Below are 72,089 nucleotides of genomic sequence, written 5' to 3'. Positions count from 1 at the left end.
ACCTTAGGTCAAATAGTCATCATTCGTACAGTGAACTGCAGCTGAGAGGCAGAATGAAGGAACCACCTTATATGAAATGGCAATGATGGTGGAGTAGCATGGGGGTTGGGGCATGGTTGGTCTGGTCTTATAACCATGGATCACCAGATTGGGACAGTTGGGTGGAGGGTGGGTTCTTATTATTAGTTGACTGATTCCAAAGGATGACCACTACAAAAGGTGAACAATTTATCTGTAGCACATTAAGCAAAACAACTCTTAAATGATTCTAAATGGATATGGCTCCATCTCATGACCTTGGAAAAGGACATTCCAGATCCACTACCATCAAAAAAAAAAAAAAAAAAAAAAGCCTGCTGATCTCCAACAAAGCCAAAATGTGTTTTGAGAAATCCTTCCCTTTGCAGATTTCCTCCTACCATGTGCCTTATATCTCAGAGCCACTTCATTACTCAACACGGGCAGACTATCTCCCACGCAATACCCCACATTCCAGACCTGTTCTTTTTCTTCCCTTTCACTCAAGCAAAATCTATCTGTTCTATATTGTAGTCTTTTGCTCCATGATAGCAGCTGGAAAAGTAACCTGTATTAGAGTTTTAATGGTCTAATACTGTTAACCATTCCAAATAAAAGAAATGTTTATTAGAGATAATTTCTTACTTTAGAGGAGTGGTTCTGATGATAGCATGACCTCGGACCAATTTGGGGAAAAAAAAAAAAAAAGATACACTAAGAAAGAAGATCCATCACTGTATGTTTTTTGTTGTTGTTGTTTTTGCGGTACGCGGGCCTCTCACTGTTGTGGCCTCTCCCGTTGCGGAGCACAGGCTCTGGACGCACAGGCTCAGCGGCCATGGCTCCCGGGCCTAGCTGCTCCACAGCATGTGGGATCCTCCTGGACTGGGGCACGAACCCGTATCCCCTGCATCGGCAGGCGGACCCTCAACCACTGCACCACCAGGGAAGCCCACTGTATGTATTATTTACAATGCAACCCATTTCTCCTAAAATCTGGGGCTTGATGTTTCCTTCTGTTTCCATTCCAAACTGGTAATCTTGTTTTCCAGACTTACTTTGTAACTGCTATCTCTGTGTTTTCAGGTTATAGCCATAATGCTGTGTTCTTTGTATAATAAATGACATTATAAACCAGAAGCACTAAATACGAAATCCTAATGAGACTGCATTGGTGCAACATCTACTAATGCCCTAAAGAATGAAAAAATGCAGTTTTTAATGAGCTCTAAGAGAGTTTTCAAGGAAGAGAGTTTTCTAAAATTTTCAGTTCCTGTCCTCTTAAAATGCAAATATACAAATGTCCAGTAAGAACTGTTTTTTTAAAAGGAAACATTGGTGTACACCTGCATTTGAATAAGTATTACCCAACTATTAAAATATTTTCGATTAAAAAAAATAAATATTACCCATACTTTCAGCTCTCTTCATTTAAGGGGCTGCAGATCATCTTAGAAACTGACCTACTTAATCTAAGATTCTTTCTGTAACTATGGTATAGTAACCAGCAAGATGAGATTATAAATTATTCTGTCAGAACTTCCAGCTCACTCTGTCAGCTATAAAACCTATCCCCAGGGCCTCCCTGGTGGCGCAAGTGGTTGAGAGTCCGCCTGCCGATGCAGGGGATACGGGTTCGTGCCCCGGTCTGGGAGGATCCCATATGCCGCGGAGCGGCTGGGCCCGTGAGCCATGGCCGCTGGGCCTGCGCGTCCGGAGCCTGTGCTCCGCAACGGGAGAGGCCACAACAGTGAGAGGCCCGCATACCGCAAAAAAAAAAAAAAAAAAAAAAAAACCTATCCCCAGATCTTAGGCTTTAAATTCTTCTCTCTCACACAAAAAGGCAGTATGTCTTATTGGGACAATGGATTTAGTAACCAGACTTCCTACGTTTAAATCCTTCAGCCATTGTTGGGAGACTTTGGGAAATTTGCTTAAGTTTTCTGTGTCTCAGTTTCCTCACTTGTAAAATGGGGGTAATAATAGTATCTGCACGTATCTTATTGTGAAGATTAAACAAATTAATATTGTGGAGCTCTTAGAAGAGCAACTGTCCATACTAATGGTTAGTTATTATTTCACTAACTTTATAACCTCCATTGATTCTTGGTTATGGCTCTCTCCTTGACCTAGGAGAGGTCTCTCCTTGACCTCCTGTGAGTCCTTTACTGGACTGGGCCAGGCCTGCAGCTTCGCTGTCTGTCCTCGGAGAATCCATCTGAGCAACAATCCTGCTAAATCAGTTTAGTGAAAATCCCCCACCCTCAATATCTTATCACTCTGACCTGCCTTTAGCAAGAATTCTGTCGAGTGTTCTAGCATGAATCCTTCTTACCCCTGATGATTTCTCTTAGTAATTTTCCATCCACTAACCCTTATCCGTCTGCTTGGCTCTAAATCCCCTCTTGTCCTTTTTGGGGTTGCAGTTGGGTCAGATCTCTGTCGGCTACCACAACACCCCACGGAGGTAGTCTCCCTTGAATGAAGTCTGCCTGCCTGACTGTCTCTAACAAGTGTCATGAATAATTTTTTCTTTAACATTGCCTTGTCTTTGTCTTTAACTAATCAATCATCTCTTGATGGTTAGGAGGCAGAGTGGGAGGAGAGGCACATTTTGGAGATGGCTCCATATTTTAATCTTGTTTCTAATAACTTAACCTCATTTATTAATATTTAAGGTGGTGGTGGTGGGATATTTATGCCTTAACTACTTAGGAGATTTGAAAAGGAGAATGTGATTAGAGGCACCAACCTGTGAGTGTTAGGAGAATGGACAGCAGGAGTTACACCCACCATAAAGACTGGTATTATAATAAAAGTACCTTAAATTTTAATAAGGTTGGCATTGCAGTCGCAGTTCATTTGTTGAAATGCATGGATAAGGAACACAATAGCTGAATGTCCTATGCAACACCTGGTTGGAGGTTTGCTGAGGATGACTGCCTCAACAGTAAGACCACCAGTTTTCACTTAGGTAGTTTTTATTCTATTATTGTATAGTGAGCATGGAAAACCTTTTTTTTTATAATAGAAATGGCTTTTAATGACCACACAGTTATGGGAAAGTGCTAAAACACATATCATTCATACAGATACATACATATTTACTGTCCTATTATGTTAGTCCATTCTCCAAAGAATATTTTTTTGGTCAACATTTTTTTTAATTGAAGTATAGTTGATTTACAATGTTGTATTAACTTCTGCTGTACAGCAAAGTGATTCAATTATACATATATACATTATTTTTTTAAATATTCTTTTCCATTATGGTTTATCATAGGATATTGAATATAGACCTCCGTGCTATACAGTACGACCTTGTTGTTCATCCATTCTATATATAAAAGCTTACACCTGCTAACCCCAGCCTCCCTCTCCATCCCTCCCCCAACCCCCTACCCCTTGGCAACCACCAGTCTCTTCTCTATGTCTGTGATTCTGTTCCTGTTTCATAGATAGGTTCATTTGTGCCATATTTTAGATTCCGCATAAAACTGATATCATACAGTATTTGTCTTTCTCTTTCTTAGTTCGCTTAGTATGATAATCTCTAGTGGCATCAGTGTTGCTGCAAATGGCAATATTTCTGTTTTTTTATGGCTTTGTCATATCCCATTATATATATGTACCACATCTTCTTTATCCATTCATCTGTTGATGGACATTTGGGTTGCTTCCATGTCTTAGCTATTGTGACTAGTGCTGCTATGAACTTAGGGGTGTATGTATCTTTTTGAATTATAGTTTTGTCTGGATATATGCCCAGGAGTGGGATTGCTGGATCATATGGTAATTCTATTTTTAGTTTTCTGAGGAAACTCCATACTGTTTTCCACAGTGGCTGCACCAATGTACATTCCCACCAACAGTGTAGGAGGGTTCCCTTTTCTCCACACCCTCTCCAGCATTTGTTATTTGTAGACTTTTTAACTGGCCATTCTGACCAGTGTGAGATGATACCTCATTGTAGTTTTGATTTGCATTTCTCTAGTAATTAGCAATGTTGTGCATATTTTCATGTGCCGTCTGTATTTCTTCCCAAAGAATATCTCTTAAGTGCCAAAAAATATTCACTGAAATTCATATTGAAAAATGAGATTTTTAGGCTTCAGAACAAAAATGGAGGGGATGGGGGCTTCCCTGGTGGCACAGTAGTTGAGAGTCCGCCTGCTGATGCAGGGGACACGGGTTCGTGCCCCGGTCTGGGAAGATCCCACAAGCTGCGGAGCGGCTAGGCCCGTGAGCCATGGCCACTGAGCCTGCGCGTCCGGAGCCTGTGTTCCGCAACGGGAGAGGCCACAGCAGTGAGAGGCCCGCGTACCACAAAAAAAAAAAAAAAAAAAAAAAAATGGAGGGGATGTAAGGTAACGTGCTAAATGTCCTATAGATAGCAGAAAATGTTGGGGTCTTTTAAAATGTGTACAGACCTACATAATGTTACTAATCCTACCCTAGACAATGCATCTAGGAGATTACTCTGTAACCTAAAGAAACACCTATTCAAGGTGGGTTTTGTAGACGAAGAGCCTGAGAAAAGGGTTCTAGTGTGTGTACTAGAGTGTACACTAGTGTGTGTATTATTGAGTGTGTGTATTATTGAGCTAATGTTCTTTAGGAAAAGCTGGAGAAAGGGAAGAAGCAGTATGGGAAAGAGCTGAGCCAGGATATCTTCCTAGGTAGAGTCTGGGAAGGAATACAAAGGAGTGGAAGTTAGTCAGTCCTCAGTTACCCTCGGACAGAGGAGACTCTCAGTAGTCTCCAGTGAAGTGGCTCCACTTAGCCAAGGTCAAGACTCTGGAGAGAGTCATGGGTATGAGCTGTTAGCCAAGGCCCTCGCAGCAGCTGGAGGATGGCTGCCCCAGCCTGTGAAGGGGATCTGGGCTGGGCTACATTGCATACCACACCGCTGTTCATTGTTCAGTGATGATTTTTAACACATGATGGAAGGAACTTCATTTTGTGCATTCTTTGTATCCCTGGTACTTATCAGTGCCTAGCATATGGTAGGCTTTTAATAAGTTGTTTCCTTCATTTAAATTACATTGAGAGCCTCCTATTGAATTTACAAAGCAATTTCTTAAAAGGGTCGTCTAAATTCAGATTTGATTTTGTAGTCTTGTGAAGTAACACTGTGGTGTTTTCCTTCCTGCCCTGTCACCACCCTGGCTACTTACATTTTACAGTCTTCTCTGCATATCAATAGGAGCGGAAGGAAGTGTGGTCTTGTGGTGGGAAGAGTAACTTGAGAACCCGGAGACCTAGCCTCACCTCTTACTGGATACCCAAGAGAAGTCACTGACCCTCTCAAAGCCTCCAGTTTGGGGAAAGGAGACCTTAACATGGTCTGTTTTACTTCCGTTTAGCTACTTGTGTCTGCCTTACTTCTCTCTCTCTCTCTTTTTTTTTTTTTTTTTAATAAATTTATTTATTTTTGGCTGTGTTGGGTCTTCGTTGCTGCACGCTGGCTTTCTCTATTTGCAGCGAGCCGGGGCTACTCATCGTTGCGGTGCGCAGGCTTCTCACTGCGGTGGCTTCTCTCGTCACGGAGCACGGGCTCTAAGTGTGCGGGCTTCAGTAGTTGTGGCTCGCAGGCTCTAGAGCGCAGGCTCAGTAGTTGTGGCACACGGGGTTAGTTGCCCCGCGGCATGTGGGATCTTCCCGGACCAGGGCTTGAACCCATGTCCCCTGAATTGGCAGGAGGATTCTTAACCACTGCGCCACCAGGGAAGTCCCATAGGATACTTTAAAAGCTAGTAAACAGAAAGTTCATAGACCTCTAAGGGTAAATCTTGAGTATTTCAAAAATTTTCCTACATTATTATCTAGTCTGTTCTCAAGGGCTACGTAGAAATCAGATTCTCCTCTCTAGAAACTGACTCTCACAGGAGAAAACTGCACAACCCCCCTCATTATACAGTGGCAGGACCGGATGGAGAACTCTACTACCCCATCTATCATACCATGGTAGGGCCAGATGGTAGATAGGTTTGGGGAAAGGAAAGTTGGTTTCTGCTGGCTAGTCCCTTCTCAAGCATGGGAACCTTATCCATTGAGGGATTTAGTTCCCTTCCATATATCATACCCCTATCCAAACCTTCTCCTTTCTTAGCCTCCAACCTGCCTCAGAGCTTACTGCTCAGGAATGGGTATAGAGATATCTACAAACAAGTTGGGTCGTGACTGCTGAGTGCATGGGTGCTGGGGTAGCAAGAACATTAGAGAGAGGGAATATGTAGAAATTTAGCAGTGCTCATCTTAATTATTTTTCCTCTCATTCCTGGGCACACAGGAACACTTCCCAGCCTCCCTTGAAGTTAATTTGGGGCCATGCTCAGGCTCCAGCCAATGAATTAGAAATGGAAGTGATGTGTGTCATTTCCAGCCTACGGCAGTTGAGAACATATGTGAATTCTCACTCATCCCCTGCTTCAGTGTCACCGGAAGTCTTGTGTTCCAGATAGAGTAGCTGTAAGGTGAAAGCAACCTGGATTCCCAAGTCATCACTTGGAAGGGAGCTGCTGAGCCCCCAGTAGACTCTGCAAGAGTGAGCTGGGTAAGGTTTGAGGGTCTGTTTATTGATGCAACACAGCAGAGCCTCTCCTGACTAATACAGGGAAGGATACAGAAAGAGATGTGATGAGGGGCCCAGAGCCAGCCCTGCTCTCCTCACCACTTCCCAGAGCCTCAAAGAAAGGACCTCTATTCTAGAAAAGGAGGCATTTAAAAATCTTCGGGGAAGGTGGACCTTAATATCTGTATGCTTCTGTATTGTTTTTTACAATGGGAATGTACTTCTCATGTCATTTAAAAAATAAAAAAGAAGAAAAAGACTTTGGGCAACTTTGAGAAGAAGGCTTTCTGATGAGGAATTTGGAAGACCGCCACATTCCTCAAAACTGTTTCTTTCATTTATAGAAAGATTTATTTGGGTTACCAAATGTCCATTTAAAAAATGACTCAGTGAGGCAGCGTAAACAGAGTGAATTCCTGCACTGGTATGATTTCAATCACAAATGCTGGTGGTTACTGCCTGAAGACACAGCCTGGGTCAGCTTCACTTGGCAGGTTGATGGTGTAGAATGCCAACTTGCTCCAGTTGGTCAAGCCTGACTTTTGTCCCCTCACAATGATGAGCAACAATACTCAAAACTCTTTCAGCAAAATGGGATGGTTTATGTTGATGAAGTGTATTTCCTGCAAGTAGCCTGAAATGCTTTGTAGAAGAATATAAAGTAAAATAAGATAGTACTTAATAATTAAGTGCTGCTGACTTGTAAAAAATGCAGGATGACCACTCTTCTGAATAAATCACAAGAAATCAGAGATGCTGGTTTACACACATCCATGAAACATCAGTTCACTGCCCTCTGAGAAAACGAGCTTCTTTATTCCTGCTGTCGGTGGCACCAGGAACTGAATAAGACAATAAAAATCAGCTTCATAACCTTGGTAGCACCATGGGGCTTAGATGCTCCCAGCAAGTCTGCCACATAAATATACCTTCACAGAAACTTCTATTTGTCACCAAATGTTGAAGAGAAAGAGGCCAAGATGAACAAGAAAAACTTGAGCTCTTCTCTCTCCCCACTCCTCTACCTCCCTGCTGCCTACACTTCCCAAAACTATGAAAACCTCTCTCATCAGTCACTGATTCTCCTCAGTGATCAACTGTTCACACATGGGCAAGAACTCAGTGAATTTTCCCTGTAAGCCTTTTATCTCTCATTGTGGAGCCGTGGCTATTTGACCCATTGAAGGGATTTCACACATCAACACTCAGACAGAATGTTTGGGGGATAAAGGGCTTATGCAGTCACATGAGGATTATTAGCAGGTTGGTCTAGAAATGGAAACTGATCAAGATCATTTCATGCCACTGGGGCAAAGTCAAAAAATCACAGCTCTGCCAGTCTCTCCTCTTCCAAAGGCATCCTGCTCTCCTAAATGAAGATCTAGAAGGCCTCCAGAAGGCCTGTCTCTATGAGCTCTCAGTGGTGGCCTGCTTTCTCCCTGCCCTGGACTTGGCCTTGACTTTGCATGGATTCTCTGGAACACCCCTTCTTCTATCTCCGGGCCCCGCCCTGTCTTAGCCTCCTGAGCAGGAGTTCGGGCCCCCCTCTCTACTTCCAAATTTTAACATTTCCCCTTCCTATGCTTTTAAGAATGGAGGTGGATACTTCACTTTTTCTAGGAAACTTGGTTTTGTCTTAATTATAGAAATATATTTTTATCCCACCCCTTTTCTGAAATTTTGCAATGCTCTGATTTAATAAGGAAATGCCCTAGGTTACTTGATATAAGAAAATGGGTTTGTTATTACTTTTTAAAGCCTCATTTTAGCATCCATTCATTATTAGAGGCTCCCAGAATTCCAAAACTCCCCAAGCAAATGCATACACATATCATCACAGTTTTTTTTACATATTGTGAGGACTCTTTCATTAAGCCTGCGTAATTATACTGAAGTTAAATTGGTCTGCAAGAACAGAAACTGTGACTCACTCAGTACTTAAACCCAATTCCAAGTTACTATGATAAAACAAGTATTTGTTTTTGATTCTCCATCTGTTTCTGTGTTACATCTTATTCTCTCCAAAAATAATTGGAACTTTTTAGAAAAGTCTTAAGATTTCCATTGAGGAAAATTGATTCATTGACTATGTTGTAAATATTGAACTAATTGGAGCAACAAATAATGATTCCTTCAAGTTGTCTAAGTTTTATTTTTGGAACTAAAATTTCAAAAATTAGATGAACTAATCGGTGTTTTTTTTAATATAAAATATCTTAATAATAAAATTACCGAATATAAACACCCTGATGGTTTTCCTGTTGCAGCTTTAAGTTGTTATGTTGTTTGAGTAGCTTGAAATCTTTACAAGCCTTGGGCAACATGCCATGTATTGTAGGTTGAATATTGATCTATGTATATACATTTTAAATTTTATTTATTTATTCATTTATTTAATTTTTGGCTGCACTGGGTCTTCGCTGCTGCACGCAGGTTTTCTTTAGTTGTTGAGAGCGGGGGCTACTCTTCGTTTCGGTGCACGGGCTTCTCATTGTGGTGGCTTCTCTTGTTGTGGAGCACAGGCCCTAGGCACGTGGGCTTCAGTAGTTGTGGCATATGGGCTCAGTAGTTGTGGCTCACGGGCTCTAGAGCACAGGCTCAGTAGTTGTGGTGCACGGGCTTAGTTGCTCTGCGGCATGTGGGATCTTCCTGGACCAGGGCTTGAACCCATGTCCCCTGCATTAGCAGGTGGATTCTTAACCACTGCACCACCAGGGAAGCCCCTATGTTTATGTTGATCTATGAACATTTATAACCATTAAAGCAAGAGGCTATATTATTAAAATGTTTAGGGTCGTACAGAATAATATATAGAGTTATGCAAAGACTCTACTTAGCCTACAGTTTCCTTCCCTCCAATATCACACTAATAACCTGGGATGTTAGCTAGGAGGTACAACAGAAGAACTGGGGTTTTATTGTCTCTGTGTTCCTCTCATGTTGTTTGTGAGTGTTGAAGAACCATGAAATGGTCAAAAGGGAGACAGCAGAAGTCAGAAAAAACGTAGAAGTTGCAAGGAATACAGACTGAATAGCCAGTCCCTTAATAAACTGGTATTAATGGTACTTTCAACTATTGATTAAGCAAATAAATGAATGGGGTGAGGGTTTCCAGTTTGCTAGGGCTGTCATACAAAGTCCCACAGACTGGATGGCTTAAACAACAGAAAATTATTTTCTCGCAGTCCTAGAGGCTGGAAGTCCAAGATCAAGTGTTAGCAGCTTTGTTTCTCTTGAGGCCTCTCTCCTTGGCTTGTGGATAGCCTTCTTCTCCCTCTGTCTTCACATCATTTTGCCTCTGTACATGTCCGTGTCCTAATTTCTTCTTAAAAGGACCTAGTCATATTTGATTAGAGCCCACTCCAACAACCTCATTCAAATGTAGTCACCTGTTTAAAGTCACCTATCTTTAAATATAGTCACATTTGAGGTACTGGAAGTTAGGACTTCAACATATAAATTTTAGGGGGTCCTGAAATTCAGCCCATTACAGGGTCCTGACCAAGCCACCTGCTGAAAACCCCCAAAATTCCATTTATAATATGCAAAGCACCTTTTCAAATGCATCAACGAGCTGAGAGGGGAAAAAAAGATATACACAAAGACCAAAACCAAGTTAAAAAGGGAACCTTGGTTCCCATTTTAACTTGGTTTTGGTCTTTGTGTGGCAGTGAAACTGGTTTCACTTTGAGGGTACTTGTCAAAATCCAGTGACCTTAATCACCTTAAGTTTTTTTTGTTTTCATTTTTGTTTTTCTTTAATTTGCAGGGACCAGAGAACAGGAGATGAAACCCAAAACGTACCCAAAGTGAGGAATCTAATTAAAGCTCCCCAAAACCAAAGGGATAAACACTCAGTATAAAGGTAAGCTAGAAATAAGCCTGTCCCCTACTCATGCCACCAAATCATGGGACCGCAAGGAAAACTGTCACTCTTGAACCATGGCATTAGGTAGAGGGAAAAATATTCCTCCTAATCATTCACAGTTACAAACCAGCCTCAAGCAGGTTTGTAGCCTGAATTTATGCTACTTTTGTTGCCCCCAAACCCCTAAAGCTTAGAATTTAATTTAAAGTACTCTTAGGTTGGTCTTGCCCCCAGGTATCTGGCAGAAGTGTTCTGGTTATTGACTGTTGGACAAAAATCCACACTCCCTCCAACTCGGCATCATAAAACTGCAGGAATGTTATTATACTCATGGATTATGTGGGTCAAAAATTTGGAAAGTGCAAAACAGGGACAACTTATCTTTGCTCCAAGGTATCTGGTGGCTATCTGAGAAGACTTGAAGACCGGGAGGTGACTCAGGGGTTGGAAGCTATAATTACCTGTAAGCTAGTTTACCCACATGTCTGGTGTTTGATACAGGCTGTTGTCTAGGACTTCAGCTGAGGCTATTGGTGAGAATACCTACATATGACATTTCTATGTGGCTGCATGGGCTTTCTTACAGCATGGTGGCTGCTTCCAAGCCCAAACTATCTGAAGAGAAGTAGGGTTAAACTGTATTGCCTTTTATCTCCCAGCCTTGAAAGTCACATAGAGTTACGAGCCCTCCCAGATTCAAGGAGCAGGAACAAAGACCCTGCTTCCCCACGGGAGGATTGTCAAAGCCACATTGTAAGAAATGCATGTGGAATGGGGCATATTGTGGTTGCCATGTTTGGAACCTACAATCCACCATCCAGAAGCATAGGCAAATTCTTTCTGGAAGAGCATTTTTTCAACTCAGTTTTCAAAGTTTTTCACCAGATAAAGTTTCAAAGAATAGCAGTACAAGAATCACAAAATACATAAAATTCATAAGAAAGAAGGCATTTTACGCAAGAGCCAGCAAAAATAACCAACAGAAGAACCAGACTCACAAACCTTCAGATATTGGAATTATGAAACACAGAAAATAAAATAACTATGCTTAATATGTCCAAAGGAATAAAGGTTTAAAAATATGAATTGGGAAGAAATGACTCTAAAATTGACCATGCAGATATGAAAAAGAACCAGCAAGAATTTCTAATAATAAAAATATAAGAAATAAAATTTGAAACTCAATTGACAAGCTAAACAGCAGATTAGCCACATTAAAGAAAAAAACTCATGAACTGGACTATAGATCTGAGGAAATTATGTAGATTACAGCACAGAGAGTCAAAGTGACAGCAAATATGAAGTAGAGATTAAACAACATGGAGAGTAGAGGAAAAGGTCTAATACCTACTAGAGTTGAAAAACGAGAAGAGAGAGAGAATGAGGTAGAAGCAATATTTGAAGAGAAAAGATCTGATAATTTTCATGAACCAATGAAAAAGATATCAGCTGACAGTTTTAGAATTATCCATGAATCCCAAGCAGGATATATAAGAGGAAATCCACACCTAGACACATAGTGCAGCAATCCAGAAACAAAGAAAATATTTAAAAGTCTATCCTTCCAAGGAGTAACAATTATGCTGACGTCAGACTTCTCGACAAATATATGAAAGCCCTAAGGCAGTAGATATCTTCAAAGATGTCATCCTAAAATTATATACCTGGAAAAAATATCATTCAATAATGACGATGAAACAAAGACATTTTCAAAAACAAGAAAATGCAGAAAGAGTTTATCACCAATAGATCTCAACAGAGGATGTTCCAAAAGATTGAAAGAAGGAAAGTGATTTGAGATGGAAAGTCTAAGATGCAAGGATGAATGGGGAGCAAAGTAAGTAGGTAAATCTAAATAAATATTGACTATATATTATAAATATATATTTATATCATATATAAATATATTTACATATAAAACAATAGCAATAATATCTTATTGGGTTAAAAATACCCAACAATTGCACATAAATCAAGAAGGAATAATCAAGAGCAAAAGTGTTTCAAAGATCCTCCTCTTATTTAGGAGAAGTTAAAGATACTACATGATAAATTTCTAAAGTAACCACTAAAATAATAGAAATGGAATGAATAAAACAAGAAAAATTACTCAGATAATCAAAAATAGTCACGACAGGAGAAAAAAATATATAACAGGAGACATAAAATAATATCTTAGAACTAAATTACCCTAGTAATCTAACAAATGTAAGTAAATGGGCTTAATGCTCCATTAAAAAAAAAAAACTATCAGACTGGATAACAACAATAAAATCCATCTATGAGCTGTTTACATGTGTGCTGGCTCTTCCCTACTCTTCTCTGCCTGGCTCTGGGCCCAGCTCTAAGCTCTGCATCCCATGAGATCTTTTGCTTTCTAACTTCTGGTTGGGTTTGGCCAATAGCAGATAGGGGCAATAGATCACAAGGCAGGAGGAGAAAATAAGGATATCAGTTCCCCTAGTTTCCCTCCCTGCTAGGCCTGAGTTTTTCAGTGGTTGTGTTATCTCTACTTAAGACCACTGGTCCTGCAGGTGCCCCCCTCCCAGCAACAGTTTACATTGGGTTCCAGTAACACTATTTCCTTTCTTTGACCGTTCAGTGCTAGGGTATACACGCTTTTCCCTGTTTCTAGTACCTGAGTATTTCACCATATTTTATTGGTTCCCTTAATGCTGCCCACACCTTTATAAAGAATTTCTTCATTAAACTCTCTTCAGTTAACATTTTGAGTGCACTGCCTTTTTATTTCCTGCCAGGATCCTGACTCACAACAGGAGACACACCTAAAACATAAGGATACTAAGAGATTGAAAATAAAAGGTTGAAAATGTTATAGCATGCAAATACCAACCCCCCAAAAGCTGATGCCACTACATTAAAATATACTTTAAGATTAAAAAACAATATTAGAGATAAAAGATATATAAGATGAAAAATTCACTTCATCAGTAATACAGCATTATTACTGTAGCCTCAAATTACATGAAGTGAAAAAAACTGAGAGAATTAGATAAATCTTTCAAACTAATAGCGAGTAAAAAAGATAAAAATGATCTAAGGATAAGAGTTTGTTTTCAAGAAGTACACTATACATTTGAATGGCTTTATGACAGGCTGTTTATATTTCCAATTTTATGTTTTCTTAGAGTAATATAACCCTTAGTTTGCATTTACCTGAGAAGAAATTGGTTGGCAGCAGAGAAAGACAAGTACAAATGTAGAAGGTGGCCAGAGGAGGCCAGTTATGGTTTAAAAACTAATCTTTCTTGCAATGAATATGACTAAGCGTTAATATCATTAATAAATATACTGACCTAAGAAAAATACTAAAATTCTAAAATGGACATGAAAATGATAATTTATGAAAGAGAAGCTAAAAATGACTAAATAAACACATGGAAAAATGTTCAACTTCACTAGCAAAGAAAATAAAACACTACATTATTTTCATATAAAGTTAACAAAAAATTCTTTTAAAACTAGATCTAATATCCAAAGCTGTCTAGGATAAAATAGACACTGTCATGTACTGCTGGTGGGAGTAAAAAATTAAGACAAGTTATTTCCTTTATAACACTTGACCCAGTAATTCCATTTCTGGGAATCTATCCCAGAAAATAATTTGAATTAATGACAGAGATTCAAATACAAAACGGGAATGTTATTGATAATATATTTGTTAAAAGATAGGAATGCTCTTCTCTTTCTTTTCCCCTTTCCTTCTTTCTCCCTTCCATTCAGTTGTTCACTTCTTGAGCAATTCAACCCCAAACCCATTAGACTGGGGCTCTGCAAAGTAGGTGTCCCCGTAGGTGAGTGGGGGAAGAGCCACGGTAGCCTATGTGGGATGGCAGAACACCACTGGAGAAAAGTGTCTCTGCAGGGGATTGACGCAACTCAGGATGCAGGAGCCCCAGCAGTAAGAGAAGAGCCTCTGTGGAAGGGTAGAGGGGTAGCCCAGAGCAGGGTGTCATAGCCCAATCAAGGTGAGGAGGGCATTTGCAGAGGTGAGAGTGTGGTGGCCATTAGGGGAAACAGTTACATATAGGGGATTGGTCAAGTAAGTAAATATATTGAGGCTAAGGGAGCCAGGTTTCTCACTTCTACAGGAACAAGTTACAGTTATATAAAGGGAGAAAATAAGAATGAGATATTGGCTTAGAATTGGGGATATTGGTGTAAACTCATGGCTGTCAATATAACAAAATAGATATAAAAAATAAAAACAAACACAGATATAAACACATGTATGTATATGTACATATGTCTGTTCTGAGGGTTTGGGAGCAGTGTCACCACTACAGCAAGCAGCCCACTAGTGCATAGACGTTCGTTTCTAAATATTCTTCTCCACTAAAAGGAACCAGGGCTCTTCAGAGAAATAGATGATTCCAGTGATGGGGCAGGGAATGTACAATAAAGCTGGAGCATCTTGCGCCAGAAAGTAAGGGTGGGTTCAAAGAGTAATGGGAACATTTCTAAAGGACACATAAGTCATTGACTAAAATAGAATGAGTCATACTCATTCAAATGATATAAACAAATGGATGAATTGACTGCTTGAAAAGGAATGACTATTTAAATAGTCTTTAAGTATCTCCCTACAAAATATTTACTATTTATAAGGGGGAAAAGATGTAACCATGCACTGGAAAAGCCTGGCAGACACCACCTTAGTAAAGTGATCTAAGTTAACATCACCATTGATGGGACAAATTGAAATCATGCGTCATCTGATAGGATACAATGAGAAGAACACAGCATTGTTTCTGGAATACACGTACCAAAGACACATGACTTGAATCCAGTTATGAGGAAAGATCTAACAAACCTACACGGAGGAGCATTTTACAGAATAACTAACTTGTAATCTTCAAAAGGATCAAGGAAATGAAAATCAAGGGAAGGGTGAGGAACTGTTCCAGATTGAAGGAAACTAAAGAGACATGACAACTAAGCACAATGATTTACTCTGGACTAGATCTTTTACTATAAAAAAAACGATTGGAACAACTACTGAAACATGAATAAGTTCTGAGGATTAGACGGTAGTAGAGGATCAACATTACTTTCCTAATTTTGGTGGTTGTATTATGGAAAATGTCCTCGTTTCTGGATAACACACACTAAGGCATTTAGGGAGACAAGAGGATTAAGCATCACGTTGGCAACTTATTCGCAAATGATTCAGGGAAGAAAAGTTTTTTGATCTGTTCTTTCAACTTTTCTCTAGACTTGAGATTGTTTCCAAATAAAAAGTTTTTAAATATAGAAACAATCTAAATATCAACTAGCCTAGTAGACTTTCCATAATCTGGGTCCAACTTCTCTAACTTCATCTGTCACCAACCCACCAGGCGCCCATCCCAATGCTCATCTGCTTGGTCAATGTTCTCACACCCTACACAGTGTAGTTCAATTCAGCTAGACCATATTTCATCCCTTTATGCACCTGAATGTTTTATGTTCTTTCAAGATTTGATTCAAAATTTTCCCCTAGAATATGGTTCTCTCTTCTCAGTGTGATTAGCTGTCCCTCCAGCTCTCACAGCATCTGGGGCTTCTCTTGATCTTACAGATCTCTTATTGTCATTAATGTACTCAACTCTCTTCCCCTCTGAGCTTCTTGAGACAGGGACTGTGTCTTCTTTATCCAACAATCCTCATTGTCTGACAGTGAGTAGATTCTCATAAATCTTTGTTAAATCAAAGGATAAATAAACAAATGAACTGGTCTTCTGCAAATACAATCAGTCCTTCCTCCACAATTCATTCTCAGTGGAATAGCCAGAGTGACTCATGCCTCTTTCTCCTGAAATGTCTCTCTAGGGCTCTCTACAAAGCTTAACATTGTGCCAGAGGCAAAGGGAAAATATTTAAGAGATTCAGATCCATTTTCATGGAGCAGGCTATGAAGGGTGAATTTGGAGCTGAGAGACAATAAATTAATAACTAGCATAGGGTCTATAGTAATTCTTTTAGGATTCACTAATTAATAGAGCATAAAGTGCCAAAGAGTAACTATAACTTCAGAAATACCTTAAAATATGTTGACATGTCTGAGTCACTATGCTTTTTTAATAGACAAATATTATTTGGTGAGCCTATGGTTTTGGAAATCTCTGGCACAACACCAAAGCCTTTGGGAACTGCTAGTCAAGAAGGTGGTGTACAAATACCTTTGCATAGACATAATGCCCTTTACAATCTGCCTGTGTTATCTTCCCAGATTCCTTTCACAAGACTTTTCCAGATTCTTTTCACAAGACTTTCTCTACATTCTTCCTACAGTCTAACCAAATCAGAATAACCTGGCAAATTCCTTCTCATCCTTCAAGACCCTATTCAAATTCTATCCTTTTTCCTGAGCTTTTCCTGACAACCCTGGCACAGTTATTCTCTCCATCTTCTCTATTCCCACTGAAGAAAATGTATAGAATGCATGCAAATTCCTTTTTGGGGGGGATAGGGATAAATAGTTATAAACTTTCAAGCACTGTTCTAATTACCTTATACTTTATATGCTTTATACTTTATATACCTTATCTACTTCATAAAATTCTTTATATAATTCTTAAAAACCTTAATAAGTGGCTACTACAATTAGTATCTCCATTTTGCAAATGAGGAAACAGAAGCTTAGGCTGTGTAATCTCTAATTGTAATCACTTCTAAAATTTTTGAATATACTCCCATTCTTTTTTACATGCACACACACAAACAATTTTTTAAAAACAAAATGAGATTACATTTTGTTTTTACATTACATTCAGGGGTGTACACCCTGAAATCATCTAAAGTTCTTTGGAAATAATAAGGAACAGAAACCAAATCAGATCAACTTAAGTATTAATTAATTAATTAAATATTTATTGACTGCCTACCATGTATAAGGAATTTCATAGCAGTTAAAAAAACAGATTAACTTTGTGATTTCATGGAATTTACACTCTAGTGGAGAGAGACAGACAATAAGCAAATAAACAAACCATGCATAATATTTTAGGGGGTCATAAATGCTGTAAGAAAATTAAGCTGGTAAAGGAATAGAAGCTGATACAGTTGTCCAGGTGAGAAACAGCAGCTTGGACTAGGAAGGTAATAAGGGAAGTAGAGAGCTAGAGTTGGATTCTGGATGTATTTCAAGGCAGAGCTGACAGATTTGCTGATGAGGGCACACAGGGATTCTGATTGCCCCTTCAAATCCATCCCCTACTCCTTCCTGGAGACTGGAAACCTGACCTCCGCAGACCACACATCTGGAATCTCCTGTCCTCCTTTGATTGGGTTCAGACAGTGAAATGAACTGAAAGGAAATTGGAGGGCAGGAGGAGAGCAAGACAGAAATATTTATTCTCCTGGCGCCTGCCCTGCCAGGCTACAGTTTGGCAGCCACCTTCTATGACCACAGCTCTTGCTGGTTCCGGTAAACCCTTCTCACCCCTGCCTCCTGCCAGCCTTGGGTAGTGGCTTCTCACTGTGACTCCCCCTTGGGTGCTTCACCATTTCTTATTACCTTCCCTTAACCTGACCACACATTTGTAATTAATCCATTGAATTTTTCTCAGATACCACTTTTAGTGTGCTATCTGTATCCTGCCGGGACACTGAGTGACACAGGATGTGGAAAGAAAAAAAAAAAGAGTCAAAGATGTCTCCGAAGTTTCTGGTCTGAGCAACTGGAAGAATAGGGCTGCTATTTACTGAATTGGGGAAGAAATCAATAGTGTAAAATGAATTCATTAGAAGGATATGGGGTAGTTCACAGAATGGAATAAAAGGCAGAAATGTAAAGCAGCAAGTTGAAGTTCCTGGCCTGCTGAGAGCTCAGGATGGAAGTTGGCAGTGATTGGTTAGAGCTCCTAAAGGGAAAATGGGCTCAAAGCCCTCCATTGAAGGGAAGGGGCCAGAGGTCAGCTCTTACTGCTTGAAGGTGGAAATAAAACTATTGTTGACTGCTTGCCTGGGCTACATTTAGCATGCTTGGGGCCTCGAGGAAACCAGAGACTGCTAAACATCCTTCAATGCACACGACAACTCTTTCACAAAGAACTACTCAGCCCAAAACATCAGGAGTGCTGAAGCTGAGAAACCCTTCTCTGTATGAAGGCTGCCTCGTGCTTCAGTTTCTGTCTTAGAAGACAAATCAGATTACTCTAGATCCAGGGCCTCAAACTCTATTGGAAACCAATTTTAAAAGCGACAGTGGCATATATATGGGTACTGTCCAAATAGGCTCTGCAAGCAGAGGCACTACCTTTGGAAATTTTTGTTTGAAAGCCTAGAGTGGAACTTGACGACACTATGGCAAAGTGCAACTGTGCAAACAGACACAGCCCCACTCAGTGTAGCGCAGGCTTATTCATGGTTTAAATAGAGCACTCTGTATGTGCTCAAGTTTGCAATTGAAATTAATAAGGTTGTAAATCACGTTACAGCTTTAAAACTCATGCAGGAACCTTTCCAGGCAGCAGAGAGCTATGGTATTGTCTAATGACAGGTTCTGAAGCAGGCCTGCAACAGGGCTGCATTCACTGGGCACAATATGCTTTTTGTGTTCCAAGGATTCTCCTGGGACACCCTGACTTACCTGGAGTAGGTAGACAGTTTCACTGGAGAAAGCAGCCTAGGCTCCGAACTCGCTTTTGTCCTTAGCACAAAGGCAGGACTGAGAACCTGGGTCTGGCCCAGGACCAGGGAGGCACGGAGAGCAGATTAAGAAGGTGAACTTTGCAAATGAGCCACAGAGCCTCAGGGCTTGGATGGCTCAGTTGTCTCCTAGTGTTCTGGCAGAGAGAAACATTTTTTATAAAGTAAGAAAGATTTTTTTCTTTTTTTTCCATTTGGAGGTAGAAAGTTTTCTGTCTAAAATAAATAAGAAAGCTCCATTCTAGAGAACTCTGTATCCTTGGCTGCCCTACGCACCACCACCTTCTTAGAATCTGATTCCCAACTGATAGCTCTGCCCTTTATTTTCGAGGGCCAGGAAGGAACCAGTTCGGGGTAGAAATTATGCAGCTATGTCCCAAGAGTTTGAGCTCTAATTATCAGAAAAGTGTGATAATTCTATAGTTTTCCCCATCTCATTTTGCTACCTCTGAAAGTCCCCTAAATTTACTTAACAGTATTGTGTCTCCCTAAAGCTATAAAGTCAGGCTATATTTTTTTCCTTAACACGAGAATGTTTTAATTGTAAATGTGAATTCTACAGAGATTGTGCTTGAGTACTACAGTTTAGGCAGTCAAATTAGTTCTGCAATTTAATTCAGTAAACTCCATTAACTGATATTTTTCTATCAGATATAATATAATAATAAATATGTAGGTGATCTCTTCAGATATATATGTTTTGAACTTTACGCATATTAAAAATCAGTTAATATGATAAGACCATTAATTCACTCACAAAAGTGTTCTTAACCAAAGTTTATTTATACTGTTAGTAAATTGCTCTCTGTGTGTGTATGCATTATACAGGTACATAACCACTTTGTGAAACACTTATTTCATAAAATACAATCATCATAGTAATATTTGGAGTAATTTTTTAAAATTAGTCTCATTTTTTAAAAGTTACATTTAGTATTCATATGTTTACTTCTTATTTTGATATGGAAAAATGACATCCTTGGGGCATTTTCTCCTCCAAATAATGTAAATATCCTGGAAATATTATGATATTCATTATTATCTTTTTCAGCTTTTGATTTTCCTTCTCTTCATTGGTTTATTCTTTCTGGTTATAAAACAGCTAAATAAAAATATAAACTTATGATGAATTCCCATTAAACCTTGTATACAAAATTTATATTCTTTCTTTCATACAGCAATAATAATTGAAATTCCTAGTAAATGCACACACAAAAATATATCATTAAAATCTTATTTAATTCACTACAGTAGTCATTTCATTCATCTCAAAACATGGTTTTCAGACTACCTGAGGATGCAGGTGCTAACATGCATCCTCACCTCAGAAATTTTGAGGATCTCACCTCAGAAATTCTGATTTAGTAAGTCAGGAGTGGACCCAGGAATCTGTTTTCTGTTTTTTGTCTCTCAGTGTAGCAAGTGAGTAGCACTCTCCATCATTTTTAACATGTGTGGGGGTTTTTTCTAGCTTAATTGAGGTATAACTGACAAATAAAATTGTAATATATTAAAAGTGCACAACATGATTTGATATATGTGTACATTGTGAAAAGATTCTTACACTCAAGTTAATTAGCACATCCATCACCTCACATATTTACCTTTTTTATGGGGGCAGAGGAGAGGTGAAAACATTTAAGTTCTACTATCTCGTCAAATTTTAATTACACAATACAGTATTATCAACCATAGTGACCATGTTATACACTAGATCCTCAAGCCTTATTCATCTTATAACTGAAAGTTTGTACCCTTTTACCAAACTCTCCCCAATTTCCCCATACTGCAGCCCCTGGCAACCACCATTCTACTCTCTGTTTCTATGGGTTCTAATTACGTTTTAGATTCCACAAATAAGTGATACTATGCAGTATTTGTCTTTATCTGATTTATATCACTTAGCATAATTCCCTCCAGGTTCATCCATGTTGTCACAAAAGGCAGGATTTCCTTCTTTTTTAAAGGCTGAATAGTATTCCACTGCGTGTGTGTGTGTGTGTGTGTGTGTGTGTATCACATTTTCCTTATCCACCATCTCTTTATGGACACTTAGGTTGTTTCCATACCGTAGTTATTGTGAATATTGCTGTAATGAACATGGGAGTACTCATATCTCTTCAGGATAATGATTTTGTTTCCTTTGCATACATACCCAGAAGTAGGATTGCTGGATATGGAAGTTCTATTTTTAATTTCTTGAGGAACCTCCATTTTTGCTTTCTATAGTAGCTGTACCAAACTACATTCCCACCAACAGTGTACAAGTGTTCCCTTTTCTCCACATCCTCACCAGCATTTTTTATCTCATCTTTTTGATAATAGATATCCACATCCTCACCAGCATTTGTTATCTCATCTTTTTGATAATAGATATCCTAACAGGTGTGAGGTGATATCTCATTGTGGTTTTGATTTGCATTTCCCAGATGATTAGTGATGCTGAACACCTTTTCATGTACCTGTGGGTCATTTGTAGTTCTTCTTTGGAAAAATATCTATTTGGGCCCTTTGCCCATTTTTTAATTGGACTATTTGGGGTTTTTTTGACATTGAACTGAGTTCTTTGTATATATTGGATATTAATCCCTTATGGATATGTGTTTTGCAAATATTTTCTTCCATTCTGTAGGTTGCCTTTTCATCTTGCTGGTGGTTTCTTTTGCTGTGCAGAAACTTTTTAGTTTGATGTAGTCCCATTTGTTTATTTTTGCTTTTTTTGCCTTTGCTTTTGGTGTCAAATTCAAAAAATCATTGCCAAGACCAACGGCAAGGAGTTTCCCCCCTATGTTTTCTTCTAAGAGTTTTACAGTTTCAGGTCTTACATTCAAGTCTTTAATCCATTTTGAGTTGGTTTTTGTGTGTGGTTTAAGATACGGGTCCAGTTTCACTCTTTTGCATGTGGCTATCTGGTTTTCCCAACACCATTTATTAAAGAAATATTCTTTTCTCATTATAAATTCTTGGTGCCTTTGTCAAAAATTAATTAACCAGGGACTTCCTTGCTGGCACAGTGGTTAGGAATACACCTGCCAGTGCAGAAGACATGGGTTTGAGCCCTGGTCCAGGAAGATCCCACATGCCATGGAGCAGCTAAGCCCGTGAGCCACAACTACTGAGCCTGCACATCACAACTACTGAAGCCCACGTGCCTAGGGCCTGTGCTCCACAACAAGAGAAGCCACCACAATGAGAAGCCTGTGCACTGCAAGGAAGAGCAGCACCCACTTGCCACAGCTAGAGAAAGCCCACACACAGCAACAAAAACCCAATGCAGCCAAAAATAAATAAAATTTTTTAAAAATTTAATTAACCAAATATGCATGGGTTTATTTATGGGCTTTCCATTCTGTTCCATTCATCTATGTGTCTGTTTTTATGCCAATACCATGTTGTTTTAATTACTATAGCTTTGTAATGTAGTTTGAAATCAGGTGAGGCCTCCAAGCTTTGTCTTTTTTTCTCAGAATTGCTTTGGCTCTTTGGGGTCTTTTGTGGTTCCATACAAATTTTATACTCTTTATTCTATTTCTGTGAAAAATGCCATTGGAATTTCAATAGGGATTGCATTGAATTTGTAGATCACTCTGAGTAGTACGGACATTTAAACAATATTAATTATTTCAATCCATGAACACAAAATATCTTTCCGCTTCTTTGTGTCTTCTTCAATTTCTTTCATCAGTGTTTTACAGTTTTCAGTGTATAGCTCTTTCACTCCTTGTTTAAATTTATTCCTAAATATCTTGTTCTTTTTGATGCTAGCATAAATGGGATAGTTAATTTCTCTTTCCAAGAGTTCATTTTTAGTATATAGAAATGCAACTGACTTTTGTATATTGATTTTGTATCCTGCAACTTTACTGAATTTATTTATCAGTTCTAGCAGGTTTTTTGGTGGAGTCTTTAGGGTTTTCTATATGTAATATTATGTCATCTGCAAACAGAGACCATCTTACTTCTTCCTTTCTGATTTGGATGCCTTTTATTTCTTTTGCTTACCTAATTGCTCTGTCTAGGATTTCCAGTACTATGTTGAATAAAAATAGTGAGAATGGGGCTTCCCTGGTGGCGCAGTGGTTGAGAGTCCGCCTGCCAATGCAGGGGACGCGGGTTCATGCCCCGGTCCGGGAGGATCCCACATGCCACAGAGCGGCTGGGCGCATGAGCCATGGCTGCTGAGCCTGCGCGTCCGGAGCCTGTGCTCCGCAATGAGAGAGGCCACAGCAGTGCGAGGCCTGCGTACTGCGAAAAAAAAAAAATAGTGAGAATGGGTATCTTTGTCTAGAAATCTGTATTTTAATAAAATTACCATATTTTATGCCCAATGAAATTTAAGAACCATTTATTTAAAAGATACCTGTTGTGGGGTTTTTTTGTCATTTGAAATAGAGAATCAATTTCATACTTAATTTTGTCTTGATAATTTTATATTTTTTCTTCAAAAAAAGTCTCAAACTATATAAACTTCAAGCCCCACAGAAACCTCAATCTATTCCTGCTGTAGATAAATTTGTAACATATACTTTTGTGTTTCTAAATGGTACCCATAGATAATTTAAAGGAACATGGTGGAAAACATGGAAGATTTCAAAAGGAGATATGAAGAAGCAATATCCAAAATAAGAAATAATCCAGGGATTTAAGTGCTCCACATTTCCAGAAGTTGATACCAATTTAGAAGGGTCTACAGCTGCCAATTCTTGAACATGAGTGCATGAAGGCAACAGGCAGCAAGTTATCTGGGCGGGGGAGAAGTTGACCTATAGTACCCTTTGAAGGATCACCCCCTGGTACCAGTTATGGTACAGTATTTGTTCAGATGATATTTCACACCTAACCAGATGTTTAAATCTCACATCATCACAAGACTGACTCTGTTCAGCCCAATTTTGGACTTGGGTTAAAAATATTAAAAAGGTTATGTCTTTCTAGGTATATTGGTCATCTTTCCACCCATTCTCAGAGAATCTGCCTTCTTTGCTTTGGTCATGATTGTTTCAGGTGACTCCACTTTCTTAGCCACAACCAGGAAAACAGGAGTAAACACCTGATTCAGGCTGAGTCCATTAGATGTTCTCATTTCAGAAGTTGAACCAAAGTACAGAGATTGAAGCTGTTCATATTGTACAGAGGAGTTCTCAGCAGTGGGAACAACGGTGCAGACATTAGGCTGTGACAAATCAAAGCCTCAGGTGAGAACTGTGGGAGAGTGAACCTCAAAAAGCTTTGGAGACATCAGAAATGGATGGGATAGAGGAGGAGGAGCAAGTGGACACATGCAGAGAAGCAGAGATGAGAGATCATCTGATCCCAGGAAGAGTAGCCGTTGGATGACTTTCTACTTCCCAATAAATATCCTTTCCACCTATACTCATAATGCTGAGTTGAGGGAATTTCTGTTCCCTTCAGCAGAGATCCCTAATGGAGATATGGTGTACTCATCAGCCACAGTTTTTTGAGTAGTTAAGGAAGGAAGTACACATCCTGTGGAACGCGCTAAAGACTTCAGGCTTCCTGTGGGATGCAAGTAGAGTGTTGAAGCTCAGCCTGGTGGGCACTGAAGAAGCAGAAGGTTGAGGGTCAACAGGGCATGCAGCTAGGATGATGAGGACCCTGAACAGGAAGACTCTATACCTACAAAAAATAAAGTGGAGGGCATTCAAATGTATGGAGATTTTAGCTACATTAGCAAAGGGGCACATTCAGCTTCATAGTCTTACTTGCATTGGTTATATCTTTAATATGTTATAGAGTTAATGTACATTCAAAGTATGGTGACTAAAGAGTGATAATCTGGCTCTTTGTGGCAGTACAGAGGTTACACTTTTTGCAGGGAAGTCAGCATAGGTATGACCATGGCACAGTGGACTAAGATCAAATCAAAAAGTTTTTCTTTACTTTTTTCTTACTACCTCCACCCCCCAGCCCCTGCTCCCAATACTAGTAAGAATATCAAGGGAACTAAGATGGAAGTTATGCATCAGCCAAAACACCAAATGCTAGTCGTTGCTTTTTAAAAAACAATATTTTAAGAGATCTAGAACATATTAGTGTGGGGCAGAGTTTGCTAATTGTCTTCTCAATACCCTTTATTTCCCATACTACTAATAATACTTTAACCTGGATCCAAATATAGCTAAAGACTGCATAGGAAATAGAATGTAAGGAGAAGTGTTGTATGCAACTTCTGGGTTAGGTGCTTCCTTCCCTCCTTTCCCTCCAAACGGGCTGGCATCAGGAGTGGTGGTGAGCTAGCTATTCTCAGACACAAAAATGAAGCCAACTCCCTAAGGATGGGAAAACAACAAGATAGACAAGGCTCTATACTATAGGGCCACCACTTTGGTGTCTTTTTTTTTTTTTTTTTTTTTTGCGGTACGCGGGCCTCTCACTATTGTGGCCTCTCCCGCTGCGGAGCACAGGCTCCGGACGCACAGGCTCAGTGGCCTTGGCTCACGGGCCCAGACACTCTGCGGCATGTGGGATCTTCGCGGACTGGGGCATGAACCCGTGTCCCCTGCATCGGCAGGCGGACTCTCAACTACTGCACCACCAGGGAAGCCCCTGGTGTCTGTATTTTTGAGTCTGTTGTTTCAACAGCCTAGCCAGCATCCTAAATAAGGCCATCATTATGCAGACCTTTCAGGTGATTCTCTCCACATATATTGGAACCTGACACAAATCTAGGAGAAGAGCACAGCATATTTTTGGAGAGGTGATAGACATCCCGCTGCACAGTGAACCTGTGCAGGGCAATAAACAAGGGCAGTAAACAGAGGTCTGGGCAGTGAGACAGATCCACTAAGCTCTCAGCAGGATCTTAGAATAAAAGAGTGTTTAAGAATACCTAAGAAAATGGGAACTCTAAGTATTTCCTAAGAATATATATGAAAAGTGTGATGAAATATACAACTGTAAGTTCAGTATGACTATATAAGGAGAATAAGGAAATGAGAATAAAAGCACAAAATAGCTGACAAGAGACAGAGTTTCCTGAAGATGATAGTGCTTTGATTTTTCCCTAAGGGAAGAAATAATTTGGGAATCTCCCAAACTGTGCAATCTAGTAAAGCATAAGGCCAAGTTTCTAGCTATTAGAAAAGCAATAGGAAGTATTTGTTTTACTTATGTCAGAAAAATTTCACACCAGACCACTGGAAAATGGTAGACTAGCCTGTGAATTTTGGGGCATTTGCTTCCTTTCATCTGGTCTACTCCAATCCTGAAGAATAGTAAGTACAAGCCTAAACCAATGTAGGACCAGATCAAAAATGTCCTCCAAATTAAGAGCTCTATGACTTCCTGGATGATTTCATTCCAGACGTATACAGAAATTTCTAATTTTGCTGCACAAAATATTTGTAGAGTTGTTCCCAATTTTCCCATAAAATTACCATTACTGCATATTTTCCAAAAGGCATACGCGTTTTTGTAACATTTTCTCCTGGTTTTGTGGTCAGCTTGATATTTCAATTCAGTCCGAGGCCTTGTAGACAGCTGATGCTCAGTAAACATTTGGCTATTTGTTTACTGAGTCAGATAGAGTCTCACATAACTCCAGCTTTTACTAGTAACCGTGGCTGGCAAAATCAACTGACGCCAGCATCGGTCTGTACCATACAATGTACCATGTCGTGTTTAAATGTGCCTTTGAGAATTGATTACACTCTGAGTCTCAAAGAATTTGAAAGTTACTTAAAATTCTCTTTTTAAAATGCCTACTCGTGGAAGAAGAAAGAGAGACTCTACTGAAAAGACATAATTTCATTGATTTACCAGCAAATACAACCTGGAAAGATGTTGCTCTGGCCAAGATACTTCATCCCAGGAAATAATTCTTCCCAGGAGCTTCTCTGAGGGTCTTATTTAGAATAGAGGCTTGACAAAAGAAGCTATGGAATGATAGTAAGTAACATTTTATAAGAACCCAGGTAACTCTGAAGAACTGAGTTGTCCCATCTAACTGAATTCAAAAATGTATTTACAAAATTATATACAAAAATGTTTCTCATAAGAAAAAGAAAAACTTAGAAAATTGAATAATAAAGACTGATTTCAAATTTTATATTAAAATTAAAAAGCCAATTAAAATTATGAAAGTGAAAAAATGTAATCTTCAGATACAATGCTTTTTCTTCATCTCTGTCTTAGCTAACCATAATATTAAATGAAAAGTCATAGTACTATTTACATTAATAAGTCTATGAATGAATAATTATGTTTATTGTAAATAGAATTTTATGTTTCTACTTCTTTGTCAACAGAAAGTGAATTTTTCTCTTAAAAAGTAAAAGTTACATTTAACATGGGGGCTGTCTTTACTTACATACATTAGAAAGTAGGGCCACCAGAGGATCTACCGGGCCTTCAGATAGAGAAAATACTTTGGAACTCAAGAGTGGTCTCCACAGGAAGGGAGCAGAGGAGGGACAGAGGCTGCCCCCTAATTTCTTTGGGGTGACCCAGAGTGGGTAGGGAGCTCACCTGAATAGCTACAAGTTAAAGAGTCAAGACACTTTAGGGGTTGATGAAGTAATGTCACATTTAATATTACCGGATTCAGTATCCACAGAAGTTGATGAGAGCCTAAGAGCTAAGAACCATAAGGAAATGTGTCAACATAAAATGCAACATTGTGAGCTCTATAAACATAGAAAGCAAGACCACCCTACTTACAAATTCACTGAAAGGACTGTAGCACCAGGAGAGAGAGGCCCCCTTCTTCACTTCACCCCCCCTTTACCTATAACAACATAGATGTTGACCGCAAGGGACCTAATCGAACATCAATCAGCCATTGGGAAGGGATGATTTTAAGTACAAACTGTCAGGCAGTGACCCCCACGTGTCATGCAGAGGTCAGTAGACACCTGAAGAGCCAGCAGGGCAGCTGTGCCAAAGCAACCAGGCAGAGACAAAAAGATGGGATTCTTTTAAAGACTGGCAAAGAGATCAAGTTAACTCTTCTAGGACCTGCCAAGGGAAAAGAGGAACTTGGAGTGCTGGGAGAATTGAGGTGCCAGCAATTACACGGGGGGAGCTCAGAGTCAGCACTGTTGTCATGACACTTACCCCTTCGGTTACCCCCTCAAGCTGCTGTGGAAGCTGGGGATAGGTACTGATTACAGCACACTTCACTGAATTTTGTGTTTGTTTTTGTTTTTTGTTTTTTTACTGAACTTTTTAATGTAAAATTGTTGACTCAATACAAAAAAGGCCCTGTACTCAAAAGAATCTTTTGAAAACCTTTCCTATTCTTGATTTTTACTCTAATCTAACTCTTAACATTAGGGATAATTTTAGTATTATGATAAGGATCCTGGCATTGTTAGCATAGGAAATTGCATTTTGTCTAGCTTCCTTTGTTTAGCGTATATCAAACTTATAAAAATCAACATACGCTCTCTGACACTATCATTTTATAAATTCAATTTGAATTTAGTGACGAATGAGAACTTAGTCAATAACCCCTTGGTTTTTGAACAGTTTTTTGTTTTTTGTTTTTTTATTATTATTATTTTTTACATCTTTATTGGAGTATAATTGCTTTACAATGGTGTGTTAGTTTCTGCTTTATAATAAAGTGAACCAGTTATACATATACATATGTTCCCATATCTCTTCCCTTTTGCGTCTCCCTCCTTCCACCCTCCCTATCCCACCCCTCTAGGTGGTCACAAAGCACCGAGCTGATCTCCCTGTGCTATGTGGCTGCTTCCCACTAGCTATCTACTTTACATTTGGTAGTGTATATATGTCCATGCCACCCTCTCACTTTTTTTATTTTTGCGCTATGCGGGCCTCTCACTGTTGTGGCCTCTCCCGTTGCAGAGCACAGGCTCCAGACGTGCAGGCTCAGCGGCCATGGCTCACGGGCCCAGCCGCTCCGCGGCATGTGGGATCTTCCCGGATTGGGGCATGAACCCGTGTCCCCTGCATCATCTGGCGGACTCCCAACCACTGCGTCACCAGGGAAGCCCTGAACGGTTTTAAAAACTAAAGCAGTAATATATTTTAAAGGCAAAGGCAAAGAGCAAGATACTTACACATACAAGATATATGTATAAACATAAAAGCAATACTATTAGTAACATCGATAGCCTTGTTTTTTTCATATGGACAAGACAGTTTCTATGACCTTAACTGTAACTTTCTACAGTAAGGAATATGGTACATATATTATAATGTATGCGGGAGTAGCTGTCAAAGGAAGTCTGTTCTATATTCAACAATTTTCTGGTTAAAAAAAAACTGACTTGGCATTCAAATTAATCTTTTAATATTCATTACCTATTTATACATAGATTGTAAATTCCTGATAGTGCTCAGGAGGCCAAGTTGCAATGGACCTGTAAAAACTGATCAGTGGGCCTCTCTGAGAGGTCTGAAGGAGGAGATCTGTTACTGTGGGAGGAAGGGAAGGTCCATAGAAAACTGCAGTTTCTTCAGCATAAAGCTTGATTTCTCTCACTATATTTCTCCAGCATTATCTTTCCTCCTTACCCAACATTATCCTTAAGCATTCAGAAGACATTTTGGATTCAGGAATGGAAATTATCTTATACTTTAGAGTAGTGGATTTCGGGTATGTATTTTTTCACTTTAAAATGCAAGTGGTTATAAGTATAAATATGATTTAAGTCAAAATTAGCAGATCATTTTCTAAGATTTACATCAAAATTAGCTGGGTTGATCCAAAGAGTATTTCATATGGTCAGATCTTTGGGTCTTAGTTTCCACTATCACACAGTTCAAATGAGCAACATATTAAGAATAGCTTTCTGAAATATGCAAAGGAACACAACTAAAAGGATACTTTTCCTTTGGAATGGATTACTTAGAGAATTTATAAGTATACCTCCAATGGCAATCTTTCAAGGTAAAATAAGAAAACTATTTTTCCAAGATGGTTTAGATATAATTTTATTAAAGATAGAAAGATAAATAAACTATCAAAACCTCCACTATATCATTGACATAATATTTGTGTTGATATGTTAGAAAATAAAAGAAACTGATTTTGGTAAAACCTTTATTTGTTCTTTCATGCTATTAATGAAGCCCTTTTTTTCATAGCACTAAAGATGGAAATCACACTTGATTGAGCGTGTAGAATGATCAGTATAGCAACAGGAGATGGGGAGAGAGAGAAAGGAACACAGAAGAGCACTGATGCATTAAGTGTTCCTTTTTTAGGAAACTAGCTTCTCCTTTGAATGGTGTTGTCTTCTTCACTCACACAAAATCTGCTCATCTGCTAGAATTCACCAAACCATCTAGTGGTGTCATCCACCCCTCCCCGTGTTTTCAAGCTCACAAATTATATCATGCTGTTCTTAAGAAGGAAAGCTGAAAATGGGCTAAATCCATAGCCCAAACTTTAGCTCCCAAACTCTCTAACCTTGTTTTATGCTTTACCAGCAGGTCTCAACCCCTATTTATTCTGAAAGTCCAGTTCTGCTTTCCTTTCCAACTTGTTGTACCTTTTGCTCTACTGGTTTTCTAGATTTTGCTCCCTGTTCTCTCCTGGTAGGGTGTATCCATAGATGTATAAGCCACATCACTTTCAGGTGTCCTCACAACACTCTCCAGTCCACCCCTTATCTGTGTCATGTCCTCAATGGGGACCCAGACTGGAGTGGGTCAAAAGAACAGGTTGGGACCAGTGCAATTTTAAATTCTGAGGCTCCACAAAAAAAGTTAAGAGTTTCCTGCTCTGTGTTAGTTACAAAGAGAAATATCTCCAGCAGCAAGTTTGAAACAGCTTTTCTTATTCACAGTCAGCAGAGAAATGATACTTGAACAATATTTATACCTTTGGAATCACCAAGTCCAGCTGATGTACAAACTGGGTTTTTTAGTTTGCACCCATATTTTTGTCTTCTTCCCTAATTTCACATTTCATTCTCGTAGGAGGCATGACTAAAAGGAAATCTTGAAATAAAGCATCAAAGTGAATGAAAAAGTTAAGAGAAAAGCTCCAAATAGAGAATAAATAACAGAGAAAAATATTTTTGAAATGAAAGTCATCATTTCAAAATATGTGAAAGGCTAATTACTAAAAATACATGGCCTGAAAAGGAAAATATTGAAAGGAAAAAATATGTTAATAAAAACCATATTTGTCATTTGTCAAAACAGGACTGAAGATCAAGCATGATAGACAAATATTCCAAGATACATTTCCTAAAGGAATTATAATATTCTATGGGAACACCCCATCCAATGTCACTTGTTCAAGGTCATGTCTCTCAGACAGAGCCACTGGTTAATTTTCATAAGTCCAACTAACTGCTTAGTATGACATTCAGGGCTGTTTGCAGTCAGGTCCCCAAATTGTCACTATTGTAGAGGGTAGTATAATTTCATGTGTTAATTTCATGTGTCATCTTGGCTGAGCCATGGTACCCAGATACCTGGTCAACAATTATTTTGGATGTTTCTGTGAAGGGTATTTTTGTGTTTTTTAGATGAGATTTAACATTTAAATTGGTGGACTTTGGATAAAGCAGATTACCCTCTGTAATGTGGATGGGCCTTATCCATCCAGCTGAAGGTCTCAATATAACCAAGGCTGAGCAAGAAGGAATTCAGCCAGCAAACTGCATTTGAACTTGAACTGCAACTCTTCCATAAAGTTGCAGTATGCCAGCCTCTGCAGATTTTGGACTTACCAATCCTCTACAACCATGAGCCAACTTCTTAAAATAAATATCTCTCTCTCTCAAAATCTTTCTCCATATAGAGGTAGAGATGGAGACACAGATGCAGCCTCTTGGTTCTGTTTCTCTGGAGAACTCTGCCCAGTACAGGTAGTAATAAGATCATGGATTCTATAATCAGAATTATATGGATTTAGGACCCAGCTCTGCCATTTACTAACTGTATAATATACATTGGGAAAGTTACCTCTCTAAGCCTCAGTTTCCTCATTTTAAAAATAGGAATAAAACAACCCCCTCAATTCTCTAGCCATGCCAGATTACATGGCATGTAATCTAGTATCTCTATTCTTTTGCTTCTGTTGCTCCCTTGCCTGTCGTAAATTTGTTCCTGTTTACCTAGCAAAACCTTACCTTTCCTTCCACACCTGCAGTGGTTTTAAAAATATGTTCATGGGACTTCCCTGGTGGCTCAGTGGTTAAGAATCTGCCTGCCAATGCAGGGGACACAGGTTCGAGCCCTGGTCCGTGAAGATCCCACATGCTGCGGAGCAACTAAGCCCATGCACCACAACTACTGAGCCCGCATGCCACAACTACTGAAGCTCACACGCCTAGAGCCTGTGCTCCACAACAAGAGAAGCCACCGCAGTGAGAAGCCCGCACACTGCAACGAAGAGTAGCCCCTGCTCTCTGCAACTAGAGAAAGCTTGCGCGCAACGAAGACCCAACATAGCCAAAGATAAAAATAATTTTTTAAAAAAGATTAAAAAAATAAAAAATATGTTCACAAATTCTTTGATAATGTTCCCTTCAAGTTTAATTCCCTTCCCTTTCAGTACAGGTTGGACTTACTGACTTGCTTCAATAAATAGAATATAGAAGAAGTGATAGTAGAACATGTCCCAGATTAAGCTATAAAATGACTGCAGCTTCCATACTGGTCTCCCTCTCCCTCTCTCTCTCATCACTTGTGATGGAGGAGCCAGTCGCCTGGTCATGAGCAGCCCTATGGAGAGACCCAGTGGCTAGGAACTGAAGCCTCCTGCTTACAGCCACATGACTGAACTTGAAAGCAGATTCTCCAGTCCCGTCATGATTTCAGCTCTAGCCAACAACTTCATTGCAACCTCATGAGAGATCCTGAACTAGAACCACCCAGCTAAAATATTCACAGTTCTTGAGCCTCAGAAACCATGTGAGACACTAAATACTTATTGTTTTACACACCTAAGTTTTTGTGTGTGTGTGTGTGTGTTACGCGGGCCTCTCACTGTTGTGGCCTCTCCCGTTGCGGAACACAGGCTCCGGACGCACAGGCTCAGCGGCCATGGCTCACGGGCCCAGCCGCTCCACGGCATGTGGGATCCTCCCGGGCCGGGGCACGAACCCGTGTCCCCTGCATCGGCAGGCGGACTCTCAACCACTGCGCCACCAGGGAAGCCCCACACCTAAGTTTTGAGGTAATTTGTTCAACAGAAAATAATTAATGCCACATTCAAGTCTATAAAGCCTTTCCTGACCAACACAGAGAATTTTTCCTCTCTGTTTCTTCCCTTGTGCAAGGCTGGGAGCTGATAGAGGGTGGGCCATTTTTAACTGTATTAAGTGAAAAAAAAAAAAAAGATTAAACTCAAGCCTGGCACATAAAGGGTTACAAGCGTTAAGCTAACAATTAGTGTTCCCTATGTGTCACACGTTGGTCCAAGCCTTTTGTAAATATTACCCCATTTAGTCCTCATAAAAACCTTGGAGATATACTATTATTATCCCCTGTTTTACAGTTGATGAAACTGAGGTCAAGTTATATAGAAGATGGTTCGCTTGCTCATGGTCACACAGCTAGTAAATGTTGAATTAAGAAATGAATGAATGGAAGTTTCTTACAAACAGGACCACATATGACTCTTAGAATCTCCTATGGTGCCTGCCCCAGTATTCAAATGGGTCTCAAATATTTACTAAATCACTGTCTGGTAATAGAAGCAGCTTATGTATGTGAGAAAGAAGTCTTGGAACCCTGATTCCCCAAACATAATTCTTTTCCTTCAGTGAGAAGAAGTAAAGATTACAGTAAACATTTGTTGTGATGAGACTAAAAATACACTTTGGAATATGTTTACCTGTCTCTTCACACCTCCCACATACACGTAATGCTCGACAAGAAATATAATGTATTGGTAGTATGATTATGTAAGATATACAAAAATATTTTTTTCCAAATTTACTAAATTTGGTAGTTGAGCATTCAAAACAGTTTGTGAGAGTAAAATGGTGTTATTTTAATTATGTATTTTCCTCCCAAGAACAAGGAAAGAATGTTCCTTTTCGATTTACACATTTCAAACAGTGGCCTCTATTTGACTTCTGGGGCTCCTTTTAATAAAGCATGCAACCAATGATCCCTCCCAGTGAAGTCTTTCTAAATAAGCACCTAAATAGGAGAAACCTAAAGCCAGTTTCTATTCAGAGTTGGTCAAAATCTGGAAAGCATCTGTGGCTTCCTATTTTAGAATTTTTGACTTTTCTTTGAGCACTTCTCCCCACTTAATAGTAAGTAGGAGGTATAAAATAAACAAGGACCTACTGTATAGCACAGGGAACTATATTCAATATCTTGTAATAACATATAATGGAAAAGAATCTGAAAAAGAATATATATCTATATACAACTGAATCACTTTGCTGTGCACCTGAAACTAACACAACATTGTAAATCAACTACACTTCAACAAAAAACATAGTAAGTAGGTGGTCTTTATATTATTTGGTGAATGTGGACTCCTCTTCTCTTAATGTCTATTTGACAGGCTTACTCCTCTCACTTTCTGTCTCTGTAGAGATTAAAGAAAACAAGTATTTTGGGAGCTTTAAAAAGGATCCTTAAGTGTACATAAATGCTAAAAGTAAGTGATTATAATGACAATGAATCACTTTCTTTGTTCCTGTAGGCCTTAGTATTTCTCTGACAAGATAGTACCTTCATAGATTGTCTGCTGGGAACATTACCCTAAAATTTCATTTAAGACAAAGGAGACTAGAAATTTTTGTCATTAGAGATTAAATATAACCTTATCTTCTACACTCATAAAAAGGTAAGCAGTCCATTTCTAATTATTTTTCTTGAAAGATTACAGATAGCAAACCACTTTGTTCATCAACTTGATTCCCTTCAGTTGTCCTAGACTTCTGGAGGGGGTCTCACTTTACATTATATTGCATTTCAGAACAGAGCTTTTATTCTGAGAGCACACTGTTTCTCAGCTTCCTCCTTTTTTTTTTTTTTTTTTGCGGTATGCAGGCCTCTCACTGTTGTGGCCTCTCCCGTTTCGGAGCACAGGCTCCGGACGCGCAGGCTTAGCGGCCATGGCTCATGGGCCTAGCCGCTCTGCGGCATGTGGGATCTTCCCAGACCGGGGCACGAACCCGTGTCCCCCGCATCGGCAGGCGGACTCTCAACCACTGCGCCACCAGGGAAGCCCTCAGCTTCCTCCTTAGTCTGCATATGAAGTAGGACATGTTTATATTTCAAGATTCAATATTCTAGTCATGAAATAAAACAAGTGTAAGAAAATTTTAATAATCTGTTTTCAAGCAAATATCAGCTCTCCAGTAACACAAATATGAACTAGTCACTAAAAACTTTTTTTGAATATTTGTTCTAAGATTAAAGGCAAGCCAAAAATAACCATAGGGTGAGTATTTTTGTTCGAAGACTTCCATGCAAGCCAGTAATACCCACAGGGTGAGGCAGTAAAGGGTAGTGACTAAAAGCACATCAGGCTCTGGAGTCAGACAAACTGGGTTTGAATCCTGGCTCTGTCTCTCCAAGCTGTGTGGCCAGTCTTGAGGATTTACTTTACCTCTTTTTTTTTTTTTTTTTTTTTTTCCGGTACGCGGGCCTCTCACTGTTGTGGCTTCTCCCGTTGCGGAGCACAGGCTCTGGATGCGCAGGCTCAGCGGCCATGGCTCACGGGCTCAGCCGCTCCGCGGCATGTGGGATCTTCCCGGATCGGGGCACGAACCCACGTCCCCTGCATCGGCAGACGGACTCTCAACCACTGCGCCACCAGGGAAGTCCTACTTTACCTCTTTTTGTTGTTTATTTTTATTTTACCTCTTTATCTTCTGAAAAATGAGGATAACAAAATACCTACATTAGAGGAGTGCTGCAGGAATAAACAGAAGAGAATGCAATAGAAGTGCTTGGTGCAATGCCTGGTACACAGTGAGAAATCAATATATTTTAGTTATTATTCTCAAATACCACATAGAAAAGTGGTAGTTTATTAATTAAATAATAAATATTATTTTATTAGTAATCAATTACTATTTTATTAATTAAATATTGTTATTAATATTAATTAAATAATAAAATTATTAATATTAATTAATAATATTATTATTAAATGTTAATTTTTAATTTTAGTAAAATTTTTACTATTTGTGACAAAATATTCCTAAAAATATTTTTTAAATGAAAAAATATGAATTCCTTCCCAATACAAGGATTTTAATGTTTTCTTTATATGCCTTATTTATTTTCTCAGGGAATTTCAAAGTCTTTCCATTTGTTACAACTACACTTAATTTTTTAAAAAAACTACTACAGTTATTAACAAAAAAGAGATGTTGATTAAAAGTAAGGTCTTTGAATAGTAAAGAAAAAGAATGTCCATATATTTTGTTAGGACAACTGGAACAAGTTCCTTATCCACCAATTAATTACTTGTAATTATATTTACAGTATTCTAGATTAAATTGTCACTGGCAATCTCACAGGCAGTAAGACAGTTTTATTAAAACTAAGTTTCAGGGGCTTCCCTGGTGTGCAGTGGTTGAGAGTCCGCCTGCCAATGCAAGGGACACGGGTTCATGCCCCGGTCCAGGAAAATCCCACATGCCGCGGAGTGGCTAGGCCCGTGAGCCATGGCCGCTGAGCCTGTGCGTCTGGAGCCTGTGCTCCGCACGGGAGAGGCCACAACAGTGAGAGACCCGCGTACCGCAAAAACAAACAAACAAAAAACAAAACTAAGTTTCAAAAAGAGTAAGTATATAATGAAGTGAAAACTCTTAAATACCCAGGTTACATTTTCATTGATTCAACTCTTCTGCCAAGCAATTTGGCAAATGGGTATTCATCAAAAGGCGTAAAAGTGTAAATACCGTTGGACCCAGGAATAACCCAGAAAAGGTTACACATGAAGATGTTAATTGTATTCTTTTTGGTTTTTTCCCCTTCTCCCTTTTTTTTTTTTTTTTTTGGTAACAGCTGTATTGATCTTTCAGACAATTCACCTATTTTATGTGTACCATTCAATAGTTTTTAGTATATTTAGTTTGCAACCATCACCACAATCAATTGTAAAATAGTTTCATCAAAAAGGAACTCCAGGGCTTCCCTCGTGGCGCAGTGGTTGAGAGTCCGCCTGCCGATGCAGGGGATATGGGTTCGTTCCCCGGTCCGGGAAGATCCCACATGACGCGGAGCGGCTGAGCCCGTGAGCCATGGCCGCTGAGCCTGCGCGTCCGGAGCCTGTGCTCCGCAACGGGACAGGCCACAGTGGTGAGAGGCCCGCGTACCGCCAAAAAAAAAAAGAAAAAAGGAACGCCAAAACTTTTACCTATCATTCCCCAATTCCATCCCCATCCTCAGTCTCAAGCAGCAACTAATCTACTTTCTATCGATAGATTTGCCTATTCTGGACATTTCATACAAATGGAATCATTATGCTAAGTGAAAGAAGCCAGCCACAAAGGACTGCACATTGTTTTCATGGGTCATTCATGTTACACCATATTTCAGTACCTCCTTATTATGGCCAAATAACATTCCATATTATAGACATACCACATTTGACTTACACTCGTGTTGTTTCACCTTTTTGGCCATTATGAATAATGCTGTTATGAACAGTCACGTACAAGTCTCTGTGTGGACAGGTTTACATTTTTCTTGACTACATATCTGGGAATGGAATTGGTATTATTCTTAAAGTAGTGAAAATCAGAAGCAATTTCATGGTCCTGCAGTGAATGGTATTGTGCAAAAAAATGTTGCCGATGTGTTATAGAAGGAAGACCATGTAGCAATAAAGCCCACGTAAGAAAGACTACGTGAGGTGAAAAAAGCAAAATACGATCCACTTAAAATCCTTCCTGGGCTTCCCTTCCCTGTTCTGTCATAGGGACCTGCCCCCTGTCCCAGCCTTCAATTCTCTGAGGACCAGCCACATTACCTTTCCGAGATTTTTAGAATGTCTCAGCTCGAGTCTTTGCACTTGTTTCCTCTGCCTGTAACACTCTTTCCCCAATTCTATGCCCAAGTGGTTTCAAGTCTCACCTTAAATGTCTCTTCCTCACAGAAACCTCCTCTGATATCCCTGACTAGGCTAGGATTAAGTGTTTCCATAGCAGCCTGCAATTTTCCATCTTAATACTTTTGATACTGGTAATTGTTTATTCAGTCAGTAATAAAATATTGAGAGCCTCTTACATGCAGGAATACAGGGTGAAATAAAACATGCAAGATCCCGCCATCCTAGACCTTATATTCTAAGGAGAGAATACAATGTACAAGTAAGCAAATCAATGTACTGGGTGATTTTAGATAGTGATAATTAGCTCAGTGTTTGGATTGTAAACTCCATGAAGGTGGAAGCTATTTGTCTCGGTTAATTCCAGCTTGCTAGAGCTTATTAGCCCCTGGCTCGCTGAATAAGCTTAAAACAAATTTAAGTGACTTAAAATAGGCATATAAAAGACAAATGGAAACACAAATCAACTACTTCTGTAAATGGTTGAGTTTGAGGGTTTTCTTCTCTTTCAAAACTTTCTGTAATTCTACTCTTCTTTTTATAACTAAAACGATTAAAAGATGAGCAAAATTTACCATAGGTCCGTAAAGGAACCCCAAATAAAACACATTTATATGTCACCACTCACTCGTTAAAGACCTGATAATAAAACCTACTCGGAAATACTCAGATATGTTGGTTAAGTGGATAGAATTCCCTTGGCGCATTACAAAGCAGGTTCCCTGCTGCCAGCAATATAATTTACTGTTTTAGAAGGTGCTTGAGACTATGCTCCCTGCAATTTCCCGATTTCTAATGCGCTTTAGAATCTCCCTCCACCCACGACGTGGCAGCGAAAAAATCCATAATTCTATTTACACGTCAATGGTAAGAAGAGAACACAGAACTTTTTGCGAGGTCTACAGGGAACGCAAGATCTTTACACAACAGATCGCGGCCCTTTCTAACAAATCCTTTTACAAGCCCCAGAGACAAAGACAGGCTGGATAAAACCACGTAGCTCTCGGTTCGGCCAGCGGAGCATCCCTATAAGACCCCACCCCCAAACGAAGCGCTCAGCTGCTTCTTTCTTCCCTGGGGCGCATGCGCAGCGCACTCTCCGGCCACCGCACGCCTCTTCCAGCGAGCTGAGGAGGCGCTTACGTCACCGTGCAGTCGAAGAGGAACCCTTCCGCTCCTCCAAGGAAAACGAGTCCACGCACATTTAGCTTCTCTTAGCCCTCCTCCCACCCCAATGCCAGAGACTTTCCCAGCCCGTTTCCAACAGCCCAGCTTTTTGCCGGACTTCTCTGTACGTTCGCTGGACGGAGAAGGCCGCGGGGAGGAAAACGGCAGAGGGTCCAGAAGCCAGTTCAGTGTTGTTTACAAGGAGTGAGCAAGTCTAGGAATCGGTCCGCGAGGGCGGAGCCGACGAAACCGGCACTTCTTTCTCCCTTCCCCTCCCTCCCCAGCCTTCCCCGCGAGCGGACGCGGTAGCGCCTCTGTCTCGTTTTTTCTTATTTTTCCCCCCCTTTCCCCTTCCTTTTTTTTTCCTTTTCCCCCTTTCCCCCCCTTTCACCATTTCCCCTCGGAGGCGCTTCCCCCGGGCAGGGGCAGAGCCGGTCTCACCCCCCGCCTCTCCCCGGTCCCCGCCGCCCTATGGCGAGAGGGAACCCCCTCCCCACCCGGGCACAAGCGGCGTCGGTTGGAGGAGCGGGACCGGCGGCGGCCTCAGGTCCGGGGGTGTCATGGAACTAATTCGCTGACCGACCCACAGGCCGCAGCCGTGCGTCCCGCTCGAGCGCCAGCGCCCGCGCCCTCCGGCCCGGTTCCCCCTCTTCTCCCTCCTCAGTTGGCCCCGTCCTCGTCCCGCGCGCCCCGTCGCCGCGCGCTGAGGAAAATGAGGTGGTAACGGGCCCCCGGATGACCCCTCGTCACCACTGTGAGGCCTACAGCTCTGCCGGGGAGGAGGAGGAGGAGGAGGAAGAGGAGGAGAAGGTGAGCGGGCGGGAACGGGGGGGGGGCTCCACGCGTCCCCGCGACCTGCGCGCGAGCCCCCTGCAGCCCCGCGCCGCCGGCGCGCGCCCCTCGGCTGAGCCCCACCCCTGCCGCCCCCTCCGGGAAACCTCCGGACGCTCCTCTTGTCTCCTCGCGCCTACAGCTCAGGCACCTGCCCAGTTTGGAAACGGCTCCGCTGGGTTCCCTTTCGGGCCAATTTTCCCGTAGGCGACTAACTTTCTTGCAGCAACAGCAAGCTGCTTCCTAGTGCGCGTTCTAGGGTCCGCGAGCCTGTGCGGTACACAAAGAAGGGGACACACCCCCGCCCCTAGATCTCGACGCCTCCGCGGGACCCGCGGGAACATCATTCACATTGCAGAGCGGGCGGGGTGGGGGAGGAGGACGGATGAATGGGGTGAGCCGCTGCGGGAGCTCGGGGGAGGGGCACGTTTCCCGGGGTTGGCTTCAGTCGGGGGAATCTGGAGAGGAGGTGAGCTTTGAATTGCACCCTGTAGAGCAGATAATACCGGAAATTTGAAAAGAGGGCAGAAGCCCCTCTGCCAAGCTAGAGGTTCCACCGCAGATCGTTTTGTTAGGAGTTGAGAATTAGATGGCAAAATAGTGGAAGGTATCGCTCCGGAGGTAGGATGGAATCAGACTGGAGACCTTTGAATGTTAGGCTAAAATATTTAGCTTTTATTCTGTCAGCGGGAGACACTTAACGATTGAGCAGCAGCAGTGTGGCTTTGGGATGTTCATAATAACACTTGTTGAGGCTTATTATCGGAGAGGCATCGTTATAAGTGGTTTGCAACTTATTGAATCTTCACGGGGCAGGTAGTTCAGGAGCATTTTACGGATGAGTGAAACTGAGGCTCTGTAAGATTAATTTTCCCACTAGAAGGCAGCTAGAACCCGGTGGCCAGAATTCCAGCCCAGGCAGTCTGTGCTATACAGTCTCTGTCCCGGAACAGATTAAAGTAGCGTTATGTGCTTCTGGCTTTTCCAGGTCATTTGTGGCAGAGGAAATAGAAGGGAACGGACACATAGATTAAGAAAGAAGGGACAGGATTCAGATTTGCTAGTCTGGGACCATACGCATCAGAGATTCTAAGCTTTTGGACTAGAAGAAGTTTCTCAATACTGATGAAGAGCAGACTAGTAGAATCAGCGTGTGTCGGGAAGGTGCACCGGGATGGTTTGCAGTTAAACTGAGATAAGTGAGTTTACGTGGCAATGTGGCATCCTAGTATCAGTAGTTTAAAATGGAACTCTAAAATGTTTCTTGGTCAAGATTGGAAGCTTAAAGTGTGTGTACATGTTTTATTCTGATTGTATACTACTTTAAAAATGAAAAGTTTCATTTTTCTGTCCATGTTTCTTCATCTTTGAAGGGGGCTTAATAATAATACAGACTTAATAATTATACCCTCCTTTGTGTTCGAGGAGTTAATATGGCATAGTACTTTAAACAATACCTGGCCAAGTAGTAAGCACTCATTGTTTTTAGTTGTTAAGCACTTAACAAGTGTAAGCTCTTATTATTTATTTGGCACAGTGCTAAACTCTGGAGAGTGTTTGCCATCAACGAACTCATGGTTAGTAGGAGAGACCAGCCTACAAATAGTCAGCTCTCACGGAGCAATTAAATGCAAAAGTAGAATTATGTTCAAGTACATATGATGCAAATGACAACTCTGTAGGAAGGAGAGTGCAAGCTAGAGAAGGACATTTCAAGTTGAAAGAACAGTATGTGGAGAGTCATGGAGGTTGGGATAAAGCAGGGTGTTTTGGAATTATAAGTACCTCTAGTTCATTATTAGGTTAAGGGCATAAAGTCAAGGAGATAATAATAGAACATGAGGTTTTTGTATGGTCACATTAATAAATCTCTCTTTTTATAAGAGGAACTAAGATCCGGAAGTCAGCACCAGTACAAAATTATTAATGGAGTTGGTGTTTTGAACATAATACATACAATAATTCCATGTTAATGAAGTTGTTTCTGTTGTATACCCAGCACTGTGCAGCACTTTTCCTCAGAAGAGCAAGAGGCCCTGTATGCTGATTTGTAACATAGTTAATGCTGTACAATAAGTGTTTTATAAACTATTCACTCAGACAATAAGGTATTTGATAAACATAGAGGAAGAAGTAGAAGCAGCAGTTGAAAGAATGGGAGGAGAAATGTGAAACGCTCAAGGTCAAAGTTTATGGAATATGCCAACCAGAATACAGTCTTTTTGTTTTTTAGTTCCTATAGACTTTTCTGAGCATTCAGAATTCTGAATGTGACCATTAATGGACATAAAATAACAACATAAAACTATAAAGTTCTGTTATTTAAAACAGTAAGTTTATATTTTTAATGTTTGTGTTTTATTCCTTAGCAGGATTCATTTTTCATCTAGCTCAAATAATCTGTTTTAAAACATTAGAAAGCAGGCTTGTGGATTGTTAGTAAAAGAAGTAGAATTCAAGTCAGCGCTTTCTCCACTGTATCATATCATATTTTAAAAAAGGAATGTAGAACATTTTCTCATAAATTATGGTTTCTGTTTTTGTTTTGCTTTTTCTGTGTTGTTAACTTGTAAATAATTTCAAAAAGAAACTACCTGGATTCACTTATTTTCAGCCTTTTACTCCATTTGTTTTATCGAGTCTTCCTTCCCCTCATCTTCCACCCCCTCTCTCTACAGCATTCATTATGGCCCTTTACACCTAAATTTTTCAGTGTGTATTTCCTGAGAATAGGGATATTCTTTTACAGAGTCACAGTAAAGTTACCAACTTTAGTAAATTTTAAATTGATAATTTACTTTTGTCAAATCTGTCCAAATTCTCATTATGTCAGTTGACCCCACAGTGACCTTTATAGCATTTTTCTCTGCAGTAAAGGATCCAGTCTAGGGTAAGGTATTGCACTTTTATTATTCTGTAGCTTAGAAAATCTGGAACATCCCCACAGGTGTCCTCCGTCCTTTTTGTTTCTCACTTGTATTGTTTATACTTCATTTTTTAAAGTTTAAGGAAATTTGAACTTTTTCTTTTTCCTTTGTTACATTTCCCTATTGTGAGCAAAGAATGATTGCTTTTTTTCTTCTGTTGATACAGTGTGTTACATTGATTTCTGAATGTTAAACCAACTTTGCTTTCCTGGGCTAAATCCCACTTGGTTATGGTGTATAGTCCCTTTTTTATGTTTTCAGATACAGATTGCTAGTATTTTGTTGAGGAATTCTGCATCTGTATTTAAGAGATACTAGTCTGTAGTTTTCGTGCTGTTGTCTTTGGTTTTGGTAGCAGGATAATAACTGGCTTCATAAAACGAGAAGGCCTTTTCTAGTTTTTGGGAGAGTTTGTGAAGAATTTGTATTAGTTTTTCTGTAAACGTTTGGTAGAATTCACCAGCGAAGCCACTGGGGCATGGGCTTTTCTTTGACACTAGTTTCTTTACTAATTCAGTCTCTTTAGTATTTGGTATATGACTCTTCAGCTTTTTCTGTTGTCAGTTTTGATAGTTTCTAGGTGTTTGTCTTTTTCATCTAAGTTGTCCAATTTATTTGCATACAATTGTTAATAAAAATTTCCTTATGATCCTTTTTATTTCTGTAACATAAGTAGTAATGTCCCTTCTTTATTCCTGATTTTAGTACTTGACCTCTGTTTTTTCTTGGTCAGTGTAGCTCATGGTTTGCCAATTTTGTTGATCTTTTCAGAGAACAAACTTTTTTGGTTTCATTGATTTTTCTCTATTTTTCTGTTCTCTACTTCCTTAATTTCCACTCTGATATTTATTATTTTCTTTCTTCTGACTTGCTTTAGGTATAGTTTGGTCTGTTTCTTCCAGTGTCTTAAAGTGGAAGGTTAGAGTGTTAACTTGTGATCTTTTTTTTTTCTTGTTTATTGAAGTACAGTTGATTTACAACATTATGTTTCAGGTGTATAGCAAAGTGATTCAGTTATACCTATGAGATCTTTTTTAATATAGGCATTTACAAGTATTGTTTCCTGTAAGTTTTAGTATGTTTGGTCTTTTTTATTCATTTCAAAGTATTTTCTAATTTCCCTTATGATTTCTTCTTTGACCCGGATTCCTTTTTTAAAAAAGTTGTTATGGGCTTCCCTGGTGGCGCAGTGGTTGAGAGTCCGCCTGCCGATGCAGGGGACATGGGTTCGTGCCCCGGTCCGGGAGGATCCCACATGCCAGTTGAGCAGCTGGGCCCGTGAGCCATGGCCGCTGAGCCTGCGCGTCCGGCGCCTGTGCTCCGCAACGGGAGAGTCCACAACAGTGAGAGGCCCGCATACCGCAAAAAAAGTTGTTATATCATCTAAATATTTGAACGTCTTACTAAGGGCCTTAATTATAGAAGATTGAAGAACAAGAATCCCTTGAACCTGATCTTATACTTCTTTACATGATTCTATCCTATATGTTCCTCTCAGGTCCCCCACCTATCCTACCCTAAAAGTAATCTTCAAAGGAATCATTGTAAAGGAAGAGTCATTACTAGGGGCAGCCACCCATTGGGGTATGCTGAGAAGGCTGGCAGATCCTGGTGAGCCACCCTGTTGAGAGTAGCTAAAGGGACGAAATAAGTAAGTTTTGACAGGAGTTAATTACAGACCAAAATTAGGTTTAGAAGAAGTTCTTAGAACCTATGAAGTTCAGTCTCCATCCAATATAGGTGTTTCTTCTAAATACGTCTAGACAGGTGAACATCTAGTTTATACTCTGTTTCTGAGGTTGATATTTATGTTTGCATTCGATGAAGTTGTAGTGACTCTGTTTACCTAATTGTGGAGAATTTGAGAAAAGTACCAGTGCAACAAAATTGGAATCTCAGAACATCTAAGCAGAATGTAACAGTAGATAGAATTTAACAAGATGACTTTTTTCAAAGGAAAAAAATGCATTTAAGGTCCTGAACAAGGATGTAACGTGCCCCCCCCGCCCCCGCCCAAAGGCACCAAAATCCCATACAAAGGGAGGTGGGGCAGGTGGAGGGGAAGTTCACCTAAGAGTTACCTTAGAAAGTCTTAAGAGTTTTAGTTGAGCATTAATTTTATCTGAATTGATAATGTGGTGTAGCCTTTAAAAAAATAGCTAATGATCTTAAACTGCATTACTGGTGCTAATTTAGAAGAGCAAAAATCATGTCATGTGAGAAACTCTTGAATGGTTTTTCAGCAATGCAGTGGATGAACTAGTGAGCATGATAGCAGCCTTTAAACATTTGAAGAATTCACCTGTGAAAGAGATTAGACTTGGGTTTGTTTGTTTTGGTTATGGTTTTTTGTTTTTGGCCCCAAGGGTTGAAATGAGCCTTTGGTTGTGTCTCTGTTTCATCAGGATACTGTGCGATGGGCACTGTGAGTAATAAAAACATGATATTCGTAGATATGACTGCAAGGGAATTTATAATTTATTAGGGGAGATAGTTCTTGGAAGAAATTACCTTTGAGTTGGACCTTTCAGGATAGTTATTATTTTCCACTTTCTAAGTTATTTAACTTTTTTCTGCTTAGTATGAAAAGCACTTCATGCTTGATATAGAAAAATTGCAAAAACCCAGGAGTTTAAAGAAGCAAAAAGAAAAAAAAATTACAATCCAGTTAACCAGTTTGCAGTAGGTTGAATAGTAAGTGAAGTATGTGGGGTGATAAGTAGGAAAGAGGATAGTAGCTGAAGTTGGGGCAGAGGGAACATGGAAATTGAAGATTAGGTTTGTATTTTTTGTTTTTTCCAATTTTAAATTTTTATCAAAAATTAGGAACTTTTCATATGTTAATTCTAGACATTGAATTTTTTTAAAAAGAATCCCTGGAATTTGAAGCATATACGTAATACAGGTCCAGAGTTGAAAAAAGGGAATAGTTATATGAGGTCTATAATGAAAAACCACATTCCCCTGCTGCTTGGCTTCTCCACCCTTTTCTCATTCCCCAGAGGTTAATCACTCTCAGCTCTTACCTATTTCTCTTGTTATTTAAGATCATATTTTCAAGTAACTTACCTATTGCTGTGTTTTTGATATTTAAGTTTTAGAAATTATTTATGGTTTTCCTCTGAAATATAAAGATGAGACTCTGATTCTGCCTTCTCCCAACATCCCTCATCCTACCAGTGTAGTTTTATTACAGCGTTTGTGTTGAAATCTCTCTTCAGTATTTTCATTATTATTGCTGTGTAAATATTGTGGTATTATGTTTATTTTTTGCATAATCTCTTTTTGAATTTAATAACCTTTTCAGTTGCTTAGCTTCATCAATCTAGTTAAGTCTTTTCACATTCTTCAGCAGCTTCTCAATCCAATTTTCCATACACAGTCAAATCTCTATGGTTTCCCCTTTTTTTTTTTTTTTTTTTTGCGGTACACGGGCCTCTCACTGTTGTGGCCTCCCCCGCTGCGGAGCACAGGCTCCGGACGCGCAAGCTCAGCGGCCTCATGTGGGATCCTTCCAGACCAGGGCACGAACCCGTGTCCCCGCATCGGCAGGCGGACCCCCAACCACTGCGCCACCAGGGAATCCCTGGTTTCCCTTTTTTTGAAGAAACGTAGAAACGTCTCTCGGACTCTGAGATGCCTTGTACTGTGTTGCTCTTTAAACTTGCTGCTCATTTTAGAGTGCCAGTTACTCGACTGTTGAGCTTTCTAGATCAACATCGTCCAGTAGAACTTACTGCATTGATAGAAATGTTCCTTTCCTGCACTGTCCAGTGCAGTATCCACTGGCCACATGTGACAGCTGAGCACTTGAAATGGGGCTGGTGTGACTGAGGAATTATTTTTTAATTTTATTCAATTCTAATTTTAATGGCTACATGTGTAGCTAGTGGACACTGTAGTGGGAGCACAATTCAAGATGGTTTCATACTTAAAGGGGGGGATTGTCTCATACTGATTCAGTAGAAATGGGTGGGATTTAATGTAATTGATGTAACTTTTTTTTTTAATGAAAAGAGGGTTTAGCCCTTAATCTGTGTACATTTTTAAGAGAAATATTTGGGACAAATACTCTAAGAATTCCTAGTCTAAAAGGCCTGTGACTTAAAATTTTTTGACACAGTGATAATATGTTTTGATCAAAGTCCTAAGTTTCTATCAATTATATGGTCATGTTTTTATTCTCTTTACAACTGAATTTCAGATTTAAAGTGAGAATGTTTTAGATAACTGATGATTATGGTAACATTTTAATATATGATATCTTAAAGAGCTGTAAAATCCTATATTGCCTCATAACATTTTAATTTTGTTTTATGAATTGCTTAATAAGTACCAACATATTTATATTATGCTACAGTTACTATATATATAATTAAATATAGAGCATTGTTTTATATTTGATCTTATAGGTAGCTACATCAAGCTGGGTGGCAGGCAGATCCAAAGGATATCATGAAGTTTCCAGGGCTGTTGGAAAACCAGAGATTGTCTTTCCTGTTGGAAAAGGCAATCTCCAGGGAAGCCCAGATGTGGAAAGTGAATGTGCCGAAAATGCCTACAAATCAGGTAATGATTTCTCTTTTCACTCCAGACAGGTGACTTTTATTAGAACTAAGTGTACTACTATCATATGTAATAGCATCTTGACACTGTATTGGAGAAATATGTACCATTAAAGATATGCTCTATTCTTTACTTGAGAAACATCTCCTTGTTTCATTCTGAAACAAAACAAAAATGAACTGTTTTTGTTTGTTTTGTTTTATCTGAGTTACACCTTTAGGAAGCTAGGTATGTCCCTTCTCTTTTCTTGTAGTACAATACTTAGAATAATAAGCCTTCTTTATTTCTAGATATATAGTTTGCCGCAGAGGCTGAACACAGTCAAATCCTTGTCTTTAGTGATCAACAACTTTCTCTTTCATGAATATTTATAAGGAATTCACTTAAACTACTAACGAAATGTCAATGTTGAAAGCTTCTAGGGAGGTAATCAGCAGCTGACCTCTCAATTACTGTTGGCTGTATGCCTTTTAGAAATTTCATATAGAGTTATTTTTTCCAAATAACTATGAAATTTGTCTATCCCAAAAGTTTACTATGTAACATGTCTTACACATCTTTTTATCCCTAGTACCTAGCATTGTGTTTGGGATAAAAAGTAGTGGCCGAGAAATTTTTGGTATGTGTAGGCAAATGACAGTATCTAAGCTCCTCCTGTGTTGGTTTAGGTTAATCTTTGCTCATAGGTTATTGATATCTGAATGTGTTTTCTAATTCCAACCTACTTTTATCTTCTTTCCGACAAGCTAAAGAAATAACGTTTTCCATTTACTGTTATCTAATTGTCATTTAGTGAATTGAAGATTAGTTAGCCTGAAAGAATGCCTTTTATACTAGGAGCATTTGCATGTGCTATCACATTTAATATCTCATTTAATCCTTTGAAAAAGACAGTAGTCCCAATTTGTTCAAGACTTCAACTAGTAAGTAGTAGAGTTATAATTTTGAACCTGAGGCAGTTCTCTTCCCATTATACGTTTTTCATTTTTTATTTTTGTATGCTTGTGTGATTTTTAGATGACTGGGGATTCAATCATTCAGTAAATGTTTATTAAGTATCTGCCATATTCTGAACACTATTCTAGTAAGCCTCAAAGCTTTATTACAGCTGCTTTTAGAACCATTTCTTTCATTTTTCTCCTACTATCTCCTTGAGTCAGCATGCAACAACAATGATATACTTTTATAACATGGTCTTCGAAGGTGATAGTCTACCAAGATTATAGTATATTGCTATATTATCATTTAATCTGGCCTATTTTTATAGGTATTTTAACAAGTACTACTAAGATGTTAGACCAGAGAACAGAACACTATCAGAACTCCTAAGAGGGATCTATTTAAGGTTTTGCCTTTAGTAATGTTAGGTAGAAGCCATACTTCTTTTTTTTTTTTTTTTTTTTTTTTTTGCCGTACGTGGGCCTCTCACTGTCGTGGCCTCTCCTGTTGCGGAGCACAGGCTCCGGATGCGCAGGCTCAGCGACCATGGCTTATGGGCCCAGCCGCTCCGCGGCATGTGGGATCTTCCCGGACCCAGGCACAAACCCGTGTCCCCTGCATCGACAGGCGGACTCTCAACCACTGCGCCACCAGGGAAGCCCACCATACTTAATTCTTGTAAAATGTGTGTGGGCTTGGTCTGGTGGGTATAGGAGATAAGATAGAGATGGGAGTAAAGAGCTATAGGGGCTTGAGCCACTGGACAAAGTAACCCCAGGGACACTTCTCTATTCTAGTTCTAATTCTTTTTTCTTCTGTGACTCTCAGGGACTGGCTTTTCTACTTCCCTTTCCAATATTGCTTCTAACCATGATTTCTCTCCTTCTTGACTCCTCCTTGCATAAGAGAAACAATCTTGTCTCTAAAGTTTAGTGTCTAAACCATATATGTATCTTTTCCAACTTTCCTTTTTTTGGGGGTGTGCTGGTTAAAACAGAAAAATAAAATATTTTTAAGCTTTTTTCCCTCTAATTTTCTTATTCCTACTGCTTCCTTCACCTAAACTCTACTTCAGGGTCATTCTCTCACAGTTTTCTTGTCATTTACATTATCCTATCTTGCAGTTTAGGACAGAGTGGTCATGCAAGAATATTACACACCTATCACTCCCCTTCTGTTTGATCCCCCAGCACTCTACACTTCCTGTATGATAGCACACAATATTATAATTCTCTGATGATTTGACCAAGTTCCATTGAGGCAGAGTTGTCATTTTTGTTTATTGGCATATAATAGGCTCACAGTAAACACTTGTTAAATGAATGTTGATTATCATTTCTTTATAATTCATCCAGGTTGGAGGAGTTCTTGTATATAATAATAGTATTTTCAGGTACACAGCAATTTTGTTACAAATTTGGGGGAAAAAAATTAAAGACTGGTTAAAGTGACATGTATTTTCAGATATTCTCAATTTATTTTGATGTACAGAGTGCTTTTGATATACAAAGGTAAACCTTGCCTCAAGCTGTTTATATAAAGATGATTTATTTCCATTAGAATTTTTAGAAGGAACCTTAAAGGCCATCTAATTATGTGGTTTTCAAATACAGGATCTTGAACCACTAGGCTACTAGAATCACCCAGGAGGCTTCTTACAGATTCCAGGCCCCTCCCAGACCTACATTGCTTGTGGTGGCAACTATGGAATTTGTATTTTAAAAAACTTCATAGTTTTATTGATGTGTGTTAGGTTTGGGAAACACTGATTTAGTCTAACCACAAAATTAAAAAATAAGTTCTGACATCTCGGATAAGTGATCCTCTACTTTGGATACTTTGTCCATTCCACCATAGAAAAGCTCTATCAATTATTGGAAAGTTTTTCCTGAATTGAACCTGAAAACTGCTTCTTTCTAGTGGCTACTTCCTGGTTCTACTTCTCTCCGCTGGAGCAGTACAGAAAATATTCATTTTATATTTTAAATGATAGCCCTTTATCTACTTACAGTCAGGTGTTAAGCTCGCAAAGTCATCTCTTCTCCTGGTTGAATATCCTTTGTTCTTTAACCATTTTTCATTTGACAAGATTGTGCCTCTCAGTTTTTCTTTCTCTATGTATGCTCTTTAATTTACTTTGTTTCTTAAATTGTGACATTTGAGTTGTGGTCATTAATGAGCAGTAAAGTGAAACTATTACCTCACTTTATGTTGGCTTGATAATTTCATTAATATAGCCCTAAATTAAAAAAATTTTTATGCTTTGGCAGCAGTGACATGTTGGCTTATACTGAACTTGTTTTTAAAACCTTGTTGTTTTTGTGTCTCTACTTTTAAGCAGAGTTTCCCTTATCCTAGGTGTACTTTAAAAAATTTTAACTTAGGTGCACTGTTTCATATTTATTCTTACTAAGTTTCAAATTGTTGATGCTGGCCCATTTTTCTGGCTTTAAAATTATGATTGTTATGTAATGTACTGACTTTGTCCTTTTTGTACCATCTGTAGACTTGGTAAACAAATAAATCTATTTTGCCCATAGGTTTTGTTTCTTTTCCTTAAGTAAACAGTTTCTTAAAGTATATGTATACGGATCATAAGTGTACAACTCTATAAATTTTCACAAAATAACACTGTGTAACCACCACATTACTAGCACCTCCTTGTGTCCTCTTATAGTTACTACCATCTATCCCCTCCCCACAAAGAAACCATTATCCTAATATCACAGATTAGTTTTTCCTTGTTTTGAATTATATTTATATATGGAATCATAAAGTGTGTACTGGCCTCCTTTGCTCAGAATTTTCTTTGGTGTAAGACGCATCCATACTTCATGTAGCCATAGTTAATTTAATTCTCATTTCCATGTATTATTCCATCATATGAATTCATTTATCCATTCTGCTGTTGATGGTCATTAGAGTCTTTTATTGTGCTTGTCTTTTGTTGAACATATGTGTACATTACTGTTGAGTATATTTCTAGGGGTAGAATTGGTAGAACCTAGAAAATGTGTATACTCAGGTTTAGCGGATACCACCAATTGTGTTACTTACCAAAGTTGTTATACTACTTTTACATCACATTTTTTTTTTTTTACCCCTTATAGCAGAGTATGAAGGTCCCAAGTTCCTCTGCATCTTTGCCAACCCTTGGTATTGTCTGTATTTTTCATTTTAGTTATCGTGGTGAGTGTTATAGTATCACATTGGGTTTTAATTTGCATTTCCTTGATAACTAATGAAATTCAGCAGCTTTTCATGTGCTTATTTGGCCGTTAGATATCCTTTCTTCGTTAAATGTCTGTTCAAATCTTTCACCTGTGTTCCATTGACTTCCTTTTTAAATTGTTAAGAGTTCTTTCTTTTGCAGGCTCTGTGTATTACACATATCTTCAGCTCTATTTGTGTTGACTTTTGATGAATAGAAGTTCTTAATTTTTAATGACCAAATTATCCAAAAAAAATTTTTGCTTAGTCCTTTTAAAGAAATGTTTGCCTAATTGACAAAGGATTAATCTCCAAAATACATAAGCAGCTCATGCAGCTCAATATCAAAAAAAAACAAACAACTGAATCCAAAAATGGGCAGAAGACCTAAATAGACATTTCTCCAAAGTAGACATACAGATTGCCAACAAACACATGAAAAGATGCTCAACATCACTAATCATTAGAGAAATGCAAATCAAAGCCACAATGAGGTATCACCTCACACCGGTAAGAATGGCCATCATCAAAAAATCTACAAACAATAAATGCTGGAGAGGGTGTGGAGAAAAGGGAACCCTCCTGCACTGTTGGTGGGAATGTAAGTTGATATAGCCACTGTGGAGAACAGTATGGAGCTTCCTTAAAAAACTAAAAATAGAACTACTGTATGACCCAGCAGTCCCACTACTGGGCATATACCCTGAGAAAACCATAATTCAAAAAGATACATGTATCACAGTGTTCATTGCAGCACTATTTACAATAGCCAGGACATAGAAGCAACCTAAATGTCCATCGACAGATGAATGGATAAAGGTGTGGCACATATATAAAGTGGAATATCCCTCAGCCATAAAAAGGAATGAAATTGAGTTATTTGTAATGAGGTGGATGGACCTAGAGTCTGTCATACAGAGTAAGTCAGAAAGAGAAAAACAAATACCGTATGCTAACGTACATACATGGAATCTAAAAAAGTGGTACTGATGAACCTAGTGGCAGGGCAGGAATAAAGATGCAGACTTAGAGAATGGACTTGAGGACCACAGGGGGAAGGGGAAGCTGGGACGAAATGAGAGAGTAGCATGACTATATACACTACCAAATGTAAAATAGATAGCTAGTGGGAAGCTGCTGCGTAGCACGGGGAGATCAGCTCGATGCTTTGTGACGACCTAGAGGTGTGGGATAGGAAGGGTGGGAGGGAGGCTCAAGAGGGAGGAGATATGGGGATATATGTCTACATATAGCTGATTCACTTTGTTGTACAAAAGAAATTAACACAACATTGTAAAGCAATTATACTCCAATAAAGATACTAAAAAAAAAGTTTGCCTAATCCAAGGTAATGAAGATAGGATTTTGTTTTTCCTTTTTGGTATAGTGTGAAGTAGGAGGAGTCAAGAATAATTTTTCTCCATATGGAAAACCAGTATCATTTATTAGACATTTTTTGCCACTGCCCTGCAATGTACTTTTTTTTTCTTTATTTGGCCGTGTCATGTCTTAGTTGTGGCACGTGGGATATTTGTTGCCGCTTACGGGATCCTTGTTGCGGCACGTGGGATCTTTTAGTTGCGGCATGGGGAATCTAGTTTCCTGACCAGGGATCGAACCTGGGCCCGCTGCATTGGGAGCGTGGAGTCTTAGCCACTGCACCACCAGGGAAGTCCCCCCGTGATATATACTTTTGTTTTTAATCAAGTGACTGCTGTATATGAGTAGATACATTTGTGGGTTAGTTTCTTGCCCCTTTTTTCATCATTGGTCTGTTTTCCTCTATTTAATACCACCCTGCCTTAGTTATTGTAGCATTATAATAAGCCTTTGGTGGCATAAACTTTGTTCTTTTTTTTAAGATTGTCTTGGCTATTTTAAGACCTTTGTTCTTCCATATGTATTTTTAAATATAGTTGTCAATTTTTGAAAAATAAAAAGAAATTGTGGGGTTTTGGTCTGTAGATTGATTTGGGGAAGAATTAACATGTTTATAATATGAGTCTTCTATTCCACGAACATAGAGTATTTCTCCATTTTTCTTTAAAGATGGTCTTCAGTTTCTTTTAACGTTTGGTGATTTAGGTTTATTCCTGGGTATGTGAGTCTTGTTGAGGCTATTACAAATGGTATTGTTTTAAATTTTTTATTTTTGTACATGCTTGCTTCTATATGCTGGTATATAGAAATAAAATAGATTTTTATATAGACCATACTAAATTAACTTACTAATAGTTTGCCAAGCCTTTAGGGTTTTCTGTGTATTATACTCAGTCATGTCAAATGTGAATAATCATGGTTTTATTTAGTTCTTTCCAGTCCTTATACTTTCTATATTTCTATATTTCTGTTTTACAGAATTAGCTAGGGTTTCCAGAACACTGCTGAAGTCTGAATTTGAGGAGAAAGTTTTCAGTATTTCACCATTAACTATAATATTTGCTATATATTTTTTAATCTTTATTAGATGAAGAAATTCCTTTCTCTGCCTTAGTGTGCTAAGAGATTTTTTTCATGAATAGGTGTTGAATTTTTATACATCATTGGATTTTGTTAATATTTTGGTTAGGCATTTTGCATCTGTGGTCATGGGTCAGATTGGTTTGTAATGCCTTTGTCAAGTTTTCATGGTAAAGTTATGCTGGCTTTGTAAAATGAGTTGGGAAGTGTTCCTGCTTTTTTTTTTTTTTTTTTTTTTTTTGTCAGTGCTCTCAGTTTGTTTAGATTAATATTATTTCTTAAATGTTGGAAGGTTTTACTGCAGAGCCACTGGGGCCTACAGATTTATTTGTGGGAAAGTATTTAATAATCAGTCCCGTTTCTTTGGTAAATACGAGGCTAATCAGGTCTTCATTTAAATCTTATCTCAGTTTTGATGAGCTGTGTTTTTCAAGGAATTTATTCATTTCATCTAAATTTTCAAATTATTTGTGTAAAACTACTCATATCCTCTTTTTAACATCTAAAGGGTCCATAGTGCTGTTCCCTTTTTCATTTCTTAGTTGATTTGTGCTTTTTCTTTCTTAATCACCCTTTCTAGAGGTCTGTCCGTCTTTCAGTTCTGTTGATTTTCCCTATTATACATTTGTCTTGTTTTTTTTTTTAGTTTTGCTCTTTTTTCGTTATTTTTGTCTACTTTCTTTATATAATTTGCTGTTCTTTACCTTGAGATAGATGCTTAAATAATTGGTTTTCCAGTTTTCTTCTTTTTTAATATATTCATTTAGAACTATAAATTTTCCTCAAAGCATAGCTGTCCACCCTTGCCTAGTTTGTTGTTAGGTCCCGTATTGGGTTCTTAATTTGAGTTGTTGTATTTTTCACTTCTAGGATTTCCCTTTTGGATTTTTTTATGGATTTCATTTCTCTCATGAAAATTGTCATCTGTCTTCCATCGTCTATTTACTTGTATATTAAGTCCTTTTCTGGTAACTCAAAGACAGATCTTTCTGTTGCCCCTTTTTTTCCTCTTGGTTTTTGATCACTTAGTTCTTTGTCTTGTCATGCCTGGCTTTTTTGTTTGTTTGTTTGTTTGTTTGTTTGCAGTACGCGGGCCTCTCACTGTTGTGGCCTCTCCCGTTGCGGAGCACAGGCTCCGGACACGCAGGCTCAGCAGCCATGGCTCACGGGCCCAGCCGCTTCGTGGCATGTGGGATCTTCCCGGACCGGGGCACGAACCCGTGTCCCCTGCATCGGCAGGCGGACTCTCAACCACTGCGCCACCAGGGAAGCCCATGCCTGGTTATTTTTGATTGGTTGCTGAACATTATGAAAAATTGTAGAGGCTCTAGATGCTATCTTTCTGCAGGATGGTTCAGTCTTCCCTCTGGTGGGCAAACTGAAGAGGAGGTTAATCACTTTAATCCACTGAGGGACTGTGCTGATTGGAGGCTGGGTCGCTGTTGGGTATGGCTTCATCATCTCTGGTTGCCCCCAACTCCTAGAGTGTAGCCAAGGATTCCAGCTGAGAGCTTGGAGTGTTTACTAGTGCCCCTTATTCCTGAAGGGTGCTAAACTCCTCCTGAACTCATTCTTGCTTTTCAAAGGCTTTCTGCTTAGCCTCTGAGATCCTTGTCCTTCCCAACTTCAGAATTTCATTCAGAAAATGAATTAAGAGGAAAGTCAGCTGAGTGTCACATTCAGATCTCTGACCCTCCCTCTTCCCACTAGGTTCTTGGCTCCTCAAGTCTCCAAATTTTGTCTCTTGCCTTGTAAGACTCCCAAAGCTCTGTTGGTTTCTTTGCTTATACTTTACACCCCTTGCCATACTCAAAGGATGGGCAGATGCCTGAAAGGGGAAGCTGTGCAGAGTGTTGACTCCTCTCTTATTGTTACCTCCTCTCCAGAATCTTGGCTCCTCAAGGCCTGGGTATCCTAGCAGTTTTCATGCCTTTCTGTTGCTGTTGTTAATAGCTTTTCTAGTTCTCAGCTAGAGTGTAGGTTTGCTGCTACCTACTCAGTCATAGGCAAAAGCAGTAAGGTAATTTTTTAAGAAGTGTTGAACTTAATAGTTGTGACAAGAGATGCTGTGGGAACACAGGAAGGTACTTAGCCTGACGTATCGGGAAAAGTATCTGGTGGGGACTGACCATTGAAATATCTCTTAAAGGATAAATAATAAGGCAGGGAAAAGAGAGGGAGTGTGTTCCAATCAGAGGGATCAGTATGAGCAAAGGAGCAGTGATGTAAGTAGCATTACAGGAACAAGGAAGAACATAAATACAAATACTGCTGTTACGAATTTTAAGGCAGAAAGTGATGAAAGGTGAGTGAGGCTGGAGAGGTAGGTCAAAGAGGGATTTGTATGCCATGCCTGGGGGGTTATACTTAATCTGTGAGGTAATGGTGAACCTTTTAGAGTTTAAAGCTGGGGAAGATTTGTGTTTTAATTATCAGAATAGCAGCACGTGGAATATAAAGCCCTGTGTTTTACCAGGTTGAATCAAACCATTATAAATTCTCTGTGGAATTAGTTGTTCAACCAATTTACTGAACTCTCTTAACCCTATTTGAGAAATCCATTTAAGAGGAAACAGATCCCTTGATCAGGGAATACTATCTGGGGTAGGCAGACCTCCTTCCTTCCCCCCCCCCCCCCCCCCCCCCGTCCCTCCCTCCCTGATGGGATTACTTATGCACAGAACTTAATTGTTTAAAGCTATTCTGATAATATTACTGTTCAGTGCAGGTTTGAATTGATTTGAAAAAGTGATCTTAGGATCAGTATCCCTTCACTTAAGAGTGAGTCTTCTCAAACCATTATCTTCTGTGGGGTGTTTTTGGTTATTGTTAGTTTTGGCTAGTGTTGATAATACTAGCTGTGCAACAATGCTTTCTTGGCTCTATTCTCAAAATTTTAATATAAGTTAAAGTCCAAAGATTGTCATGATCTCTTTCATAACTAATTGCATTATAACTGGTTTAAGATAATTATTTATATGTAATATTTTGTAAATTTGTTTTTTCTGGCATCACAGAGTACCAGGTATTTTTAGAGGAGGGAAAGGACAAAACTAATATTTAAGTGCCTTTTGCATTCTGTGTGTTTTACATAAGTTATATCATTTAGTTATAAATATGGTATGGAAATCTCTATTTAACTGTGTTCCCTTGTGTTACATACACACATACTTACAGAACATTATGTCCATCTTCTGTGGGACTGCTTGCAGTTATATGTTTGTGTTTTATATTTGTTTAATGTCAAACACCAGATAGTCACATTACATAATATAATCTGTTATTTAGGGATTTTTTTTCTCCTATATCTCTGACCTGAAGGTAGAATTAATGGTGTTTTTGTTCCTCATTGCTACTCTAGATCATTGTTCTTTCACCTCCCTAAAAGCGTCCCCAGTTTCATCAGATTGTATCACCATCTGCCTTTCCTTGTATGAATTTATTTCCTTGTAATTGAATTGTTCAGATGGCTTACTTAACATTACTTTTTTTTTTTGGCACTTTTAGATAAAAGCTCACCTTGGTGGAAATTTAATTTCTCTTGAATACTTAACTTTCTCCATCTAATAGTTTTGTGATTGCTTCACTTGGTTCCCAGGGACCCTTAGGGGCCCCTAGTCCAGCTCTTAAAGTAGCACCTCAGGGCTCTATGGAAAATGGAATATTGTAAAACCAATGACCATACTAAGAGCTGTCTGACCCAGGGTGTGTCTGCTTCCTCCCACCTTTGGAGAAGCCATAGAATCCAGATAGTATTTTGCTGCCTTTTTCAGACTCCTTTTGTGAGAGTGAGAATCCAACTCCTGGCTTTAATAGCATAACTCCAGTTTCCTCTTGTCAAGTTGGATAATAGTCTCTGCAGGACATACAGTTCCCTGCTACTCTATGTACCCCAAACCTGTCAAGCCCACAACCTCAGTCCCATGAACAAAAGAAACTTATTGTTTCTTTTTGATTCATTGAATTGTATCACTAGTTTCACAAGTTGTCAGAGTATCTGTTTGTAGCAGTCTTTTCCATCCATCTTGATTTTTATTTGCAAATCTGAGGAGCTTAACAGTAGGTTATTGCCTCCAGGTTGACATTGGTCCTATCCTTCAGAGTAAAGTTCACAGGTTTAAAATACTTGGTTCTTTTCCTTGCCTCACAAATGATCACCCCCATCCCCTCACTCTTAAGATACAAGTTAGTTACTGTCTCCTTCAAGAGCCTTTCACTCTACTCCCACACTGGACCAGGTGCCCTTCCAGTGTGGTCTGCTAGCACCCTGTGCATGCCTCTATTCTAATGCTTACCATATTTTATTGACATTTCCTGATTTTTTTCCCTCACCATGAGACTTTAAATTTTAAAGTTTAAAGAGGGAGTTCATTCTTTTCTTTTTTCCCCCTTGGCTACATTGGTTCTTTGTTGCTGCGCGCGGGCTTTCTTTAGTTGTGGCGCGCGGGCTTCTCATTGCAGTGGCTTCTCTTATTGCGGAGCATGGGCTCTACGCACGCGGGCTTCAGTAGTTGCAGCACACCTGCTAAGTAGTCGCGGCACGCAGGCTCTAGAGCACAGGCTCAGTAGTTGTGGCGCACAGGCTTAGTTGCTCCGCGGCATGTGGGATCTTCCTGGACCAGGGATCGGACCCACGTCCCCTGCGTTGGCAGGCAGATTCTTAACCACCGTGCCACCAGGGAAGTCCCAGAGTTCATTCTTCATTGTATTCCCATGACCTATCATATGATCGACACTTAATGTTCATTAATATGAACTCAGTTAAATGTCTTGATTGTCAGATGTTTTCAGATTATTGTTCATAGTCTTAACACCAGCTTGGTGGTGAGATGTAAATATAAGAGGTTGTAAACCATCTTTATCTTATTTTCTTCTCAGTATTTCTTGTGCAGTATTGTAGAATCAATCTTTATTTGACAAAAGGAATTGACCAGAAGGTGAATGTATGGCAGTTAAGCTTCTAAAATACCAGTTATAACTGAGTTTAGAGCTAAATATAAAAATTATGTGTGATTAGTTGGTTTGGCCAACACAGAAACACTTTATTTTGTTGTGTCAAAGCTGAAAACTGACAGAAAGAGGAGTTGGAATAAAATAAAAGAAACTAGCCAGTGCAATAGTAGAGATTATAATGATCATCAGGGTGTTTATTCTTTACAAAACTAAAGAAAGCCAAGAGGAAGGAGAGAAGAAATTCCAACTGAAATACCTGTTGGAGGAGATATATTGTCAAGATGTACAGCCCTTCATGCTTTAGTAGCTCTTGAGGCATCTTTCTGTGATATAGGAATTAATTTCATAAAGTTGACCCTGAATGATCAGGAAAAAGGTTTAAGCTGTGGTCTCTGTACTTTCTGAGGAATGAGATAAGTATTATATTTATTTTTAAAGAGATTTCTATCCAAAATGGTTATGATGATAAATCCTGCAGTGCTTAGATTAAACCTTAACTTGTCTGGAACTCTCAACTTATTGAAAATAGTCTTTTCCACTAATCACAGAGTTATTTCTGTACTTTGTTGTGTTTACCTGGCAGAAGTAGTACTTACATAGATGTATTTTATTTATTAGTAGTAGATTAAGTATTACTAGGTTTGTTTTGTTTTTTATGGTGCTTACAAAGAGTAAATCGTTAAATACTGCTTTAAAGTGTGTACCTTTTAAAAATTAAGCCTATATCCAGCAGTTAAAAATAATATGTTGGAAGATTAAAACACCTATAATGTTTAGTGTTTGTGCAGTGATCTTTGTAATGATAAGTTGGTTCAGGTTAATTTCCCCTTCAGTATTCTTTCATCATCTTTAAATGTGTAATTTGTCTCTTATTCCTGATATTTTTCATTTATTCCTCTTGACTTTAGTTTTGTTTTTAATGGACTATCATTCTGTTATCATGGTCCATTTGTGTTTCCTAAAATAGTTTAATGGCTATTTGCTGCCTTAGAAAGAAATTCAGTATATTTTCTTTTTTTTTTTTTTTTTTTTTTTTCTTTTTGCGGTATGCGGGCCTCTCACTGTTGTGGCCTCCCCCGTTGCGGAGCACAGGCTCCGGACGCGCAGGCTCAGCGGCCATGGCTCACGGGCCCAGCCGCTCCGCGGCATATGGGATCCTCCCAGACCGGGGCACGAACCCGTATCCCCTGCATCGGCAGGCGGACTCTCAACCACTTGCGCCACCAGGGAGGCCCCCTAGTATATTTTCTTATTCTCAAGAATTAAGAAAACTTACTTCCAAAATTACTGTCAGTTGATATTAGTGTTACCTAAACTTTAAAATCTCAATTTAATTAAAGTATAGATATATAGTGAGATGACACTGTGAAAATTTTATTTAATAAATAAGAGAATATTGGATATTGATATTAAATGCTATAACTAGTACATAAGGTTTTATCTTCATTTATCTCAAGTTTGATAGATTTTGAATAAACTTAAAAACATTTTTTAACGTATAAACACATATTCCATAGCATTTGCTAACCTTTTATAAACAAGAATTACAAACATATCCTTGATGATAACTTGAAACTTTACTTGTTCTCTTTTATTTTTTAATTGTTCCCTTATAGAATGTTTCTCCATCCCAGAGAGATGAAGTGATTCAGTGGCTGGCCAAACTCAAGTACCAATTCAACCTTTACCCAGAAACATTTGCTCTGGCTAGCAGTCTTTTGGACAGGTTCTTAGCTACTGTAAAGGTAAATATTTTAGAATACACTTACATACAACTTCTTTTTTGAGGGTTTATATGCTACACCAGGGACTATTAGTAAAACATTCTACAAAGTGGGAAGGAGTGGAAAACCTTCCTAAAGATTATATATATACTTATAAGCTATTGCTTTAAGTTTTCGGAAATGTTTCTAATTATATTCTGTAGTTTTCTTTTGGCTACAAGTATTCGTAACTTATACTTAACCTATGAAAGTTTTGATCTCTTGATTTTAATACAAACCATATAGCATTGGCAAAATGTTCAGTCATCTTTTTAACACATTGAGTACTAGTTGTGAACAGTGAATCAGACTAGAAAAGTATAAGCCTATTGCATATTTTTCTCTGTCACTACTTATTTATTGAATCCCTTTTGTGTAGTTTTCTGAACAATATATAAATACTTTCTAGAGGAGTATAACAAGATGAACTGAACTGTCATAAAATAACTTCGTTGTATTTTTGTTAAATGGCAGCATTACAGGTAAGTTTTACGTTGTCCCTATTGCTATAATATATTGTTGGTTATAGTATGTGAAATCAGTCATAGTAGGCCCACAACAGATTTAAAGCATAAAGTCAGCATTTATTCAATAGCAAGGCATGAAAAGCAATTCAGTTGTTATTTGTATACCTAGGAATATGTAGCTGCAGGAATGATGTATTCAGTGCTGAGGGTACCATATTCTTTGTTATTAGGTATAAAAAAATAGAAGCCAAAGAATTACGGAGTGGAAGAATTTGGATGGCCACTCAAGTTACCTTTCTATGTTTCAAACTCCTACTTTTGAGAGTAAAGAAACTTAAATTATAATGATACTAATTGCCTGAAGTCTGGGTTATGTGAGATGCCTACATTTATCTCAGCATCAAGTCCCCCTCCCTTCTCCCTAGTCCCCTACTATAGCTAATCTCCCTTTCACAGAGAAAGATGCGTCTGAGGTTAGTGTCGTTTCTTGGGTTGTATATTCCTCAAAAATTTTAATGGACTTGTTGTAGCTTCTATCATAGAGAAGATTTTTACTGGCCTTATTATTAAACATTTTAAACAGATTTAGGGGAAGTTTCTGGAACAATCAGAATTTTGCCAAGTAAAATATCATTTCTTTCATACTGCTTATTTAATGGGTCCTATCATGCTACTAGCATCAGATACTTAGATATGGTTAATCTGTATTGAAACAATTCATCTAAAATGTATTCATAGTTTAAAGGTGCTTAAAGCAGACTATTAAAGGGCTACAACAGTGAATGGAACCTCAATCCCAGCTGTGCAGAAGAAGGTACTATGAAATTCTTTAAAAATAATAGACCTCGAGCCCTATCCCAGACTTATTGAATCTGAATCTCTAGTAGGTGAGATCTGGACATCTGTATTTAAATAAACAAAAACAAACTACACAGATGATTCTGGTATACATACAGGATTGAGAACTACTGTTTGTTTAAAAAACACACACCCATATATTTGCTGTTGGGATTCTTTTCAGTACTAAATTTATTATTGGTGCCCTTGATCTGGGGGTTGCATTTCCTACCCAAAGTTGTTAACTGTTGGACTCTTTTCTTTGTAATGAACTCTGATTACCTCAGGGATATGGTTTTGATATGTTGTATACATGGGAACCTGGAAAACTGTCTTAGCAACAAGATCTGACTTCACTTTCTGTATCACTTGTGTGGTGTCCATTAACCTCTGAGACTGTTTTCTCATCTGTAAAAGAAAATATATTTATGTCAGTGCTTTCTAAACAGTAATATTCTGATTAATATTAATGATTATTTAAAAACATTGATAGTATTGAACTAGCTTTTATTTCTCATATGGGCAGAGAATTGGAAGATTCCTAGACAGTCTGCCACTTACACCAAGGCACAATGGTCACTGGTTGGCATGTTTATTAAAAAATTAATCAAGGCCATACTCTGGTCATCAGAAGCCTTCCCCAAGGCTTCATGGGAATGTAATATTTAGGTATAAAATAAATGTTGCAACAGGTTTTCTTTGTGTTATATAACTTATCTCTGTGTCATTCAATATAATTGGACTAAATTATCATGATTATTTATTTGGCTGCACCGAGTGGCTGCGGGATCTTAGTACCCCGACCAGGGATTGAACCCAGGCCATGACAGTGAAAGCACCAAATCCTAACCATTGGACCGCCAGGGAAATCCCTGTCCTGATTATTTAAAATTGGATTCTGATGCTGGGTTGGCAAACCCTTATTTTACCAATGACGTAGAAAGTGTGCCTACTTATTATAGATAAGGAAAATGGCAAATTCAAGCCCTCCTATGGGTGCCAAACCCAAGAAAGGTTTTTTCCCCACTAATTTGGTTATGTATATATTTAGGAGCCTTTCATTCTTATCATGGATCTTGAATATATATTTTTTGGGTGAACATTTAATTAGAAAATTTCATCTGCTAGCATCCTATAATTTTTTAAAGCATGTGAAATATATTAATAGCTTTCATTTTATTTTCCCTTTCTCTTTAATTCCCCTAACACCTAGTATGTTAATCTAACTGATATAACAGGCAAAGAGAATAAAACTAGCTTAAAAAATACACAAATATATTTTTAATTTGGGGAATTTTATTAAATAAAAAAATATCTTCTAAAATCAAGCTCATCTCTGCTGGATAGAAATTAACTTTGGCTAACTAGCATTGGTTGAACTTCCAACAATGGAATGGTTTTAGTATTTCATAGAGTATAATAAGGCTGAGGTTATGAAGTTAAAAGTTAGCTCTGATCTTAGAAAGCAGTGGGTAGGGGGGCTTCCCTGGTGGCGCAGTGGTTGAGAATCTGCCTGCCAATGCAGGGGACACGGGTTTGAGCCCTGGTCTGGGAAGACCCCACATGCCCCGGAGCAACTGGGCCCGTGAGCCACAATTACTGAGCCTGTGCGTCTGGAGCCTGTGCTCCGCAACAAGAGAGGCCATGATAGTGAGAGGCCCACGCACTGCGATGAAGAGTGGCCCCCGCTTGCCACAACTAGAGAAAGCCCTTGCACAGAAACAAAGACCCAACACAGCCATAAATAAATAGATAGATAGATAGATAGATAGATAGATAGATAGATAGATGCGTAGGAATCAGATTAATTGAATTCCATAGAATTGTGTGCAATAAATAAATAAAACAATGCGTAGGAATCAGATTAATTGAATTCCATAGAATTGTGAATTTTAACTCTTAAGTTTTTGAAGAATCACTGAAGTTGCTTTTTCTCTCTTCCCCATTTTAGGCCCACCCAAAATACCTGAGTTGTATTGCAATCAGCTGTTTTTTCCTAGCTGCCAAGACTGTTGAGGAAGATGAGGTAAATATTTTCCTTAAAAGATTAGTCATGTCTCTTTTTTGAAATTATCCTTTTATTGTTTTCTGTTTACCAAAACAAAAACTGAAAAATGAGTTTATTTTTTTCTGTCCTGTCCTCCTGCCCCATCCCCCTTTGCTTTGGATAGAGAATACCAGTACTGAAGGTGTTAGCAAGAGATAGTTTCTGTGGATGTTCTTCATCTGAAATTCTGAGGATGGAGAGAATTATTCTGGATAAGTTGAATTGGGATCTTCACACAGCCACACCATTGGATTTTCTTCACATTGTAAATATACCTGAAATCTTTTAGTTTCTTATTTGAATGTGTAGTCCTATTTCAGTAACTTGAAAAGTAGATTGCCCACTCATTTTTTTTGTTGTTGTTCTGATTTTTAGGAAAAGGAAAATTATTGCAATTAGCCAAGGAAAAATGAGAAATTGGGGTATATGTCAAATCATTGAAGCTAGAATTGCAAACTTAGAAATTGAGTAATACCTGAGGTTACATCAGTTTCTGTATATAGCTTTTCTAGACATTTGAGTAAAACTAGAATGATGTTCTTGTGATTTTATTTTTTTAGTTCCATGCCATTGCAGTGTCAACTAGGCCTCAGTTACTTTTTAGTTTGCCCAAACTGAGCCCATCTCAACATTTGGCAGTCCTTACCAAGCAATTACTTCACTGTATGGCCTGCAGCCAACTTCTGCAATTCAAAGGATCCATGCTTGCCCTGGCCATGGTTAGTTTGGAAATGGAGAAACTCATTCCTGATTGGCTTCCTCTTACAATTGAACTGCTTCAGAAAGCACAGGTAGGTGTCAGTCTAATTAAATAGTGTTCATTTAAAAATTTTTCTCCTATTGGGATACATAGGGTTAGCAGATAGTTATAAAACTAAGAGACATTTTAATCTTGTAATGGCAACTCGTTTTTAAGAGTAGAGAAGAGTATAGTTTTACACACTTTAAATTTATGTGTTAGATGTCTTTTTCCTTTTTTAAAGCTTAGATAGTATTTTCTTGATTCTTTTCATCCCTTCTAGATTACTTTAAAAGTTAGTAAGATTCTTGATAATATATTCTCCATTAGTTTTGTATGAAGAACATTCCTAGCTATATTTGTAGGTTTCATTATAGTACTTCTGACTTACTTATTTTATAAAAGTCAAGAACATAAATTGCAAGAAGTTACTTTTTTAGACAAGCACATAATTTATTGTTGGCTAGAGAGGGAAGTATTTGGCAAATAGAAACTATATTCCTGAAGTTCCAGGACTTTCTGAAGTTCTGGTAGTTCTCACTCTTGCTTCAGATTGTTTAATAACTTATATCTTCAAATTGATACAAAATGTTAGCAGTCAGTTAAATTTTTATCAACTGTCTATATAAAAAGTGAAAGTTTAGTGGAGAAAATTCTCATTCAAATGAAAAATTAGTAATGGTGCTGTGTGTTAGCAGCAACTTGGAGAGAATCCTCATTGCTTCTATTCATGTCACCAAATAGAACCTACAAGTTTAGATCTGCTGCAAACCATACTCGGCCAACTGAGTCCATAAAAGACTTATGAACCTACTTTCCCTTTAAATATATATGTCCCTATTTATTCTCATTTGGCAGTAGTTATTCTGATTTGTTTCATTGAATGTTATTTAGAGTCATGTCACACAGAAAGGACAGGCTTCGAAGCATAAATAGTAAGAATGTAAATAGCATGTATATTCTGTAGCTTTGAGGGCTTGTTCTCTACTGAAGAACACTAGAGAATCTGCTTATTCTCTTTTATAAGTCTTCTGGTGCTAGAAGAAAGTGTTCACTGAAACTGTTTTCCCCAAGTATTATTATAAGCTTGGAATTTGAAGGAACCTTCTTAGAAATCATATCATTCAACTCCTTTATTTTATAGCTGCAGTCCAGGGAACTTGGGACTTTCTCAGAGACACACAGAACTTAGTATTAGTAGCAAAGAAAACTAAAAAATACCCCAGTGCTTTTTCCATACCACAGAAACGTTGAAGATTCTAGTCCAGTGGTTTTAAGAGTTTCCTTTAGAACTGGAACCCTTCCCTCACCCCCAACAAAATCTTCTACACACACAATCCCAAAATCCTAAGTAGTAAAGTATTACTTTGTAATGTGTGTTTGGGGCACAGGCCTATCAAATGCAGTCCTATTCAACATGGCCTCTTCCCTTTCATAAGCTATTTGGACATAGTTTGAAAACCACTGTTCCTTTCTCTTGTATATGTATATAGTTATATTCCACAGACATTTATTGAGAAATCTATGATCAAGGCATTGGGGATACAGTGATTCTAAAAAGTCTCTGCTTCATGTAGTAAAGTTATAATGAGGAAGAACAATTTAAAACAAGTAAGGTCACAGAACTTCAGAGATTTTGAGACTTGATTTTAGCAATTCTTTGAAACCCTCGTGACCCAAATCTGAGTGGCTCCTTACTCTTTAAGACTCAGTTGTCTTTGCTAAGTTCACCTGTGTTCATGTAGGAACACCAAGTCTAATATCTTTGTAATAAGACCATGACAAGGCCATAGTAATATCAGATGTTTCTTCTGGATTTCTGGTTCTAGTTTAGGAAATTCTTGCATCAGATGGTAAGGTCATGCTGGAATTACTTCTGACATGTTTCCCAGGGTCCTGGTTTGAGAGGACTGCTTAATGGTCCATCATAGACATCTCATGCTGTGAGGGGGCCCACTATGACCAACTCTGCCTATGTTCCCTCTGGACTTCAGACGAAGTACAGTGAGTGTTCCCTGGTTTGAAAGGCAAGCTTCCTCTTGTCCCTCCCTGTCCCCTCACTCCCCACTCCACCGCCCCCATCACCACCCCTCTTATCTCTTTTGCTACCTGTTGTTGATCATCATTCTGGGATAGCTAACCCTCGCTTTCCTCTTACCCCTTCTCTCATTGCTCTGCTTCTGTGGTTATACTCATGTTCTCCTCTTTCTGACTGATGTGGTCCACCTTGATTATCTCAGGATGTTAAATCTACCCAGATAAGTGTGGTGGTCTTCCTAGTCCCTAGTCAGCCACTAGTCAAAGTAGATGTTTCTGCTGTGGTGTAGTTTAAAATTAGAGTATGGAGTTAAGGAAGCAGACCTTCCCCACCAGGGTCTTCTAGTTCTTCTTAAAGGTGCTTAAAGTCAGACTACTTACCGCACTGCATGGTATTTTCAGTGCTTTATGCTGTCCATTGAACCTTATGGGTCCATCTGGACCAATTACATCATACTGTTCTGATCCCCTCTTCCCATCAGTAACCTACTTGGATGTCTGCTCTGTAAACTTTCAATGCTATTTACCCTACCTCCTTGGTGAGCTATATTATAGTTCTGTTTGTTGTTGCAGGGGATGCTTTAAAATGGTTACCATGTTTGAATTTGGGGAGATAGTTAAATGTTCTCTTGACACTCTGCAGTCAGAACAAGTTCGTTTTAAATCTTTTTATAACAATTTCATTAGAGGACTAGTCTGGTGTCTAAAGTTGCAGTAATTCCAGTATATGTGCTTATTTTGTTTCCTCCACTGTATCTCAATGAGGACCATATTATTTTTTTTCTTAGAACAAATTTAGGTTGTAGTAGATTAGAAGAAATTTATTTTGATGCATTATTTTAGACAAAGGACTTAACTTGGGTGGAAGTAGAGTTCATTAGGTGGTATTGGTTTGCATAATCTTCATTGTCTTTCCAGCCCCATTTTCTGCCAGTCCTCACCTATAAATAGAACTCCCTATTTACCTACTATTTTCACAGAGGAAGTTTATAGTGACATAAATAGTCTTCCTTTCACTTGAAATACATGTCGTTTTTCAGGATTCTTCTGTGATACTATGCCCAGTGATCAAGGCATTAGAATATTTTGATATTTTTACTTTTCTAGGCCATTAAGTATCATTCATTTGTTAAAGAACAGTTCATTAAACCTAGGTACTTATAATAATTTTTACCCTGTAGCCTTCTTTTCACTTCCCAATTCCTGTCTTTTTTTCTGTTACCTCTCTTTTGTAGGCTTTTTGAAGAAGCGTGGTACCTGGCCTAGAATACCAGTTGCCCTAAAGAACTTTGAAGCCCCATCCCTATCCTGTGTGCTTTGTTCCATTGTTTTTAAGAGAGGAAAAGAAATTCTAATACTAGTTAATAATATCTTACCTGTTTGTTAGGGTTATCTAGTGCCTTTCAAACTAGGGGAAAAAAATTAGTGAACAAAATAGTAGATATTAAAAATGGTCATTTTCGGGTATAGTTTCTGACAACTTCAGACATTTTTACCTTTGTACTACGTCATGACTAACACCAGCCTTTCGTCTTCCTTTCTACTGATACTTTCCTGGGTGACAAGTAATAAGTATTATTTAGAGATAAAAATAATTTTGTCACCAAATATGTTCTTGCAGAGCATGTTATTTTCCTTATTTTCTCTGTGGTATTGCAAAGTCATGCTGTGTGCTACAGGTTTTATAGGTATGAATAAGAATTGATTATAAAAAGAATATATAAGACTGGAAAGTGATCCCCAATAGTTAAATAGTCAAGATAGGCTTCCTGGAGGTGGCATCAGTTAGCCAGACCTGGAAGGAATACGTAATACAGTTTCAACATGTAGAAACAGGATGAGCAAGGGTAAAGTAAGAAAGGGCAAGATTTGTGCAGAGTAGAGAGCAGGGCTGTTTGGCAGGAATGTAGAGCACAAATTGGGATATGGTAGGTGGAAATAAGGCTGGAAAAGGGTGGGTCAGATTGTGAAGAGCCTTCTTAATACCAAGCTAAAGAGGTTAGATTATTTCCGACAGGCACTTGGGGTGCCGCTAAAGAAATTTGAATAGGGAGAAATATATGTTGCTAGAGGAATTCTGACTAGAGCTATAATTGCAGGGAAAGTAAGGCAAAGAGCAACTAATTGGACTCTATCACAAGTAAGATTTTGAAGGCCTTCCAGGTACAGTTATTGGTGCTAGAAACTTAGGGAATAAAAATGAACATGAGGGCCTCCCTGGTGGCGCAGTGGTTGAGAGTCCACCTGCCGATGCAGGGGATGCGGGTTTGTGCCCCGGTCCGGGAAGATCCCACATGCCGTGGAGCCTGTGCTCCGCAACGGGAGAGGCCACGACAGTGAGAAGCCCACGTACTGAAAAAAAAAAAAAAAAAAAAAAAAAAAAAACAGAACATGATACAGTGCCTACCTCTTCGGATCTTGTAGTCTATAGTAGAAAAGCATAAATGGTTAAATAGATTATTCTAATACAGTGTGGTAAGTATGATGACAGGTTGATACAAAAACAGATGACCCTGAAATTTGGGTTTGTCGGCGGGTTAAGGGGAGTCAAGGGGGTGGCTTCCAAAAGGACTGATACCTGAATTATCCTGAAGGATAAGAAGGAATTAGTGAAACTCCCAAATTAAAAACATTAGCAAGAACGTTTTTTCTTATTGTTGTCAATTCTGCTGTTTTCTACAAAAATATAACTTGTCAAAGGTTCCCATTTACTGTTTTAAAAACAAAATAATACTTAAGTTGTTCAAAATTCTTAGCCAGCCTTTCCCCACCCCTTATTTAAATTTTTTCTTGCCTCTGTCTGATTCTTTAAATGCTTAATGGATTTTATGTTTATCTATACCTTGGTCTTCACTAAGGAGGTTGGAAGAGGCAAAGAGGGTAGGGTGAAAGGCCTTCTAGACAGGGGAACAAAAGCATATGTTAGAATATATAGCAGTGAACGAAAAAGAATAATTTCAGCTTTCATGAAGATGTACAGCATACAATTGCAAATAAAGAATTCAAGTTCCAAAGAAGTTTGTAATACAAATACAGATTTGGACACAATTTCTAAAAATGATAGGTAGGCTGGAGTAGACAAGTTTGGGGTAAAAGATGTGGGGAAAGAAATCCTGGGGGGCAGAGAGGGCACGGGGAGAAAAACTGGCCAGCAAAGACGACAGACAGAGCGGCCTGTATTAATTATCCACTTTGTGTTTTCTTTCCCCCGGGCTCAGATGGATAGCTCCCAGCTGATCCACTGTCGGGAGCTTGTGGCACATCACCTTTCTACTCTGCAGTCTTCTCTGCCTCTAAATTCCGTTTATGTCTACCGTCCCCTCAAGCACACCCTGGTGACCTGTGACAAAGGAGTGTTCAGATTACATCCCTCCTCTGCCCCAGGCCCAGATTTCTCCAAGGACAACAGCAAACCAGAAGTGCCAGTCAGAGGTACAGCAGCCTTCTACCATCAGCTCCCAGCTGCCAATGGGTGCAAGCATACCTCTGCTAAACGCAAAGTAGAGGAAATGGAAGTGGACGACTTCTATGATGGGATCAAACGGCTCTATAATGAAGATAATGCTTCAGAAAATGTGGGTTCTGTGTGTGGCACTGATTTATCAAGGCAAGAGGGACATACTTCCCCTTGTCCACCTTTGCAGCCTGTTTCTGTCATGTAGCTCCAGGTGTTACCTTCTAGTGCAAACTAAGGTAGACTACTGTGGGAATGGGAACATGGAAAACAGGATAGGCTGTATAAAGGTATATACCTTACCAGGCTGATTCGAAATGAGCCAGAAAAAAAAAAAAAAAAAAACCTGTTGACTTGTATGGCTAATTATAATTCAACATTATTTAAGCACTTAAAGACCAAAAAAAGTGTAAAATTCAAGATCAAAAAATTTTTAAGTAAAAAATTTCTTTGTAGTGTTTGTCAGTTCCACCCTTTTCTCTGCTAAAATGTAATGTAGATTACCCTGTGTCAGAAATTCACGTTCAGTGTTTTTTTTTTAAGTTCCAGAATTCCTAGCTAGCAAACCTTGTTCCAGAATCCTGATTTAATTTTCCTCTTGCTTTTGCTTGCTGCTTCTTTGAATACTAAATGAATTTTATGCATGTTGACCTATAGCCTGACTTCCACTGATGAGGAAACCCTGAAAATTTATTTTTAGCAATTTAGTGAGCAAATTATTTCAGTGACAGCCATGTTTAATCCATGATTCAAATTCAACTTAATCTGAAAAAGGTACTTCAAAATTGCCTATGAATCAGAGTTGGTAACAGAAAAAGAACTCCCATTACCATGTTGATTTTTGTTTGTCTCCTTTCAGTTTCTAGAGTTTGGAAACAAAATTAATATTTTCATTTTTATCTTTAAATTGAAGCTTAAAAGTGGCATGTGATTAGGACACTCTTAAGATTTGTTGGAAGCATTTTTGACATTTGTATAATAGAATTTGTGATAAAGTTAATATATCCAGGTGCTCACCAAAGAAACATGTAACAACTAAAATTAGATTTTAAACAAACTGTTCAGTTGACTCATTTATAATCAGTAGGAGAGACTGTCTAGATGTTGGGGCAGCTCTATGATTTGGGTCTGTAACATGTAATAACTGAATTCAGTACCCTAGTTTTATGTTAAGCTATTAGGATTTTCTTGATAAAAGTTAATCCCCCTGCCTCCCCAGCCTACCTGTATTTCTCTTCATGACTTCTGGGTCCTGAGCTCCCTGTGCAGCCTGAAGAAGGTACTGCAGTCAGAACCATGTACTGATGATAAAAGCCTCTGGTAGCAATAAAAGTTGTCCTTAACCTTTTTGTCTCTTTTTTTTCCTGCTTGTGAAGAAGTGCAAGTTCTTGATTAGTTAGGCACTGCTATTTCAACTACGGAAGATGATAAAAATCCTAATATGCTTGCAGAAAATAAAACATGAAGAAAGGGGGGATTTAAATGTGACTGAGTTTAGGTTTTGCCATGGTGGACTGTGACCTTCCAAACAGTAAATTCTTAGCTTAAGGAACTGTGAGGGCAGACACAGACCCATATCTAGATAACCTTTTAAGCCA

General features: G+C 38.8%; 1 protein-coding gene across 3 annotated transcripts; it reads left to right on the top strand.

The window, feature by feature from the left end:
• The first annotated feature begins 39,539 nt into the window (after positions 1–39,539).
• Positions 39,540–71,834, top strand: CCNI (cyclin I). Of its 3 annotated transcripts, XM_060113588.1 has the most exons (7): positions 39,540–40,071; positions 47,432–47,588; positions 60,764–60,892; positions 64,166–64,240; positions 64,386–64,526; positions 64,822–65,052; positions 70,256–71,834. In XM_060113588.1, the coding sequence occupies exons 2-7, from the start codon at positions 47,475–47,477 to the stop codon at positions 70,697–70,699; spliced, it is 1,134 nt and encodes a 377-aa protein (XP_059969571.1). In that variant the 5' UTR covers positions 39,540–40,071; positions 47,432–47,474; the 3' UTR covers positions 70,700–71,834. The 3 variants fall into 3 exon arrangements, with proteins under 3 accessions (XP_059969571.1, XP_059969589.1, XP_059969580.1); XM_060113606.1 differs by lacking the exon at positions 47,432–47,588; XM_060113597.1 differs by lacking the exon at positions 64,822–65,052.
• Positions 71,835–72,089: the final 255 nt, after the last annotated feature.

This window comes from Mesoplodon densirostris, chromosome 1 (assembly GCF_025265405.1).
Source record: "Mesoplodon densirostris isolate mMesDen1 chromosome 1, mMesDen1 primary haplotype, whole genome shotgun sequence".
Classification (NCBI taxonomy): Eukaryota; Metazoa; Chordata; class Mammalia; order Artiodactyla; family Ziphiidae; genus Mesoplodon; species Mesoplodon densirostris.
The sequence above is the reverse complement of the archived record's forward strand: the minus strand, read 5'-3'. Positions and strand labels throughout refer to the sequence as shown.

Excerpts from the sequence above, each read along its gene's own strand:
- CCNI (XM_060113588.1), top strand. The coding sequence starts at position 47,475 with ATGAAGTTTCCAGGGCTGTTGGAAAACCAGAGATTGTCTTTCCTGTTG. Across the intron at positions 64,527-64,821 it reads CATTGGATTTTCTTCACATT|TTCCATGCCATTGCAGTGTC; the intron begins GTAAATATACCT and ends TTATTTTTTTAG. Across the intron at positions 65,053-70,255 it reads AACTGCTTCAGAAAGCACAG|ATGGATAGCTCCCAGCTGAT; the intron begins GTAGGTGTCAGT and ends CCCCGGGCTCAG.